Below are 72,089 nucleotides of genomic sequence, written 5' to 3'. Positions count from 1 at the left end.
AACGCAAAAAAGTCTGCGTTGCAATTTGAAATTAACGTGCAAGAAACGAAATTGAGGCTCAGTTGTTTTTTCCATCGGAACTGTTAAGGGCTAGTTTCCCCAGGATCGTGTCCACCAGCAAAGAAATGATGACACCGATCTCTGGACAACTACCGCCAGCTATGAGCGACGGCGGCAGCAAGACAACCGGCTGGTTGCCGCAGTCACTCATAGATGGCGGCAGATGTCCAGAGTTCGGTGTATTCACCTATGAGCGACGGCGACGTGCGCTGCAGCGCAAATGGTTCCGCAACCGTCGCGAGGCCGATATCGCCTCAAGTTCCACTTCGTCGGGCGCTTCAGGTTCCCTTGCGAAAGAAGAGCAGATCGCTCGCCTGGAAGGCCATCGCCGAGAACAGAAACTACAGCTCCGCTGCTCTTCCTTCTTCACCGGAGTGGAAAGGTTGAAAGTGTTTTTGTTTTCTTTTTATTATAAGGTATTCCTTGTAACTTCAAAGAAAAGGACGCAGTCGCTGTGACACCTACCAACGTCGAGCAGTTAATATGGACTTGTAGCAATGCGTATAGGACCAAAGGCAAGGGATGTGCGTTTGCTTTAGCGCTTCGCGCTCCATGTTACGCCTGCGCGTTGTCGTCATATGCCAATCCAAGCCCGCAGTTTTGGCTCCGCGCCTGCACAGCGCAAACATGCAACGCTTATGCTAACGCGGGGTGCTTGCGGTCCCTCATATTGCCGCGCGTGCCAAGAGACGAGTCAGCAGCGTGCTCGACTCTAACGACACTGGCTTGGGTTTGATTCCCGCTAGCGCTTCTCCTTTTTATCTTTCTTTTGTTTTCATGACTGGAATGTTCCAGACGACGCCAGAATTGTGTTGCTTGTTCGAGCTCGGTAACCTCCAGATACTTACGGGCTTACAAAAGGAGCTTCGCATGACTGCTTGAGTCAGTCGTCTTTCCGTCGCCGCCAAAGTATGTACGGTATTTGTTACTTTATGTTTCTCAGCACAAGTTTGCCGCATGAAACGTTCACTTTAAGTCGTAATAATAAAGCTTGTATTATTATTTGTGGTAATATACGCAATACCAAGAATCAGTGTTAACAACACCTAAACATTCGTACGGCGCTGATCCTCCCGGCCTTCATTAAGGTAAGAACCAGAAATCTGTAGATAAGCTCACAAAGCGTTTCGTTACGGGATGACACTGGAAGTCCGATCAGCCAAATTAAGTCCATGCGATTTTTGAAAATGATGGAATGATTGACTCAACAATAAAACAACGAAAAAACAAGGTTTTTGTGTATACAAAAATAAGAGGTTGTACTAGTTGGTTTAACATACTAAATATATAAAATGCAACGGGACATACCAGAACATGAAGTGTGCAGGACAGCGTTATGCGATAACTCGCATTTTAAAGAAATATCTAAGCAAGGGCAGAAAGGAGTTGGTGAAGTTATACAGAAAACAAACATTCCAAGATAAATGAATAAATGGAACGAGATCAATCAAAGGAAATTCAGTGATAAATTACAATTAAAATAGGATTAAAACAATAAATAAAAAATATCAAATTTATTTATTTATTTATTTAGATACCTTAAGGACCCCCTAGGGGGTATTACATAAGCGGTGGGTACACAGAGTAAAAACAGAAGGGTAGAAAACACGCCAAAAACAACTCGCATACAAAGAGCAAATACGCACAAACGTAAAAGGCAAACTATACACATATAGATGGTTCGTACAAACCTAAAAAGGGGACTCTAGCAAGCGTTTTTTTTTAAATTCCAACGGGTCATGAGTGATGACGACGTTCTCGGGAAGATCGTTCCAATCAATGGCAGTGCGTGAAAAAAATGAATTCTGGAAGTGGACGGTTCTTGCTTTGGGGCGTCTTACGCCGATGTCATGTCCCGTACGACGAAGCCAGTGTTCTGAAGATATGATGTATGATGCTTGGAGGCACTGGCTGTAGTAAAATTTGTGGAAAAGAAATAGCTTAGCAAGTTTACGACGGACAGAAAGGACAGGAAGGTTTGTACGGATTTTAAGATTAGTTACGCTAGAAAAGGAAGAGTAATCTGAGTAGATAAAACGTACTGCACGATTCTGGAGTGATTCGAGGTTATTGATGAGATAGGCCTGATGCGGGTCCCAGATGGCAGATGCGTACTCCAGTTTAGGACGGACAAGGGATGAGTAAGCAAGTGGCTTTAGATGAGGAGGGGCTAGCTTAAGGGTACGTTTTAAGAAGCCTAGAGAGCGATTAGCAGTGGAGATAACGTGACTGATATGAGTGGCCCAGGAAAGATCAGATGAGAGGTGGACTCCGAGATACTTAAAGGAAAGGCTTTTCTACAAAGGTACGTTATTAAGTGAGTAGGAAAACATGGAGGGGGTTTACACGACGTGTAAATGACACGAGCTGGCATTGCTGAACGTTAAGAGACATCTGCCATTCTTCGCACCATGCTTGAATGCGTATGAGGTCGTCTTGAATGAGTTGGTGGTCCGAAGGGTTAGTTACTTGGTGGTAGATGACGCAGTCGTCAGCGAAGAGGCGAATATGCGACGTGATTGATACGGGTAGGTCGTTAATGTATATTAGAAATAGAAGTGGTCCAAGGACCGATCCCTGAGGAACGCCTGAGGTGACTTCGGCAATAGATGATGATGACAGGTTAACGGTAACAAATTGATGTCTATGCGTAAGAAAGCTAATGATCCAGATCAAAATCGCGGGATCTAAGTTAAGTAAAGTAAGCTTGTATATGAGACGTCTGTGAGGAACCTTATCAAAGGCTTTAGCAAAGTCTAGAAAGTTGGCGTCAGTTTGAATGTTAGAGTCGAGGTTAACATGCAGGTCATGGACGAAAGACGCGAGTTGAGTTTCACAGGAGAAGTTTTTTCGGAAGCCGTGTTGGGAGGAATGGATATAGTTGTTCTCTAACAAGTAATGAATGATTTTGGAGTAGATGATATGTTCCATTAGTTTACACGACACGCTTGTTTGGGAGATGGGGTGGTAGTTAGTAGGGGAGCACTTGTTTCCGTTTTTGTAGATTGGGACGATCTTCCCCACCTTCCAGTCGTATGGCAAGGAACCTGTAGAAAGTGACTGTAAAAAAAGCTTTGCCAATATTACGCTAGATATATCTTTAGTATTCTTTAACACTTTTACATTTATTTCGTCAATACCCGCTGATGAAGAAATCTTAAGGGTGTTGATGATTTTCACAATGCCAGCCGGTTCAAACGTGATCCTAACCATGGATGTAGGAAAGGCAGGAGGAGCCATAGAAAACATATCATTGCACACTTCTGTAAACACTGAACAAAAAAACATCATTGAATTTTTCTGCACATTCGTCATCAGGAACCGAAGAGTCATCGTCGTTTTTAAGATTGATTACAAAATCAAGTTTAGGATTAACAAGTTTCCAAAACTTTTTTGGGTTGCTCTGCAGCATGCATGGCAGATCAGCATTATAAAATGCTCGTTTTTGTGCTCTGATTGCGCTTCTGAATTGTCTGTCGGCACTATAGAACTTATCCCAGTCCGAGTTGCGCTCCGTAGCTTTGGCTTTACGAAAGAGTCTCTTTTTTTTCGTGCTTAAACGTTTCAGGGTGCCATTAAACCATGTAGCAGAAGCGCTTTCGAAAAATATCGCAGTTGGGATGAAACTTTCAGCTAGTAGTTGCATTTTAGATTTGTACATTGTCCAATTTTCGCAGATAGACCGATTATCAAAGCCTATCATAAGGACATCTAAGAATTTTCTTAGCTCAGTATTCATTCTTTGGTAATTCCCCTTCTCGTATAGTTTTACGGTTTTCTCCGCTTCGATTTCGATCGAATATTTAAAGAAAATGTGCAGTAAATCACCTTATGGTCACCTATTTCGTGTAGGTAGTTTATCGACTTTAAAGAGTAAGGATCAGAAACAAGAATGAGGTCAAGCATGTTAGAAGAGTGGGTGGTTGATCGTGTGGGTTTAGTTACAAGCTGTGAAAGATCGAAATTGAGGAAAAGGTTAACGAAACCAGTCGCTTCACTCGTATCAAGGAGACGGAAACGGATAAGGCGGACCAATCGATAGAAGGGTAATTAAAATCACCGAATAGCAGAATACTGTATTTGGAATATTTGAGGTACAATTCGTTGAGAGCTTCATTAAGGTTAATTAGAAAAGATGGATCGCTGTCAGGGGGTCGGTAACATACACCGATAAGGAGCGAAGCATGTTGAACCGTGCAAGAAAGCCAAAGCATTTCAAACGGTGAAGAGAAGTTTACTGGGTTGCACACAAAACTATCTCTTATCGCAATCAAGACACCCCCTCCCCGGCTACTTGCCCTATCTTTGCGGAATATATTGAACCCAAAAGTGCCCGTAAAAATTTCTGTATCAGTTACTGATGATGACAGCCATGTTTCAGTAAGCGCAATAATGTCACAATCGGTGGATGCAATTAGGCTACATATCTCGTCTTGTTTAGAAATCACGCTTCTTATATTTGTGTAAATAAAGGACAGTGGCTTTGGGGGTGTGCGTTCATGAGCGCGGCGACAAGATCGGGTTAGTTAAGAAGGACACTCTTTTACGGTGTTTGACGCGTCATCAAAAAAGTACCGCTTTTGTCCAATGAGGAGCGTTTTGAAACGTAAGGAAAAGGACACAGCTCGGTTACGCGCGAAAGTTAACAAATTCCTCCTAGCAAGCTGAACCGAAGGTGAGAAATCTTCACTTACAGCGAAGCTAGTGTCCTTGAACTTTTTACCTTGAGAAAAAATTCGTTCTTTGGTTTTATGGAGAGCAAATTTTACAATTATCGGGCGGTTCTGATCGGGACGATATCGACCTAGTCAGTGGGCACGCTTGATGCCGTCTGGCATGATGTTGATATCAAGATGTTGTGAACAAAGGTTTATTATTTTTTGTTCCGATTGTGCCCACGTTTCCCTATCAGAGTCAGGGAGACCAAAGAAAAGAAGATTCGAGCGCCGCGATCTATTTTCCGAGTCATCTACGCGTTCAGCCAGGGTCGCCAAACTATCAGTAAGGGTCGTCGTGACACCGCGGAGTTCATTAAGATCATTTCGGATTGAATTAAAATTAGAAAACTCGTGCTCTATTTGCGTCATTCTGTCAGACAGAGCGTTGACCGTCTGGTCAGTGAGTGTAAGTTTGTTTTTGATTGCTTTCAGCTCGTCGAGTACAGTTGTTTGGCCGGCGTCAAGTTTAGTCAGCAACGCCATCATAGCTTCTGTGGTGACAGGGCCGGGATTTAGCTCTACATCTCCACAGAGGAGCAACAACTGCCGTACCACGGCAGTACACTCAGGCACAATGGCAAGACAACACTGGGGGCCTGGTAACAAGAGCAAAAACCTATTACTACTCTTTTTTTGTATAAAGGCAGCAAGAATTACGCACCTGTGAGAAAAGGCGAAGGGCGAGTTAGTACTCATCTTGGTAGCGATGCCACCAGGCCCACAGTCCGGCGCGGTCGATGCTTCCTCGTTTATAGGCGAGTCGGTTGCTGTCGATGCCGCTTGGCTTGTAAACTGGCCGAAGATAGTGGCACCGTTGGAAACGCCGAAAGACAGGCCAGGGGAGTTGATAGCACCGTCATCCCACGCGCAATCAGATGGAGCATACCACGCACGTGCCGGGAAAAAGCCAGACACAGCCGCGGGCTTAGCGAAGGAAGCGTTGAAGATCAGAATCAGTACGAACAAGACGATGGCGAGTTAGTACTCATCTTGGTAGCGATGCCACCAGGCCCACAGTCCGGCGCGGTCGATGCTTCCTCGTTTATAGGCGAGACCGTTGCTGTCGATGCCGCTTGGCTTGTAAACTGGCCGAAGATAGTGGCACCGTTGGAAACGCGGAAAGACAGGCCAGGGGAGTTGATAGCACCGTCATCCCACGCGCAATCAGATGGAGCATACCACGCACGTGCCGGGCAAAAGCCAGACACATCCGCGGGCTTAGCGAAGGAAGCGTTGAAGATAAGAATCTGTACGAACAAGACGAAGGGCGAGTTAGTACTCATCTTGGTAGTGGTGCCACCAGGCCCACAGTCCGGCGCGGTCGATGCTTCCTCGTTTATAGGCGAGTCGGTTGCTGTCGATGCCGCTTGGCTTGTAAACTGGCCGAAGATAGTGGCACCGTTGGAAACGCCGAAAGACAGGCCAGGGGAGTTGATAGCACCGTCATCCCACGCGCAATCAGATGGAGCATACCACGCACGTGCCGGGCAAAAGCCAGACACAGCCGCGGGCTTAGCGAAGGAAGCGTTGAAGATCAGAATCTGTACGAACAAGACGAAGGGCGAGTTAGTACTCATCTTGGTAGCGATGCCACCAGGCCCACAGTCCGGCGCGGTCAATGCTTCCTCGTTTATAGGCGAGACCGTTGCTGTCGATGCCGCTTGGCTTGTAAACTGACCGAAGATAATGGCACCGTTGGAAACGCCGAAAGACAGGCCAGGGGAGTTGATAGCACCGTCATCCCACGAGCAATCAGATGGAGCATACCACGCACGTGCCAGGCAAAAGCCAGACACAGCCGCGGGCTTAGCGAAGGAAGCGTTGAAGATCAGAATCTGTACGAACAAGACGAAGGGCGAGTTAGTACTCATCTTGGTAGCGATGCCACCAGGCCCACAGTCCGGCGCGGTCGATGCTTCCTCGTTTATAGGCGAGTCCGTTGCTGTCGATGCCGCTTGGCTTGTAAACTGGCCGAAGATAGTGGCACCGTTGGAAACGCCGAAAGACAGGCCAGGGGAGTTGATAGCACCGTCATCCCACGCGCAATCAGATGGAGCATACCACGCACGTGCCGGGAAAAAGCCAGACACAGCCGCGGGCTTAGCGAAGGAAGCGTTGAAGATCAGAATCAGTACGAACAAGACGATGGGCGAGTTAGTACTCATCTTGGTAGCGATGCCACCAGGCCCACAGTCCGGCGCGGTCGATGCTTCCTCGTTTATAGGCGAGACCGTTGCTGTCGATGCCGCTTGGCTTGTAAACTGGCCGAAGATAGTGGCACCGTTGGAAACGCGGAAAGACAGGCCAGGGGAGTTGATAGCACCGTCATCCCACGCGCAATCAGATGGAGCATACCACGCACGTGCCGGGCAAAAGCCAGACACATCCGCGGGCTTAGCGAAGGAAGCGTTGAAGATAAGAATCTGTACGAACAAGACGAAGGGCGAGTTAGTACTCATCTTGGTAGTGGTGCCACCAGGCCCACAGTCCGGCGCGGTCGATGCTTCCTCGTTTATAGGCGAGTCGGTTGCTGTCGATGCCGCTTGGCTTGTAAACTGGCCGAAGATAGTGGCACCGTTGGAAACGCCGAAAGACAGGCCAGGGGAGTTGATAGCACCGTCATCCCACGCGCAATCAGATGGAGCATACCACGCACGTGCCGGGCAAAAGCCAGACACAGCCGCGGGCTTAGCGAAGGAAGCGTTGAAGATCAGAATCTGTACGAACAAGACGAAGGGCGAGTTAGTACTCATCTTGGTAGCGATGCCACCAGGCCCACAGTCCGGCGCGGTCAATGCTTCCTCGTTTATAGGCGAGACCGTTGCTGTCGATGCCGCTTGGCTTGTAAACTGACCGAAGATAATGGCACCGTTGGAAACGCCGAAAGACAGGCCAGGGGAGTTGATAGCACCGTCATCCCACGAGCAATCAGATGGAGCATACCACGCACGTGCCAGGCAAAAGCCAGACACAGCCGCGGGCTTAGCGAAGGAAGCGTTGAAGATCAGAATCTGTACGAACAAGACGAAGGGCGAGTTAGTACTCATCTTGGTAGCGATGCCACCAGGCCCACAGTCCGGCGCGGTCGATGCTTCCTCGTTTATAGGCGAGTCCGTTGCTGTCGATGCCGCTTGGCTTGTAAACTGGCCGAAGATAGTGGCACCATTGGAAACGCCGAAAGACAGGCCAGGGGAGTTGATAGCACCGTCATCCCACGAGCAATCAGATGGAGCATACCACGCACGTGCCGGGCAAAAGCCAGACACAGCCGCGGGCTTAGCGAAGGAAGCGTTGAAGATCAGAATCTGTACGAACAAGACGAAGGGCGAGTTAGTACTCATCTTGGTAGCGATGCCCCCAGGCCCACAGTCCGGCGCGGTCGATGCTTCCTCGTTTATAGGCGAGTCCGTTGCTGTCGATGCCGCTTTGCTTGTAAACTGGCCGAAGATAGTGGCATCGTTGGAAACGCCGAAAGACAGGCCAGGGGAGTTGATAGCACCGTCATCCCACGAGCAATCAGATGGAGCATACCACGCACGTTCCGGGCAAAAGCCAGACACAGCCGCGGGCTTAGCGAAGGAAGCGTTGAAGATCAGAATCAGTACGAACAAGACGATGGGCGAGTTAGTACTCATCTTGGTAGCGATGCCACCAGGCCCACAGTCCGGCGCGGTCGATGCTTCCTCGTTTATAGGCGAGACCGTTGCTGTCGATGCCGCTTGGCTTGTAAACTGGCCGAAGATAGTGGCACCGTTGGAAACGCGGAAAGACAGGCCAGGAGAGTTGATAGCACCGTCATCCCACGCGCAATCAGATGGAGCATACCACGCACGTGCCGGGCAAAAGCCAGACACATCCGCGGGCTTAGCGAAGGAAGCGTTGAAGATCAGAATCTGTACGAACAAGACGAAGGGCGAGTTAGTACTCATCTTGGTAGTGGTGCCACCAGGCCCACAGTCCGGCGCGGTCGATGCTTCCTCGTTTATAGGCGAGTCGGTTGCTGTCGATGCCGCTTGGCTTGTAAACTGGCCGAAGATAGTGGCACCGTTGGAAACGCCGAAAGACAGGCCAGGGGAGTTGATAGCACCGTCATCCCACGCGCAATCAGATGGAGCATACCACGCACGTGCCGGGCAAAAGCCAGACACAGCCGCGGGCTTAGCGAAGGAAGCGTTGAAGATCAGAATCTGTACGAACAAGACGAAGGGCGAGTTAGTACTCATCTTGGTAGCGATGCCACCAGGCCCACAGTCCGGCGCGGTCAATGCTTCCTCGTTTATTCGCAACTCCAGCGCGCCGCTCGCCCTCCCGCGGACGAACGGAGAACCAGAGGAGCGGGGACGGCAGCGGCGGCGGCGGCGGCGCAGAAACGGTGGCAGGGACTGCGGGCTTTCATGCGTGAAGCCGTTTTAACGAAAAAGTGAGCGCGTTAAAACAGGAATTCTTGTGCTCCGCCTTGCAACAGCCTTGCACGAAGAACCGGGATGTCTAATTTCATCAGGAACTTTTCGTGTATCTCATACGCTGCGGATTTCTGGTCTTGTGCATAGCCGCCAGCTCGATCTGTGCTCAACGTGACGGAAGACGCCCCCGCTAATAATGAAGAACTCTATAGTACGGTCTACGGAAAGTCCATTCTTTGCCATAAGTAGGACAAAACTCGTCGCGCAACGGAATGTGTCAACCAATACAAATCGAGAATGGGTTCGCGTTTTAAGGCCGTTACAAGGAACATGACCATCTATTCCAAGCACTTTAATAATACAGAATACCCGTACTTGCTTTCAGGTAATTACAAAGCAAATAAAAAAATGCTCGAAACATTTCAAGCGCGTCTGTGTTAGCCAGCCGTTCGTGACGAGAGCTTAGAACGCGCAGTTTTGGCCAGAGGGACCGCAATGTTTTCAAATAACACGGTACAAAAATGTACAGTATTTTAAAATATTTTTTTTGTTAGAGCAATAAATGAAAACCCTAAACACGCCGATTATATTAGTAGGCAGCTTTTGCATAGCGTACGGCACCCCTAAACTTCAGTTGGACGTACAGCGCACTGACGTTCAACTGGCGCCACCAACTTTCACGAGCGGCTTGATAACCGAGTTGTGCAACTTATTAAAATAGCTTAAATAAGTGTAAATGACTGTAAAAAAAAAGTAGTCGGTTTTTTTTAATTTTACTGCAAAACCTCTGCGTTTTTTTTTTTTTTTTCCGGTACTCTTTGATGTGTACTTTAGCTGTTTAATATCTTATATTGCGCCGTCATCAAGCCTTTCGTAAAAGTTGGGGCCGTCAGTTTGACGTCAGTGGGTTGAATGGCGAACTGAAGTTTTGGAGTGTCGTATATGTGACAAGAGGTGTAAGAACTACAACATTTCTTTTTTTTTTTTTTTTTAGAGTGAAAAGCACGGCAACGCTCCTGGCGCGCACTGAAAATTGTGCTTCAAAGGCGCAGCGCGAGCTTGCGGTTGTATTGCTACACCGAACGGTAGCCTGCGATAACAAACTTTCTATCAATAACCATAGAGCAGTTTGATTTATTTATTTATTTATTCATTTATTTACCCTCAAGGTACAGAGTACATTTTAGAGGGGAGTGAGCAAACAATAAATAAACGTAATTAATCAACCAAGGGTGCTGTTAATAAGTGATTGCTTAAAGAGTGAAATATCATTAATATCTGCAATAGAAGCGGGAAGGTGGTTCCAGTCAGTCGATGTGCGAGGTATGAACGAGGTGCTGAATTTGAAGGTGTTAAAATTAGGTATGCCTACCTTGTGAATATGGTCGAGACGGGATGAACGGTAACCGCTCATTCACAATGGAAGCGGATCCGCGTTCGCAAAGCGGTTGCGAACGCGGTTGTATAAAGATCCAGTACAATTGCACGCGCACTCGATGACATCAAGTGCGCGTGCAATGGTACTGGATCTTTATACAACCGCGTTCGCAACCGCTTTGCGAATGCGGATCCGCTTCCAGTGTGAATGAGCGGTAAGAGGGCTCGAGCATTAGTTTCAAACGGAGAGATGGGATGTGATGATAAATTTTGTGAAACAGGCATAAACGAGCCGTTTTGCGCCAAGACGACAAACTGGGAAGTGACAAAGTTAATTTCATTGATGTTACACTGGCTGTACGATGATAGTTAGATAAGATGAAACGAACGGCTCGGTTTTGTGTAGCTTCTAATCTGCTGATAAGACCTTGGTGACCAGGGTCCCATATGGATGACGCATATTCTAATTTAGGACGGACTAAGGACTTGTATAAGGTTAGTTTAAGAGAAGAAGGGGCTTGAAAAAAGTTTCGTTTTATGTAACCCAACGTGCGGTTAGCATTACGTGTTGCAATACACTAAAACCGAGACAGTGAGCAGCGAGTTGTGAGGCTGTAACGCGAAGACACCAATACTGTGAACGGTGCTCTTCCGAAGCTTGACGGTCACCGTTCGCGACTCTCTTTTTAGAGCACTAATGGCCAGGCAAAGCGCAAGCATGTGTTCATCACCCTCAAAAATAGTCTGCCACAAACAGTAACGTGACCGGTGTCTAAAACGCGCTCGCTTTACAAAGCTTCGCAATATTTGAGGTTTCTGCAACTTCTAAATAGCAGCCTGCTCGTTTTCCTAACGTGCATCAGCATCTCCGTCACCTGTAATATGATCCCTCCCCAACCACTTAGCATTTGTAGACAAATAAATCATTTTAAGAGCGCTGAACAGCGTCAGCGAGGAGGTACACGGGATATCCTGGAGAATCTATCCCCGTCTCTTCCGCCATCTTGGAACTACCGCCCCGCCACCTATAGGGCGTTGGAGTTGCGAATAGGCGAGACCGTTGCTGTCGATGCCGCTTGGCTTGTAAACTGGCCGAAGATAATGGCACCGTTGGAAACGCCGAAAGACAGGCCAGGGGAGTTGATAGCACCGTCATCCCACGAGCAATCAGATGGAGCATACCACGCACGTGCCAGGCAAAAGCCAGACACAGCCGCGGGCTTAGCGAAGGAAGCGTTGAAGATCAGAATCTGTACGAACAAGACGAAGGGCGAGTTAGTACTCATCTTGGTAGCGATGCCACCAGGCCCACAGTCCGGCGCGGTCGATGCTTCCTCGTTTATAGGCGAGTCCGTTGCTGTCGATGCCGCTTGGCTTGTAAACTGGCCGAAGATAGTGGCACCATTGGAAACGCCGAAAGACAGGCCAGGAGAGTTGATAGCACCGTCATCCCACGAGCAATCAGATGGAGCATACCACGCACGTGCCGGGCAAAAGCCAGACACAGCCGCGGGCTTAGCGAAGGAAGCGTTGAAGATCAGAATCTGTACGAACAAGACGAAGGGCGAGTTAGTACTCATCTTGGTAGCGATGCCCCCAGGCCCACAGTCCGGCGCGGTCGATGCTTCCTCGTTTATAGGCGAGTCCGTTGCTGTCGATGCCGCTTTGCTTGTAAACTGGCCGAAGATAGTGGCATCGTTGGAAACGCCGAAAGACAGGCCAGGGAAGTTGATAGCACCGTCATCCCACGCGCAATCAGATGGAGCATACCACGCACGTGCCGGGCAAAAGCCAGACACAGCCGCGGGCTTAGCGAAGGAGGCGTTGAAGATCAGAATCTGTACGAACAAGACGAAGGGCGAGTTAGTACTCATCTTGGTAGCGATGCCACCAGGCCCACAGTCCGGCGCGGTCAATGCTTCCTCGTTTATAGGCGAGACCATTGCTGTCGATGCCGCTTGGCTTGTAATCTGGCCGAAGATAATGGCACCGTTGGAAACGCCGAAAGACAGGCCAGGGGGGTTGATAGCACCGTCATCCCACGAGCAATCAGATGGAGCATACCACGCACGTGCCAGGCAAAAGCCAGACACAGCCGCGGGCTTAGCGAAGGAAGCCTTGAAGATCAGAATCTGCACGAACAAGACGAAGGGCGAGTTAGTACTCATCTTGGTAGCGATGCCACCAGGCCCACAGTCCGGCGCGGTCGATGCTTCCTCGTTTATAGGCGAGTCCGTTGCTGTCGATGCCGCTTGGCTTGTAAACTGGCCGAAGATAGTGGCACCGTTGGAAACGCCGAAAGACAGGCCAGGGGAGTTGATAGCACCGTCATCCCACGAGCAATCAGATGGAGCATACCACGCACGTGCCGGGCAAAAGCCAGACACAGCCGCGGGCTTAGCGAAGGAAGCGTTGAAGATCAGAATCTGTACGAACAAGACGAAGGGCGAGTTAGTACTCATCTTGGTAGCGATGCCACCAGGCCCACAGTCCGGCGCGGTCGATGCTTCCTCGTTTATAGGCGAGTCCGTTGCTGTCGATGCCGCTTGGCTTGTAAACTGGCCGAAGATAGTGGCACCGTTGGAAACGCCGAAAGACAGGCCAGGGGAGTTATAGCACCGTCATCCCACGAGCAATCAGATGGAGCATACCACGCAGGTGCCGGGCAAAAGCCAGACACAGCCGTGGGCTCAGCGAAGGAAGCGTTGAAGATCAGAATCTGTACGAACAACACAAAGGGCGAGTTAGTACTCATCTTGGTAGCGGTGCCACCAGGCCCACAGTCCGGCGCGGTCGATGCTTCCTCGTTTATAGGCGAGACCGTTGCTGTCGATGCCGCTTGGCTTGTAAACTGGCCGAAGATAGTGGCACCGTTGGAAACGCCGAAAGACAGGCCAGGGGAGTTGATAGCACCGTCATCCCACGAGCAATCAGATGGAGCATACCACGCACGTGCCGGGCAAAAGCCAGACACAGCCGCGGGCTCAGCGAAGGAAGCGTTGAAGATCACAATCTGTACGAACAAGACGAAGGGCGAGTTAGTACTCATCTTGGTAGCGATGCCACCAGGCCCACCCTTAAATTATAAAACATACTTTATAATTTTCTTTGTTTCAGATTTTATTGTTTTGATATTTTACGTTAATTAATCACGGCATTTCCTTGCATTTATCCCGTTCCTTTCATTTCTTTATTTCGGTTTCGTCCTTTTGTTTTCTGCATAATTTTCCCACTTCTCCCTTCTCTTCCTTACATTTCTTTAAAGGCGCCAGTCGCAAGCAGAGTATTGGCCTGTATTTTTCTTGTTATCGTCTGCCGCTTTTCGCTTTATGTAATTAAGTTGCCTTTACGGTTGGACGAGCTCCGAATTAGAAGATACTAATACAGAAAACTTATAACAAATAGGCACTAAGTAACCCTATGATCGGGTAGCCTACTACGATTAGGTTTCCAAACACTACAGACGGTTTAGCAACTTGAACGGCTAAAATAAGGCGGTCAGATGCATCTTTATTGTCTTCCGGGGATAAAATGTCTGTCTTGCAGTTTCTTAAAAACAGCGGTGCTGTTTTCTTTGTCTTTTTTCTTTCTTAAAAAGGTTGTTTTAAATGGCAAATATTAGCGGGAATATGCCACATGAAAACGTCTTGCCAGCAATCGTCATCGTGCAATTCAGAACCATAAAAAAATGTTTTCGTGTTCTAGCTATGAATGAGGCACATCTGGATTTCCTTTCATTTTCATGATATTAGGACAATGCACTTCTGCACTCAAAGGGTTGCTGTTCAGTTTTGGTCAAAAGAAGAAAAGAAAGACTGCCGCGAAATTCTGTGAAGGAATTTTCTGCAAAGAGGTCAGAAGACTGGTCACTCAAGCATTGATCTTGGGATTTCAGTTCAGTGTACCTTCTTTACCGAAAACGTTGTGGAAAGTGTTTGTACTGGACTTGTAGCACCTGATCATGTTTTAGATCTACGACTCCCACTGTGCCGGGACCACTGTCTCTCGGGCGAATGTACACTAGATGGTGCTTGTTTTAATTTCATATGGTCTTTTGGCCTCTGTAACCTATTGAATAAATAAAAATATTTTTTTTCTTTTATCGGCTAGTTTTCATTAAAAAGTTAGATCAAATCGCTGCTGCAGTTTTGCTGATTTTCATAAGAAATGCTTTACAATTGCGCGCAGCGGTTATTTATAACAAAAAAGCATGGTGAATGCAGCTTCTCACGTCTTTTCCCGGGGGGGAATATTCCTGAAATCCCTTTTCGCACTGGTGATAGCATATCAGTTAACCTAGCGTGTGGATGAAGGATGTGCTTGCGTAAAACTTCAAAGCCAGTTCTTTGTGCGTATTTATTCAACGCGAACGTGCATTTAATCCTGCGACGGATAGATCACGCCCATGCTGTGCAACGTGAAGGACGCCATATATACCGCAGTTTGAATGCTATGTACTTGGTGCTGGAACCGACAAGTTCTCCAGGCAGTATCATACAGTTCCAAGCCAGGAGAGGAACCGAAGGACGACTCCAGGCAGAAGCTTCAGGAGGCAGGAGCGTCTTTCACGATAAGCTCTGCTTAATACATATGTAGAGCAATAATTACATCATCCAAGAGCACACTGCCGCAGTCGCCTTCTGCTTTTTTAAAAGGGTCACTTGGCCCTACCTCCCCAATAGGCAGTCCACGCAGTAATGTCGGCAACCAATGGTAGCGAAGCGTTTGTTCTCAGATGCCGAGCCCCGCCCAGATTTCTTTTCCGCGCACACACGCTTAACTTGCACCAGCAGACCTCTTTGAACTTCGCACCTTGTCACCCTTGGGGCGTCACCGTTGTCTTCGAGTCTGGAGAAAAAAAAAAAATAGAGGGCTTTCTAAGGCGAAGGATATTCCCGCTGATCCCTCAAATGTTCTTCACCGGACGAGGCTTATCTCGAGGACACTGCCGGCGGCAAGAAACCGGCTTAATCTCTTGAGAGGGGTTCGCGCCGTCAGTACGGCGGTGGGTGATGTTGCCAGTCATTAGAGGCCCATCCGGCCGGTCTCCGAATGTTAAAGGAGTCATGAAACGCTTTTTCAACTTTTTTCTGTTTAGCTTTCCTCCTCAACTCATAAATCGCGCATTGTACCAAACAGTTCAAGAAGTCGGAAAGGGGGGAGTCCCCTCTTGCTCGGAATCTCGATTGTGTAGCCCGGATGCAGCCATTGTCCCCCTAGAAGATTAGCCCGTCGCTCAAAAATTCCGACTAGTTGCTTTCCCCACACCGTTCACCCCGAAGCTGACAGTGCTGTGGAAGCTACGTGCTCGTTGGGCCAGCCACAGATTTTCCACCTGATCACGCTCTCTCGCGCATACCGACCCGCAGAGAATGAGGTCAGGTGATGAAAGGGAGGCGGCTGATTGGTCCGGCAAGCGCGTAGCTTCCACCGCAATGTCAGCTTAGGGGTAAAGGGATTAAGTGAGGTCCAGTGTCGTGTGACGTGCGCTTGGGCCCTGGTGACGCGCTGCGAGGGCCCGGTTATGGTGGCTAGTAGCCCGGTGACGCGCTGCGGGGTCCGCGGATGTATCACAGTGAAAAGGCGGAGAGTTTACGAAGGGAAGGAGGTACGAAATAGTCCGCTATGTTTTGCAAATTTTTGTAGCGAAAGGCAGGCTTCTGACTTTCTACCTTTGTTCTTTTGGCCCGGTGAACGATGTGCTATTAGTAAAATCCCAATATAAATTGATTTACTCCAGCCCAAAATTCGTTTCATGGGTCCTTTAATAGGATGGCACACCCCCGCCCGGGGGGGGGGGGGGGGGGGGGGGGGAGCGAGCGAAGCAAGGAATGTTACCTGCATAAAGGCCTAATACAACAGCACTTCCGCCGCCACTGAGCTTACCAGGATGGTAGCAGCCCAACACTGCTGCGCTGGCTTGATGAGTGCCTTACTTTTTAGGATTGGGTCCGGGGTTCGTCACCTGCTTGGTGACGCTGGCAAGGACTGGGTCCAAAAGGTTTGGAAAGGGGGAAACCTCAACTAAAGTCACAAGTGAAAGGCTTTGGCGGTCGAACATAGCAAGCCAAGATCCCAGCGTAGACAAGTGCTCAGCTTTCCTGACTCGATCTGCCAGACTAAACAAGACTGTTGACAAGACTTCACCTACTACTTGAAATTTACCTCACTAGACACTCGAGCTCAGAATCTCACTAAGCCCTTTAAAATAAAACATCCCTTAAACCAGGAGAACACAAACAAATGTCGCGGCAGCCTGATTTGAAATAACAAGAGAATCACAAAATCATAACATTAATTTTCATGGATTGGAAACAAACAAAACAAAAATACTTAACAAATGTGTGCAATCAGATCATGGAGCTAGTTTACGTCTGAAAAACTCTGTCTTATGCCGTATGCGTTCCCCTTTAGATTTCCTTTTTTGTAGTTTACTCTGAACGCGTGCTGCTGCGGAACGGGACTCCAGCGGATGAGGCGGCCGTTTTTCTGGGACATATTTTGCAAGCACAAAAGAGGGCAGTCGTCCTTATCTGAGATAAACTTAGTTCCAGCTAGGTAACAAGGCAACCTCTCTCCGGCCCAGAACAGGCAAGCGCACTACTTCTTTCAAGTGCTGTAAGCCTCCTCGCGAACAGCAAGCTCTCAGGTAATGTAGCGAATGGGTCGCTCGTTTTAGGCTCGTCTACCTGCGACGAAACAGCCCCGATTCCCCTCTCACTGGGGTCACATTGCACGACTAACGTACTCTCATAATCAGGGGCCTTTAACGCTGGCTTTTGATCAAACAACTTTTTCAAGGCTTGAAAAGCGCCTTCTGTCACGTTGTTCCAGATCAGGCTTTGCGGCTAGTTCTTACGAACAGCGTCGGTCAAAGGACTTGCAAAGTCTGAAAAGTTATGAATACAGTGTTGGTAAAAGCGAACTAGACCCAGAAACGCCCGAAAACCTTTTTTTGTCGTCGGGTGTCGAAACTCCACCACGGCCGCAATTTTGACTTCGAATGGACGCCGAAGTTCATGACCAATCAAGTGTCCTAAGTAGTGAACCTCCGCCTGTGCAATTTGACATTTTGCCGTCTTGATAGTAAGTCCGACCTCCCGGAACCTCATCAATACCTGACATAAATGGTTGAGATGCTCTCCCAAAAGTTACTGAAAATACCGTAATATCGTCCAGACAAGGGAGGGTGAAGTGCTGAGTACGATCAAGACTTGATCCATGGGTCCCGAAAAACAGAAATTAGAGTTCTTTAAGCCGAAGCACAAAACGGTGGGATATATGTTCCCTGCGGTGAGATGAAGACTGCATACCGACGAGATCTTTCAGAAAGCGCCACTTGCCAGTAGTCTCTTACCAGATCAAAAGTAGGAATGTATATGGCCCCAATTTCTATCTTCACAATTTCTTCGATATTTGGAATGGTGAAAGTCTGGTTCTGGTAACAGCATTAAGTTTCCGATAATCAATACAGGGTCGAAGATCTTTCTCGGCACCACAATGAATATGAGAGGAAAAGAATCAACACTTTCCCCTCTTGCAATGACCCCGATTTCAATAATTCGCTCAATTTCGAGTTATATTATCTCCCTCTGTTGAGGAGAGACCTCGTAGGGCCCTGCGTGAATAAGCTGATTGCCTGTCAGCTTGAAGTCGCGCCTGGTCAGCGTCGGCCTCCGTGGCCTCTGAGAGCAAGCGTCCTAGAACAGTCGAATTAATCCCTCCAACTCTGAAACCTGCCAAGATTTCATGGCATCCGTTCCTTTGGTTTCCTTTACCATCTGCTCGGCCTTCAGATTGGTGTCAGTACCCAGAGAGGGATTCTCTGGAGCAATGTTCTCAGGTGCGTTCAGTGTTAGACGTACTTTAACGTCCCGTTTCCAATACGGTTTCAAGTGGTTGCAGTGACAGAGCTTCCCAACACGTCTCTTTTCCTCTAGCTTCAACGCGTAGTTGAGGCCAGGTAGTTTCAGTATGACGACCGCCGGGTCCTCCCACTGAACGTTGAGTTAATTTTTCTTTAAAGTTATCAATGACATCACTCTCGTTCATCTGAAATGATCTTGTCTTGGCGGACGTACCGTAATACATTAACACAGTGTTTATACAAACAAGCCCGCTTTGGGCACTGCGCGTCTGGAGGAACTAAATTCTGGAGGAGTAAAGCGTTTGAGCATGCGCAGTACCGACAGCGGCAACGCCGCAGTGGCGTCACGTCAGTGAGTTGAGTTGGTCTATACCTTGTTTAGTTCTCTTGCGCCTTCGGCATAGCTTTGCTAACAGCGACCTTTACCTCACTTATTTATTGAAAAAGTTTCAAGACGTACTCTATGACGGTTGGGCCCTCGCTCCGGCCCTCTAGTAATTCGCGTTGGAGTTGCAGAGGACACCGCAGCGCTCACCCGAACACGAGTTCCGCAAGACTAACGCCCGTGGAGTCGTGTAATGGGGAAAGGAGAGCACGCATAGTGGCCGGAATGCTAGCTTTCCAGTCCTTCCTGGTGCTCAAAATACAAAACTCACAACACTCTTCAGCACCCCATGCATCCTTTCTACACTATTTGATTACGGATGGCGGATGGAGCTGTGAATCATCTTGATTATAGACATTGGAATCAACTTGATTCCAAAATCTTCGCAGTTAGCGCGCTTGTATAGACGACTTCATTATCGCTCTGAATCACGAGGAAAAATTTGACGCGAGAAAAGAGAGAAAAGGAGCGCAACTATTATGCTCGTGGAATTCTCCTTTTTTAAGAGGGCGGTTTCAGGAAACTTCGCAAAAAACAGTGCTATTAAGATGTACCGATATTCCGACTGCGTGACGGGAAGTGGGCCGACGATGTGAATTACTAGAGATCGAAACGGGTCTGTGATAACGGGGACCGAGCTTATGGGAGCCTTGTGCTTGTCGGATGACTTGCCTACCGGTTGGCAGAGATCACACAATCGCACGACCTCTTCAAAATCCTTCCATCATCCGGACCAAGAGTAGCTTCGCATCATCCTTTCCTCCCTTTTTCGGATTCCCTAATTCCCCAACCAGCTGTTCTCTTGAGCCAACCGGAGGAGATCATTCATAAATCTAAGCGGAACGACCAACTGGTGAAAGACCCGGCAATTCTTGTCTTAGTACTTTCGGGATAGCACACCTGACCTCATGTTGTATGAAATATTCTTGCGTGCCACCACCCCTTTGTAAACACCCTGCAGTGCCTTGACAGTGGCATCACTCTTGTTCTTCTATCAGTGTAGGTCGCGCGAAGCGTGTCCAGACTTGAAGATAATGGCGAAAGAAAAATTTTACCTATCCCATGGTCCTTCACAATCTGCTGCTGGTCGGGTGCGGAATGCCCCACGGTGTCCTCCGGCCACAAGACCTCTTGATTAGCATCGTCTGCAGGAGGTTCTCCGCCGACCAGCTCCTCGCGCGTTGCAGACTGTCCATCTCCCTCGTTAGGTTCCTATCCAAACCTTGATGAGAGCTTTCTTGCTTGGGAGCGCGTTACGGCTTTACTGTCTCCTCCGTGAAACACTTCCCTTGCTCGCAGAGTGGCAGCTCCGACTTCTTTGAGAACTAGTAAGGGTTATGTTGAGGGAAGCTATTCAAGAGTGCTGCCTCAGTGATGGGTCTTCCGGTGCTCTCGATAGAGATTTTCGCAACCGAAAGACAGATGCTGTGTTCCTATAGGACTTGCCTTATACAGGCACCCTCGCCGCTGTAGTCACCCGGCTCGACATAACACGGGCGCGCTATATGTATTGTCACTACTGAGCCACGAAGCATGATCCAAGCTTTGAGATTCACGACCATTTATTTCATGTGTGGAAGCAGTGGGGTACAGTTGTCGGCACCCTCTCCAACATACGAGAATACATCCTTCTCGGGGCAGTTGGCAACGATATGCCCCCGTTTATGGCACCAGAAACGCAGAACTGACTTCTTTTCCTCGAACGATCGTGCATTATTTCCAGGTATTGCTTCCTAACCTTTACCGAATGCACCCTTCCTTCTGCCACTATTTATTATCTGTTACATGGCGTATGTTTCCCTTCCTAAGAAGTACGCTTCTAGATTCAGCCTTCACCGACGGAAGTTCCTTCTGGCCATCTCGACACGAGGGCGTTTGTCCAGATTTGTCTTTGTCCAAACCCCTATGCATAAAGTATTCCCCCGCGAGGTCTGCCCCCTTCTAGGGATTCAATCAGTCAATGAATCATTTTATTTTAATTTCACCGGGAAAGATGGTAGCTAGGACAAAACGCTGCAACACGAGCAGCTATGACGACGCCCCAGCTCCAAGAAAGCAGCGCGCGTACAGGGTTTCATTAAGAAAGTAAATCTAAAATGATATTATTCTTCAAGCTCAGAAGGGCGCAAAACAAAAAGTCACAAGACTTTAATGTAACATATAACATCAGTTGACACACTACACATACAACACGAAGCCTGAAGTTCACAACGTCAACAGTGTCAATAATCATTCGTTCATATTCATTCATATGTTTACTTTTGTGCTCATGAACATCTTCCGCCTTTGTAATGATGCACAATTAGATCATCATTAAAGCTTCAAAAAGTACGTAATGGCTGAAATCTGTTTTAAGATTCACCTCGTTCAAAAAAGATGAAAGTATGTTTGTAATCGATGTCGATCCATAGTTTGTCCGGGGGGTGGGTAGACTCCACTATTCGCTTCGCTGTGTGTTTTAAACGCTAGTATTTCATTTAATTTGCTACTTCTCAAAAAAACAAGTATGTTTATTTTTGTGTTGTTTTATACGATACCACAAGGCCGTAGTAATGTTGGTGCGCTATTCGGACAAAATTAAATCGGGAAAAAAGAGCATCTTTATAGAAAAATATCACACATTTGTAACAACCCTTAGAGCTTTCTTTGCAGTGTTAAAAGTTTGTTTATATTTCAAATTCAAATTAAATACTCAAAATATGACTGCACGAGGCCGTAGAAAATTTTAACAAAACAAGTGGAGTGAAAACTGTACGGTATCGAGACAGAGTAATAACAGCTTTTCTTTTTTTATTAATGTATGGATTGTATGTACTAATTCCATGATAAATTATCTGAAAAGATGACACCTAATATTTTGAATGACTTCACTATATCGATTGCTCTTCCGGCTTTTACGCTTTTCGCTCGGAACAGCATGTACTTAGTTTTGCTTATGGTGATACGTAATCTATTTATTTCTGTCCAACTATGTAGCTGCCAGAGCATACGTATCGCCCTTTTTTCGATTTCGTCACATATAGGGCCTTTCAAAAATAATGCTGCGTTCAATGTCATTCGAAAATAAAAGAAATAATTGAGAACCTAAAACACTTCCTTGAGCTACTCCTCTACGTACCGTTTTTTTTTTATATAGTTGAAACTGAACTATTGATTTCATCAAATTGTCTCCGTTCAGCCAGAGACGACAAATTGCATCCGTCATCTAAATATGGTCCAAGATAGAGACCTCTATCTTGGACCCAGAACGTCATGTTTGTGGGTCTCATCTTGGTTCCAGAACAACCGCAATGCACAACATCATATTCTCATGATTCACGTACACATATTAGCTCTTTAACCATTCCACCAGGTTAGCCTCAAGGGTGAGTGCAAAATCAGGAAAGGGCTCCGTTCCCTTCTTACTAGCCGTGCGGAACCGCTGCCGTTTCGCCAGCGGTTCCGCGAGGCTACTTTCTTTTGAAAGACGTTACTTATTTAAAAGTGTAGCCTCGGATTTTTCATAGCTCTCGGCCTCTTCTTTACTTAACCGTGCAACCACGTCAGCCGCCTCATAGGACAACGGCGTCAACAAATACTGGGATCAGTCTTTGCGTGCGAAACCTGTTGGCTCACAGCTACTCTCGAAGGTGAACAGGAAGAGACCAATGTCTTCTAAGTGGAACGTCTGCCTTAAGTCCTTAATCTTGACCCTCTCCGGTAGCCGAACATCCGTCCCAGATCTATTTGAACGCACACCCTCAGATTTCGCCTGCTCTACCTCTAACCTTATAAGTTCTAGTTCATGAGCCTGCCCTTCATGTTTCTCCCTCATTCTTCCCTCCCTCTCTTGCATTCAGCAGCTTATCAGCATTCACTCTTTCGTTCGGCTCTTCCTTTTCAGCCTTCTCCAGCCCCTGTAAGCATAAAATAATTTATTATGAGGCATTGAAACAATGTAGCTTTATATTCGAAAGTTGATGGTCCTATTGCCCTGTTTTATTACTTTGTTATCATCCTTCAGGGTTCTCGGCTCGTTTTTTCTCATTCACTCTTTCGTACCGCTCTTGATTTTCAGCCTTCGCTCTTTCGTCCAACTCCCGAATGAGCTCCCAAGCTTCCTGAAGCTCTACATCTGACTATTCCTCCACGCGAGGGAGCTCCATGATCGGCTTCCTTCGCTTTGCCTGCCCCACGCTTATGCCGAAATCCTTCAATACCGCCACCAACTCAGGAAGGCGTAGCTTACTGACAGCCTTGTTCCCGAGTGTCGCGACCTCCATCCTCTATCTAACTCAGTCAACTTTAACTTTACTTTTATCATGTCAAACGGTCTCTTTCCACTCGTGAACCTAACACTGAGCAACAAGTCTGGCAAATCGAGGGAAGACTGAAAAGCACTCACCCGTACCAGGAACCAAGATCAGGCACGTCATCCCACTAATGCCAACCAGATGTTGCGACCGAGGAGTTCTCCAGGCAGTATCAGGCAGGGACAGGCCACGAGGGGAACCGAAGGACGACTCCTGGCAGGAACATCAGGAAGCGGGAGGGAGCCTTACGATAAACTCTGTTTAATACTTATGTACAGTAGTATTTACATCATCCGAGAGCACACTCTCGTACACGCCTGCTGCTCCTGTTTAACGGTCACCTGGCCCCACTTCCACAGTAGGGAGTCCCTGCAGTAATCTCCACAGCCAATGGTAGGCAAGCGTCCATTCCCAGAGGCCGTGTCCCACCCAGGTTTCTTTCCCACGCACACACCACCAACTTGCACCAACGGACGTACTTGAACATGCCGCCGTCATCGATTCTGTACCGAAGAATGGAGGGCTTCCGAAGCCGAGCGATATTCCGGCTGATCTCCCAAACGGTCTTCATTAAGGAGGCGTATATCAAGTACACTACAAGAAGGAAGAGACTGGCTTAACCTCTTGCCCAGGTGTCACGCCGTGAACACGGCGCCGGGTGATGTTGCCTTTCATTAGATGCCCAGACGGTCAATCGCCGACTGTCAATAGAATGGCACACCCCCCTCCCTCCTCCCCCCTTGGGGGGTAAGAGGGGGGGGGGGGGTTAAGAGGCGATAGCAAGGAACGTGGCCTCCACAAGTGCCTTACACAAAAATGGCGACTGAAGTTCCAATGTCTGCTCCACAACTTGTGCATACTGGGGCGACGACACCGTGCACTTACGGTCCAGTGACATGGTAAGCGGACTGAGCGTCAAGATTGGAGTGACAGGCGTGGCAGGTCTAAGAACGGAACCGCAGCCCGTCGGCGTCCACAAGACTCCAAAGCCGGTGGCAGGAGTCTCCAGGGCGTCCAAAGCGCGCACCCGCACCCCGCACGCCATCTGTCGGTGCCTGCAGAAGGTATTTCTCAGTCAGTTTCCACAGCCAGTGCGATTGTGGCGGGATCCCGTGGCGACGCTGCGAATGTTGGTTAGTCCAAGGACTTCAAACCAGACCAAGCTCAACGCATGTAACAAGGCACTGATGATAATGCCTTCAGAATTAAACAGATAGAAGATCAGAGTACCCTTAAACTCTCACACTTTCTTTCGAGTGACGCCAAAGGGAGTAAGTACTACGTGCTTTCCCGTTGGATTTTGTATTGAATGCTCCAAGCGTTCCTCCGTGATTGCCGACTTTTGAAGATCTAAACAGGCTGCACAGAGCATGCAACCGTTTAGCATAGCCGAAAATCGCGGCAAGCAATCGACACAAACGATGGGTGCCATGTGATCGACGAAGACGACAGCAGCGGAGAGAGAATGATTTTGTTGACATTAGCTAGATTGCGCCACAAAAACATCTGTACTAGCCATTACGCGACGGCGTGGCTTTCGTGCCCGCCACACGCGGCCGAATCTCAGAAAATAATAAGTTCAATTGCCTTTGCTATTGCGCAGCAGAATAGGAGTATATCGGGGAAAAGTTCAGCGTTTTCTTTCAACTGTATTGTGATAAACAATATACATATTGCAAGCGGCAAACTCTTTCAACGTAAAAATTGTTCTACGGCCTCTCCAAACTAGTGTGCGTACACGATTGACTCCAATTTTCCCCCAAATTCCACTTTGACGCTTACAACAACAACATTATTTTTTTGAATACCAGATGAAGGTAGAGGAAAAGGGAAGGAGATGAGAAAACAAGGAACTACACTGCTGGACCATCGACCTTTTAATAAAAACTTCCTTTTCCTCGACACTATTCGTTGGAGTATCGTCTTCTTCATCTTGTGGAGACTGAAGAAAAGACAGCCGCTTCACTGGTGTCTACGCCCGTTCTACCCCGCGCTCGTCCTGAGCGCGAGCTAGTTCGATCTGCCTCACGAGGCATCTTTATTCTTCTTCTTTTCGATCCCCACATCATCCCCCTCTTGGGGGGGGGGGGGGGGGGGGGGAGGGAGTTTCCTAATCAGTTGGTTCCATTTCGTCGTCGCTGAGTCTGATGTTCGCCAGTTCTGGTGGTAAGGGTAGTGTTCGGCGCAGGCATTCGGGGCAGGCACGGCCAACAATAAGGAGGGCGGCCTCGATGTCGGCAGGTGTAAGGGCCCGTGATCCAGCTCGCACCAGCGCCCGCCGGCGGTCTTCTCGGTCGTGGTGAAGTGCTCCTTGATGATGTTGTTCGCATGAAATGAGTGGGACGCGGCAAAGTTCACAGATGTCTGCATATTCTTCCTCGTCGTAGGCGGCGGGTATATCTGCAGCACAGCGCTCCGTCAGTGTCCGTCGCCGGAAGGGATGGGGAACGTCTTCTGGTGCAGTCCCTTGTGGCACTTGAGGTTGGTGTTCCCAGGCCATCCAGGACGCGAATGTGACCATTCGACCATCCTCCATCACGCACCAGGTGGCAGCCTCGGCAGTGCGTGGCGGTTGCTGACGGCGGTTATGTCGCCTGGCGCGGCGCGAGTGGCCCCGTGGGTTGAATTGGGGGCGTAGGGGGGATCGGGAGCGGCTCCGAGAGCGTCGGAAGGAATGGGTGTTGCTGCGTCGAGGTGGCATGCCTGGATAGAGAATAACCATGAGCAACAATCTTTCGTGTGGCAAAAATTGACGGGGGACTGTGTTTCTTAGGACATCCCTAAAGGGTGACATGTCTAGAAACAAACGGCTTCAGATCACAAATGTTAACGGGTCCAGTTAACGACCCGTCTTCGACATGTCGTAACCTATACACCAAATGTGATACCCGTGAAACAACTTCCAAGGGACCTTCCCAACGAGGAGCTAGTGATGCCGCGAATCCCTTTGCTGCATTACTAAGCGGGTGCACGCGCCGGAGAACGCAGTCGCCTATTGAAAATTCTAGGGATCTCCTGCCCTGGTCATATTGGTTCCTCTGATCGAGCTGCGCTAACTCAATATTTTGTCGAGCCACTCGCACAGCGTCGGTGATTTTATCACGAAGTTGTTCAGCGAATCTCGCGTACGAGGTATTTGGTCTTCGATTATCGTCGGAAAAGCTGTTCTCGAGGGGAAATCGCAGCTCGCGTCCGAAGTTTATTTGGGAAGGTGTGAACCCTGTCGTACGGTTCTCCGTAGTTCGAGTGGCGAAAGCCATTTCCGGGATGTAATTGTCCCAGTCTTTATGTCTCTCGGTGTATACCACTAGCATTGCTTTGAGGTTCCGGTTGACCCTCTCAGCTATGTTGGCTTGAGGGTGGTAAGGAGTGGTGCACTTGTGCTGGATGCCCAGTGTTGCGCAACAGTCCTCAAAAACCTTACTTGTGAAGTAGGATGCGTTGTCGGAAATTAATTGGGAACAGAACCCGAAGCGGGTGAAGGTGTCCCTCAATTTGTCCCAAATGGTCCTGGAACTCAGTTGGCGGAGAGGGTGAAGCTCCACCCACTTTGAGAAGTGGTCGGTGACTACCAGGAGATACCTGTTTCCTTTGGGGCTGCGTGGAAAGGGGCCCATTATGTCACATGAAACAATCTCCCATGGATAACGACTTTCCACTGACTGCATCAAACCAGGGGGTTTACCTCCCCTGGGTTTGGCTTGTTGGCAACGTAGGCAACTGCGTGTGTAGCGGAGAACATCCTGGCGCATCCTCGGCCAAGTGGCAACGCGACACAGTTTCTGGTAGGTTTTCTGACCGTCACTGTGGCCCGCTAGCGCACTGTCATGAAAATACCGGAGGAAAGTTTGCCTTAATGTACGGGGTACGACCACACGAAAAGGGGACGTTGTGGGGTCGGCTTCGTCTGCCTGCGGTATGTAGCGAAGGAGGAGTCCATCCTCGCTGTGTACATATGCGTCTACCGACCCATACGTCCTGTTTCCATCGGTTTGATGGGGCTGAGTCAAGCACCGAGATACCTTTTGGCACATGTCGTCTTTTTGCTGGGCTTCTCGTAGCTCGTCCCGGCTCACAGAAAGACCCCAGGAGACTTCAGCGTCAGCAACAGCGACGAGTTCCGCTGTGTCATCCGCTTTTCGGGGGGGTAGGGGTGCTCGTGACAGGGCATCTGCTGCGACATTGAACCTTCCCGGTTTGTATTCAATGGAAAAATCATATTTCTGTAAAGCCAGAGCCCAGCGGGCAAGGCGTCCAGCGGGGTGTTTAAGGTTTTTCAGCCATGTTAATGCTTGATGGTCAGTCTGGATGGTGAAGGTCGCTCCATCTAGGTACATGTCAAACTTTCGCAAAGCGAATATTATAGCTAGACATTCTTTTTCGGTTACCGTATAGTTACATTCGGCCGCGGTGAGAGTATGACTCGCGAATGCAACGGGCCGCAACGCTGCGTTATGTTCTTGGAGTAATACTGCACCTATACCGTAATCACTGGCATCCGTTTGGAGGACGAATGGAGCATTGAGATTAGGAAGTCTCAGAGATGCAGTATCCGCAATAGCATTTGCTAACGCTTTAAACGCTTGTTCCTGCGCGGAAGTCCAGGTCCATGGAACTTCCCGGCGTAATAGCTGGTGAAGGGGCCGGGCCAAATCAGCGCAGTTGGCAATAAACTCGCGGTAGAATCCCACCATGCCAAGGTACCGTTGTAAACTTTTTTTGTCTCGTGGCTGGGGAAATTCTATAATTGCTCTGAGCTTCTCTGCTTGCGGCTGGAGCGATCCTTGGTCGACCACGAAGCCAAGAAGCTCCACTTTGGGTGATGCAAGTTGCACTTTTGAAGGGTTAATCGTGAGACCAGCTTCACTCATGCGCTTCAGGACGACCTGTAAATGGTGAAGGTGGTCCTCGATAGTACTAGAAAACACTACTACGTCGTCCATGTAGGCCATTGCATAGTTAAACTTTGCATCACCCAAGACTGTATCCATGAGCCTCTGGAAGCTCGCAGGGGAGTTAGATAGGCCGAAGGGGAGTCAGACAAATTCGAACAGACCCCTGGGGCAAACAAATGCTGTTTTAGGGGCGTCATCTGTTGCTACGGGAATTTGCAAAAATCCCCTACTACAGTCGAGGGTTGTGAATATCCGTGCAGACCCCAGTGCATATAAAACAGACGAGACTGATGGAAAGGGGTATGCATCTCGCTTCGTGACCGCGTTCAGAGGACGGTAATCTACGCAGAGGCGTGCGGTGCCATCCTTCTTGGGTGCTAACACAACCGGAAAAGCCCATGGACTTTTCGAGGGACGGACGGCTCCGGTCCGAATCATCTCATTCAGTGCTCCGTCCAGGAGTGTGCGTTTGTGAACACTTAGGGGCCGCGCGTTAAATCGGATAGGCGGAGTGTCTCCAGTATCAATTCGGTGTTCGAGGATGTTAGTTCTCCCAGGTGTTTCTGTAAACATATGTGAGAAATTCTCCAAAAGCTTCGCTATACGTGAACGGTCCGAGTCGGTGCCAGAAAATGACTTCATTGCCACGTGCAGATACCCCGAGGAGGGGAATCTCTCACATATTGTACCCTCTAGAGGACGAGCTGCCGTAGGCATTGGTCTGACTGCAAACTTGAAAGTAGCGGACTGCGAGCCATATCGATATTCTTCTGCTGACAAATCTAGGACTATTTTTTCCCTGGAGATGAAATCTCGACCGAGAAGAATAGGGCAGGCGAGACCCGGCAGATATGTGAAATGTTGTCGACATTGTCGCCCATCAAAGCTCAGCTTCAGTCGAGCTCCTTCAGTGACGGAGATAAGTTGGTCAGATGCCGTACGGAGCTCTCTCTGAGAACGCCGCATTGAGATGTTCCGGTCTTTGCACAATTTTCTAACGAAGTCTCCAAAAAGTGAAATTGCAGCTCCGGTATCCAAGAGAGCTGCGATCTGTTGACCGGCAATGTTAACCACAATGTAGGGTTCTGTTATACCTCTACTTTCGTGACGCATAGCGTCAAGGGATGGTATAAAGTACGTGACTGGACGGAACCTATAAATTCGAAGTAGCTTGTCATAGACTTTCAGCCGACTCACCCATGATACCATGGTCGCTAGGATTCCCATGATCAATGAAATGCTGAGGATTGTCACGTCTCGTAGACCCGCCCAGGTCACCGTTCGGTAGTGGGCACGGGGTTCCGGTTGGACCGCACGGGCCATACACTTGTCTACGGGTTTTCCAGAAGGCCGCGCTGGTGTGGTCGCATCAGCCATTTTTCTGGCATGTGGGTGGACGACGGGCGGCCACGCCGCTGCCACTTCCTGCGAGCAGCCGTTGTCGTCACGTCTGTTCTCCGGAGTTGTCTCGTCGGGGACCAGGACGCCACCGAGAACCGCTCCGTGGGAAGCCTCGGGGAAAGCACCGGCGCTGGTACTACCGGAGGCATCTCCGCGAGCGCCGCCGAGAGCGTCACCGCATAATCCGTGAGCGGGAGCGTCATCGGGCGCTCGAGCGGGCGCCACGCCGGGACCTGGGGCATCTCCGCGAGCGCCTGCGAGAGCGTCGCCGCGTAATCCGGGAGCGGGAGCGTCATCGGGCGCTCGAGCGGGCGGCACACCAGGTGCTGCAGCATCGGGCTCATCACAGGAGGCCCCCGGCGGGGCTGCTCGTGAGGCTGGGCCGAGACTGCTGAAGAACCGAGACGGTGGGGTGACCGAGGGCCTGTAACAAGGAGAAGCCACCGACAGACAGGGCCCTGCTATCGGCGGCCTACCTCGTTTCCCGAATTGTCGTTTGAAACCCGCCGGGTGCAGTCCCGGCGAAAGTGGCCGAGACTTCCGCACCGGAAGCAGCGGAGAGTAGCTGAGGTGGCCCTTGGGTATCGCTCTCTGGATGGGGCTTGGTATTGGCGGCCATGCTCGCGGACTTGAGCACCATCGCCCAGTCCGTGGGTGTAAGGGTCCAGCGCTCGGGGTACCCTTCCGGGGAGAACTGGCCGTGACCCATGCTCGTCCATGGATTGCCTGGTCGTGCCTGTCCAAGCGCAGGACGGTTCCAGGCAAGCCTCCGGCGGTGGAGGAGGCCGATATCTTAGTTCGGCCAGGATGTCCGCCTGGATCTGGTGGGCTGCTTGGGCCAACTCGTCCAAACTCCGGAACACCCGCCCACGCAGGTAGGGATGAAACTGCGGGTGGCTTTGCCGGATAGCCCGCGACACTTTGTCTGAGTCGGACGCACTAGGGTCAGCCCTGTCATAGAGAGTTTGGAGCGCCCGAACAAACTCGACTAGGGACTCGTCGCGGTGCTGAGTGCGCGCCCTAAGCTCATCGAGCATTCGCGCGCCGTAATCGGGAGGCAGAAATTCATTTTTGAACTGCTCCGAAAAGTCTTGTAGCGTCGAGAAGGGTGATTGTCTCCGACGCCATGTCGCGGCGCTTCCCGTGAGGGCGATCGGCAGTACGCGTGATAGAAGTTCAACCTCAGACATTTCAGACACCGCCTGGTATTCACGCAATTCGTCAAGAAAATCAGCAACCGATTTTCTATCTGCGTAGCCTGAATATTTCGGAATCTCGGCATGTAAACGCAATGTCCCCGTCCGAGGTGTTGGAACTAAGGGTGGTAGCGGACGGCGTTGTTCCTGCAGGAGCCGCGACATCTCCGCCAGGAACAATGCCATTTGTTCTGGCAATGGGCCCAACGCGGTGAGAGGTGCAAGCGGCACCGGTGGGGAAAGGCTCTCAGCGGGCAATGGAACCTCCAAGTCTGCTGTGGGTATATCAGAGCCCGGTCGCAAGTCCTCCGCTCCATCACCAGTCGCGGTAGCACGAGCTGTGTTCGCTGCATTGGGGCGGCTACGGGATCGCGTAAGCGGGGGCGAAGTTGACATTTTAACGGTCACTATAACAAGCTCGGCGGTGAAGTAATCCAATGTCTGTATAGGCGCAGCGACTGCGAAGGCCTGCTAAACGTACCTGACTGTACGGGAATCTGGGTTCGAGCCCCACGCTGTGGCGCCAATGTGGAGACTGAAGAAAAGACAGCCGCTTCACTGGTGTCTACGCCCGTTCTACCCCGCGCTCGTCCTGAGCGCGAGCTAGTTCGATCTGCCTCACGAGGCATCTTTATTCTTCTTCTTTTCGATCCCCACAATCTGTCGGATCTTAGATAGAAAAACCTCCTTTTCCTCAACACTAACCGTAGAGTTAACCTCTTCTTCAGCTGTTGGATATTAGAAAAACTTCCTTTTTCTTGACACTTTCCGTAGAGGTAACCTCTTCTTCCTCTGTCGGATCTTGGCATTCAAATGATCCCTACTTGGTTATACTCTGTTTCACCTTATGATGTACCGCAGGAAAGACTACAAGCGCGAGCTCCTTGCTCTGGGGCACATCTCGGCGGCAAAAGCTCTCGTGACCTAAGAGCAGCTGCCAACGCTATGAGCTCGCGCTTTTAGCCTTTGCTGCGGTACAACATAAGGTGAAACAGAGTATAGTCCGAGGGGCCGCTCCCCGCAGATATCTTTCAATGCGAAAGCATTAACTGTCTCATGAAGCGAGCCGACGTCATCAGCTTTGAAACCGCGCCAAATGGCTCTTAAATCTTTCTTGCCAGCTCCCAGCTATGAAACCACGCGCAAAGCCAGCCAACGGCACCCTTTACACTTCGGTCCCATTGGCCGGCGCATGTCGATGAAGCTCTCAATGGCCGGACATGCAGCGCCATGGGGTGGCCGGTCGTTTAAACTGACGCTGCGCGTCAGTTTCACCCAGGACTAACTTGGTTTCACCGACCGCCGACACGTTGGCACGCGCTCGGCGGCTTCTGCTCGTCTCGTCGCCGACGAGTATGCCGCCGCCTCCAGCATCCACATCGTTGGCGCTGCTTCTGCTCGCCTGGACACTGACGAAATGGCGCCGCCTCAGGTATCCACACGAAAAAGGGAGCGGACGAGCGGCTTGCATGCTTTCGCATTCACAATTCATAAGAAGTGCTTAGGTGTACCTCGAGCTTTTTTCTTCAGGAAAAAGCGCAACGGAGGCGGCACTTACGCATTATCCGCCACTCTCCTCAATGGCCAGCGACCCGGGAATCTCCCTCCCAAGCTGTTTTCGCTGTCTTGCGACGACGGTGACGTTTGAGAAGTCGGGAGCACATTTGCATTTCAGACAATGCGCCGAAAGGTAGCCAGCCGAAGTTAGTGCGGCCACAGAGGCTGCATGTTCTCTGGTACGGTCTTTTTTACACTTCCCCGTTTGCCCTACGTAGCATTTGCCAGATCACATAGGGACATTGTGGACGACTCATTTCTCGCATGGGGCGGAAGGTGCTCAATGCGCAGTGCCGCAGGGTGTCCTCACGTTCTGGTCGGTCTCCCGGTTCACCCTACGGCACATGGCGTACGCTTGTTGGGGGCTGAGCGCACGACATCGGTGCCTTGTCGGGAATGTAAATGAGCTCCCGACTTCTCAAACGTCACTGTCGTCGCACGACACTGAAAACAGCTTGGAAGGGAGGTCCTCGAGTCGCTGGTCATTGAGGAGAGTGGTGGAGAAGGTGTAAGTGCCGCCTCCGTTGCGCTCTTTCCTAAAGAAAAAAAAAAATTATCTGCGGGGAGCTGGCCCTCGGAGTAACCAAGTTGGGACCATTTGAATGCCAAGATGCTACAGAGGAAGAAGAGGTTACCTCGACGGAAAGTGTCGAGAAAAAGAAAGTTTTTCGAATATCCAACAGCTGAAGACGAGGTTAACTCTACAGTTAGTGTCGAGGAAATGGGAGGTTTTCTGTCCAAGATCCGACAGATGAAGAAGGAGGTACCTCTATGGATAGTGTCAAGGAAAAGGAAGTTTTTATTAAAAAGTTGATAGTCCAGAAGTGCGGTTCTTTCATTTCTCCTCTCCTTCGCTTTTCCTCTACGTTCAGCTGGTATTCAACGAAGCATTTCAAACGAACCGGCTCAGCAGCAGGTCGTCACAAAGCCAACATTCATAAGTTAGAATCGAGGGCAACTAGAAAATTCTTAAGAATGCTCTTCTATAGAAAGTTTATTATTAGCGGTGAAATATATGTCGCATTTCCATTCATCGAATAGTCCCCGATCTATCACAACGGATTGATCAAGCAATACAAATTTGAACAAAGTAATTTCAAATATTACTAATCATAATTATTAATTTTATTATTAATATTCTGCTCATTATGATTAATATTATATTTAAAATATGCAGATATATGTTTAGTACCGGAAAATAACAAGCATGACTTCACTTCCATGCACAAATGAAACACATGCTAATTTATCTTTCTCTTGGGCAACCGAAAACTGGAATTCACTTGAAAATGTAAAGTAATGCTTTATTGAAAATTGAACGGCTGCCCTTAAAGGGGCCCTGCAATCATATTTAGTCGTCTACCTTTTTTTGCGGTTTCCGCATCTGTTGGGGTTCGGGCAACCCAGCGGGCACGGAGGGAGTAACTAAATATCAGTGCGTCATATTTTAACCGGACGACGCGGAAGGGAACGCGACAGAACAGCACACGACAAAACGGCACGCGACAAAACAGCACGGTCAAAACAGCACGCGTCAAAACAGCACAGCGTCAAAACAGCACGGCGACAAAACAGCACGCGTCAAAACAGCACGCGACAAAACAGCAAGGCGTCAAAACGGCACAGCGACAGTAGAGCACGTGCCAAAACAGCACGGCGTCAAAACAGCACAGCGACAAAACAGCACGCATGTAAAAAGGCTGTAATAGGTAGCGTTCTATGAAAACAAAACAGAACATGAGGAAAAAGGGTTGGACATTGCATGGCATTATTTAAGAGCTAGTGGAGAACCATTACGAAAAATGTACGCTGGCGGCGACGGGACCGCACTGAAGTCAGTGTCCCGAGTGCTGCTGCCGAGTGATTGCTAAAAACCAATAAAGTTAGCAGTAACCACGCTAATCTCTGAAGAGATTGGGTAGCCAGAGGGGATACCTGCGCGTCGATGTTTGCTGCGTTGTCTGGTCTTTTTTGAAGTATCAGGGAAAGAGAAAGAGTTATTGGGAAAAAGATATCTATAGGTTAAAGTTATGAACTGCCTGGTTTGTGGCGGTCGGGTGAGGTTCCGTAGTACTCGCCGTTTCGTAATTACCAACTAAGCGTAAACCGCCCCCCCCCCCCCTCCAAAAAAAAAAAAAAAAAAAAACTAACCGGGAGATGCGTTGATTACAGATGCATTGATAGAACCGGTAAGATAAGATGACTTTAATGTGGAGCGTATTCAAGGTGTACCGTGGGCACCGATTCTGCAAGGTTCATTCGCCGTGAATAAAATCTCATGGAAGCACGCGGCCAGAGCTTGCAGGCGAGAAGTTGTACGTTTTGAGTTAAATTCACAGATTATTGCCGACGAAGGGCCTTGATCGAGTGGAAACCGGTGAAGCAGTAACATGCCGCAGCCTCAATGCTGTGGCCTTACACTGCAGCATGGGTTGAACACACCGTTGCTGCACACGCTTTCTTTTATTTTTCTTTTAATAACTAACGACAGTACATTGCCGTGCTATTGAATTATTTATTGTCGACGATATCACCAGCAAACTTGCGCGTCAAAATGAGCAAAACTGTTCGAAAAAATTGCGGTGGCTTAGCTCGGCTATGCCAGGATATGCGCAGCGTGAGCTTATGCGCACAAAATGCGAGGCGCTATCAAGTGGCTGCGGTGCAGCGTCAGACTTGCCTACTGCGCAACGTAGCGCACAGCTGGGCACGCGGTGACGCCAGTGCGTCTGCCGCGGCTGTGACGTCACTCCTCTGGAATGCACAGACCGGCGAGGCGGGCGCGGCGGCGGCGGAGCGCGCGGCGGCGTCGGCTCCGGCGTGCCAGCTGTGCACCATGTGACGTCCCTGCTCCTCGCGCATGCGCAGCACGGAGCACGGCTCATTAGGCGAGCCAGCGAAACTGCTCAACCTCGGCCAGTGAAGGTCGCGCTACAAAATAGTCAGAAAACGCACCAGCGGGGGCTTCGGTACTGCCCAGGGAACCGTCATGCGCCCATCGAGTATACTCTCCAGTCCGAACTTGCTTCCAAAAGAACAGATTCGAAAAATTGGCCGTCGACGAGTTGGCTTTCGACAAATTGACCTAGAACCTCAGTTCCTTTACAGTGCTTTATTTGCGACGTGCATTTTTTAACTTCAAATGCTATATTTAGGGTTCAGCGTTTTCGGGTTAGCCTGAATATAACCGGTAAAAGTACGCCGAATTCATTTTTTCGTATTCAATCTTAACTGAAAGTTCAGTATTTTCGAGGGTGTTTGGAGTGGCGTGTGTGTGTGTGGGGGGGGGGGGGGGGAGAATGTGACTCTAACTAGGGTTTTGTGTTTTCGGATAAATTCGAAGACACCCGCCGATAAAAGTTTCGTCTATTCGGATTTATCTGATAAACTCTGAATTTCGATGTGCAAATTCCCTCCCCCCCCCCCACCCACACACACACACACACAAATATATTTTACAATTAATGGCTTCATCAGCGCGTAGTCTGAATGGTCCTGGGAAAATGCCACCACACATATCTTTCAAATTTCGGCCAGGACAGCAGGTCATTGTACTATCGGGTCAAGACAAACGTCACTGTTTATGTTTCCGGTTTAGGTCATACTATTTGTGCCTGAGAGAAAGGAGAGGTTGTGTTTTTGTTACCGTGAAAGCTATGGACCATAGAAATTACATAAAGTGGGGAAGAGGACAGTTGAAACTTCTCTATTTCATCCTTTTCCACTCTACCTCTTGCGGCCGCGCGGTAGGTTGATGGAAGAGCATGGAATGAATGCAGGCCTCCCAGCGACTACCTTCAGTAGGTTATTCATTTTAATGTATCGACATTTATCTAAATAACACTTGTGTGCCACTCTTGTTCTAGGACAAATTAGTATTGCCAGTAGTAATGGCACCAAAGCCAAATCCAACTGAAGAAAATATTATGTTACAATCGCGTTTTTTTATTTTTTGTCCAGCATACGTTTACATTTGCATATTATTTGTTTGTTTTTATTAAGAAACACTGCGAATTTGAGCTCCACATTTTGGAGAATTCGGAATCAAACAAAAATAAACTCCGATAAACTCCGAATTTTCGGCAAAAAATAAACTGAGAAAGACACCCTCTGAACTTGACGAAAACTAAACTTCGAAAACACGGAACCCTACTCATTACTGACCATATCACCACTTCCTTTCGCAGTTTTCAGCTTGTCTGCTAGATCGGTTCACCTTTCAACAAAAGCTCCGGGGGCGCAGGGGTCTACAGGACGAAATCTGGGTTTTTCCTCTGATAGGGATTTGTGCCGAATTCTTTGTTAAAAGAAGAGGCTTTAATCGTGAAATCAAACAACGGAAATCAAGAGCGTCCGTAAATGCCGCGCACTGTCTAACACCCCTACCTTCCGTCTACTAGAGTATGGCAAAAATACGAGTGTTTTATTTTCATTTCTGCCGTCGGCGCGAATTTATCACCTCTTGCCATCGTGAAAAAAGGGGAAAACGCATCGAGTACAATGCTTGCTAATTTCTCCATTTTGATATTCGCCTCTCCGACCGAAGTGGCACTGAAGCTCATGCTCGTCCTGTGTACAAATACGAGCACACGACGATCATGTCACATCACGATAAGTCCCCAGTGCGTCTTACAGAACAGGTCGCGTCGGCTGCCAAAGATGGCAACACATAAGAAGACCAGTACCTGGTACTCAATAGACATTTTACACAAACGCTTTTAATTATTGCATTTTCGTTAGTATACTGGCTTTCGTCAATAAACCCTAATATAACAGAGAAGTTTATGAGGCTACAACTATTCACCGCAATAAACCGAAACCTTTTGTTTGGAATAAAAACCGAAAAAAGTGCGCGGAATTTCAAATAATACAGACCGAAAATGCCGAACCCTAGCTGTATTGTCAATGTCATGTTTTGACGCTTTGACCCTGTGCTCTTTTGTCGCGTGCTATTTTGACGCGTGCTGTTTTGACGCCGTGCTGTTTTGGCATGTGCTCTTCTGTCGCTGTGCCGTTTTGACGCTGTGCTTTTTTGTCGTGTGCTATTTTGACGCGTGCTGTTTTGTCGCCGTGCTGTTTCGACGCTGTGCTGTTTTGACGCGTGCTGTTTTGACCGTGCTGTTTTGTCGCGTGCTGTTATATCGTGTGCTGTTCTGTCATGGTGCCGACGCGGAAACCTCCTCCACCTACGGGGACGACCCGCGGTGCGAAAGCGCGTGAAATGTGACGTCTTTGGTCCTGGGCTTACTACTGGTCAGAGCCCCTAAAAGCTTCTTTTTAGTGGAAATACAAAATATAAGTGAGCGAACCGTTTAAATATTTTATAAAAGCAGTTTTTGTTCAGAATTTTAGATCAGAAAAAAAACAAATGCAGTTTAGAAAGTACGGAAACAAGAAATGACTCGTCGACATACCCGCCACCTAGCGGTGGAAAAGGCGGCGCATACTAGAAAGGTGTAGCGGGATCAGGCACCGACAAGCGGCGAGCGTAGAAAGGTCCCGGATGTACACGGTGGCGCTGCGGTCGTATGGACAGGAGGATCGGACCGATTCCGAGCGTTCCGAAGGCCTTCGGCGAGCAGCTTTGGCTTGCGGTTTGGCCTTGTGGCGGTATGGCAGCGCGAAGTGGCTCCCTTTCTGAACTGATGTTTACCCTGTGTTTGCTATCGTTTGTGGCCAATGAAGTGTCATGCCGAATTAGTGTTTAATCGCGCAGCAAATGTAGTGCGAGCTGCCCTGGCTGCCCGCTTCGTACAGCCTATGCAGAACATGCTTTAGTGGCGCCCTCTCGAGCCGTGGACATGGAGTGCGGCAGTCGTGTGCGCACGCTGAACTCACTACCCCTCCTCTAGTTCACCGCCACTCAAGCGACCAAGGACGTCACGGAGGACGTTATTTTTGCTTGTTTTGTAATATTAATTTGCCTATAACTTTTAAAATAAAGCGAAATTCGAGAAAAGAAAAGTTTCTCTAAGTTACTACGTTCAGTGCGCTCAGGTTTGGTGCAAATTAAAACCAATAAAGAAGTCCTTGCAGGGCGCCTTTAACGTGGTAATCTGGTAAACATAATAAAATGTGACAGTAAAAAAAAACAAAAAAACAGGCGTTTTCTGTGCACAGCTTTTTTTAAACTTCGTTTTGATTAGATAGCTGCTGGGCATTTTTCATGTATAACATCAACAATGGAATTGTAGATTGTACTTGTCAGTGGTCTACTACGGTCTGTGCATCGTTGAAGAAAAATAAGAAGATTATTTTTCGATCAGGTTGTTTTCCTTTTTGTTAGGTAGGCACGTATTTAATTACGTTCGTTAGCGAAAGCATACAGAGTGGCATGCAGCCAAATGCCTCTGAGGCCCGTCTTGGGGATACTAATGGGAGTACACTGATCTATAATGAAGGGTGGGGAAGCTATAATTAGGCCGTATAGTTTCCGGTGTATATGTCGAAAATCGGCGGATGTGTTTTGCTGATTATATATTTCGAAAACACCGGTGCGTTCCGGTGTATTGTCACGTGCAGATGCGTAAAACGCCTTGTGTCGTTCCACTTCTTTGTCCTTGTCTTATTCGGCGCTTTTATTTAAAGAACCATAAACCAACTGGCCCAACTTTCCACTTTGTTGCGTAAAACGTATTTTATTGATGGAAGAAAAAATGCGAATAGGAAGGAACAATGAAGACGAGAAACGGATCGACTTTTATTTACATCTGACAGAAATGTTCTTCAGACATAAATATTGTAATATATGCAGGCATACATTCCAAGGCTCTCATTTGTCACTCCAGCGCAATCATTCCTGCTGACGACGCGCAATTTCAAGAACGAAAGCTCAACACTTGCACTTGATGCGGGAAGTCCCGAAATGTCCAAAGAGGCGTGGGAGAGCACTGACAAGTCAAGTGAATGCAGCAGCTTCTCTTAAACAGCACAGGGTGAACAACGGCACTGAAGGCGTACTGGCGATAACAGAGGAACTCAGCTTTAAGAGCGCTTAGCTTCCATTCATCACGCACAAGTCTGTAGAAACATTCTTAGAGAACAAATCTTTCTGGCAGCTTCATTTCTACAGGTGAAACCAGAACGAGTCATCCTTGAATTGGCTGTGTCTGGACTTAAAGGGACCATGAAATGACCTTTTTACTTTTTCCAGATAACTTTTACATTAAACCGTCAATGTTCACTGAATGCCGAACAGGCATCCGTTTTCGTCTCGGTTTATTAACTTCTACACAAAAAATTATTGAAATATCGACTTTTTCATTCTCTCCAACTGACCGCAAAACAAGCCGTGACGTAAACCGTTTCCGGAACCGGAAGTTCTCTCGGCAATAGGAGAATGGGAGTGTTAGCGGCAACGAGTTGGGGTGCGCCGGTAGGTTTTACTGCGCTGATGTCACCGACGTATTTCCTGAATCGGCGCCTCTCATCGCCGCATCGCAGCTGAGCGAAATTCAATGAGATATGTTGCGCTACAGCGACAGCATGGGACTAGTCCCATACGCCGGTATGCCTGTTGGGAAGTGCAGCGAGTCTTCCGGTGAAGACTCCAGAAGTCAACCACCCTGTCATTGTTGGCAGAAGGGCCGGCCCGTGTCAGTCGTTTGCAAAGCGACGTGGATGGCGTTTTTCGCGGCCTCGGAGATGCAGGAGCGAGCCGACGTTAAAAAAGATACGTTTGAACTACGAGTGTCAGCAAGAGCCACATAAATACCTGTTTACACTCGGAGCGGACGCGCGCGTTCGATGGAAGTGCTGTATTCGCGCTGTTTGTAAGCGCTTCGGGACCGTTCTTTTACGATTGAAACTCGATACTGACGCGACACTCGGCAAAGAAAGGTTGGACCGGGGTTGTACGTATACCTCCCACGAACTGTTATAGCTCGACAGTGACGTGCAGTCTGTCAGAATAAAAATGGCATACCAATAACAAAGTGTACATACCGTGTTACGAAGGTAATCCATACGGCGTTTATTTGAGCTCTATATCACACAAAACAAGATAGAATCGACGAGAGTCCCTTTTCGACGAGTGTTCGTCAACACTGCCTCGGAAAACAAGGGGAAGAGATTGACCTCACCTCTTAATCTAGAATTGAGGTCAGTGATCAAACTATAATACGGGAAGGGTCCACAAGGGTCGCGCGGGCATATTCCATTTAGCACGCCAGCCGGTCGTAGGCAGACGGTCTTGCGACGAAGCAACGCAGCGCCGAGTCGGAATGCCTGCTAGGCCTATATTCCGAGCACCTCGCTTCGTCGGAGTCGGTGGATCCAGCGTTCTTGTTCGTCGTGGTCTGTTTTAAGTACTGTTTTCTTGCTGCTTGAAGTCGGCACGCGCGGGAAGAACACGTAAAAAAATAAACGTTCAGTCAGTCAGAGTTTTGAGAGGAAGGAAAACAAAGAAAATAAACGTTCGTCGGCGGCCACCGCCACCCAAGTAACTGTCGGCCCTGCCCTACTGCGCACGGGCAGTAGTTGCTTCGTTTACCACACGATAGATGGCGCTTGGCTCTCAGCATTATCAAATTTGGCAATTTTTGCCACACATCTCTAATTATGCTACAAAATGTGGATCTGAATATTATTTAACAAAACTTTTAGGAAACATTCGCCGGCTATTTATTGTTTACGATCGCGGAGCTGGTGAGGTAGGCTCTTACCCAATAGGCGACCTGGATTTGGCTGACGTGCTCCATTTCCGCGGATGCATCGTAGTGAACAGGCGAAGGAAGGAAGGCGCAAAAGAGTCCAGTTTTCTTTTAAAAGTTCTATAGCAAATAATTTTTTTGGCTCCCTATTTTTGTGTTTTTGTGTTTCTTTTCACACCTTTTACGACGTGCGGTGGATGAAACTCGATTTTAAAATCATTTCATGGTCCCTTTAAGCGGAACCAAATACAAACACCAATGTAACCTCCCCCCCTTCCCCCCCTTTCCCCCCCGGCCACGGACAAACTTGGGCCCAAAAAATATGAAGGACACTTCAATACACCAAATTTTGTTTACAATGAAAGACGGCAAACTTCAACGGCGCAATCTACAAAAGGTCGCAATGAGGTCAAACCTTTGGGGAACGTAAACTGAAGGTCAAAGTAACCAGCACTGAGAGAAAAAATACATCTCAATTACTAAGAGATCTTGGGAGACCTATGATTACAGTCAACCCAAAGCGACGACCGAAAAAAGACAATAAAGAGCGAGTTCGACGAACGTCTACATACGACGTTTTCGGTGAAACAAACAAATAAACAAAACAACTTACTCTTCTGCGAAAATATTTTTTTGACACCGGCACATGTTTATTGTTTTTTTTTTGTTTTTTTGCTTAAAACAAAACAACAAATACATCTTATTTATAATCTGCAGTCCAAGTTGGTCGCAGGTGTGTGGCAGCTTCGCGATAAGGTTGCAAAACATCGGTTCGGGGGTGGTAGGCATGTTATTCCTGTTATTAAAAATAGCAGCTTAAACTTTAGGATTTAACTTGTACACAAAGAGAGAAAAATAAAAAAAGGAGAGGACCGACAGTTTTCTGTCGTCTCCTGTCCTTTCTTGCTTCGTGTACAAGTTTAATTTAATAGCTCAAGCTGATCTTTTTACTAGTCTTTCCTCTTGGTAACCGCCGCCAAATCTGTACTGCACGTACAAGGCACGAGCCTGCAGGTCACTAAGTTGTCGCGAACAGGGGTTCCAGTTGTGTGCTCGTGAGGTTTTCTTTTAGCAGAGATTGTGCCACTTACGCGTACAGTAACGGCTCCAGCGAGCGCAAGGGTATGCGACTGGGGGCGATTAAACATTACCTTATTTCTCTCGTCAGTTGTGACGCCCAAACTTTTGATTTACAAGACTAATAAATGGCCTGCTGACTCAACAGAGTTTGACTTCCCGTCGACTTCATTGAGTTACATTTTATCAAAAGTAGATGGAGCCACGGACGTGTGGCTGCTCAAGTCATGGCTCTCCGTCTTTTGACTTTCCTTGAAAACGGGTCCTCTGCTTTCGATTAACACATTTCACCCCTCCTGAGTCTCAATCTTTGATCACGTGTGCTCCTGGAACACGAATATTTAAAGGCAGTTCAGGTCGCATCATAGCCCAGTCATTTTATTGCTGCCTTATTAAACAAATAATTTTGAGAATATGTCCAAAATATTGCGAAATTCGACAATTTTTAGTGACTAGAGGGCCGTTCTGGACAAGACCAATCACTCCTTCTAAAATCAATTTTCACAGGCGCAAATTTTAATAGAATTGGAGCGCTCTTATGACTTTATCTAACTATAAAAGATTATGACAGAAAAATACAAGCATAGTTGCACAAAGACGATTGCTAAGATACGCTATTCTTTCTTTGCTGCTCCAAAGTCAGTAATCTCTTCCAAATGTAAAACATAAATCTCCTCTATTTCTAAGGAATTAATTTTGTTTCATGGTGAAATAAATATTACAGTGAGACGCTGCTATAATTTTATAGTCAACTCGTTTATCACCTTCCATTAAAAAACCAAAATATATCAATAAATCTGCAGACATGAATCAAGAGGAAACAAAGAGTTTACCTAAGGAAAGACGGTGTAAATGTCATTTAATATAATTGTGATATTTCGCAGATTTAGAAGAGGTGTGCATTCAGCGGGCTCAATGGCGCGCAGAAATTGTTTTTTCAATAAAATTGGCCTCTATGTAGCTGAGGCGTTTAAGCCAATCAAATCTATAATCGGCGGTATGGTATACGATTCTTCAGTATTTTCGTAATTTTTCGAAACGAATAAATGTATAGTAGCATGAAAAGTAATTTCAAAATTCAGTTATTAAGAAAGCAGTTTTGTTGTCTTTCACCACAAGCGAAGAATTACTAGAAGCATTTATTAGGCCATTCGCCATTCCAGTCGCGTTTTCAAAACAGGCACGCATTTATCTCCTTAGTATCGCATAATGGAAAACACTCACTCTTCGTGTTTAGACGCTGCTTACGCATTCTTGGCCGTCTGCTCAGGAAACTGCGGTAGTCACGCTCAAGCATTTTTTTCTTTTCTTCTTAGTTACGTGTATGCATCAAGAAAGTTACGACAGAGTACGTCGAAGAAGCCCAAGCACTGAAGGGCAGAAATTTGAACCTCAATGTACTCAAAAGAAGCAGCTAGAAATTACGTTACCCTCAAATCACTTTACTTGGGATTATAATTTTGACACTCGTTCTGGTGTGCCCATTGGTGCAGTAACAAATATTTTGTCTGGAAAAGTGCGTCGCTCAAAAAGTGCGAGGGAAGCTAGAAATTATTGCGAAGTCTTTGAATAAAAGTGTATATTAAACATTCTACAACATTTTTTTTTATTTTAAAAAATGTGCTGTTTGAGTCACCATTGACCAGCATCGGAACTTACCAGCGTAAATATACTTTATGAAGAGCCTTTCACAAAAAGGGTTACTCCATTTCTATCCAAGTAGTGCAGTCTAACATGCCTGGATTGCTGGTAAAAATCATAAGCCAACAATATTTCAATATTTCCAAATTAATGCACTGTTGAAAAGAACAATGTAAGGGCAGTTCTTTTTATTGGTGCAAGTAAATATTTAGATATTATTGATTATTCAAGTGTTTAAGTACAATAAACTATTACAAACTCATATTTGTTTTAGCGGGTTTTGGGCACAACTCTGACAGGACAACAACGTAGAGCAGTTAACTCGTGTTTGCGAAGCTTGGGTGTTACGATCTTTATTTACCAGACCGCAATAAAAAAAAAAAACCTTAAATTAAAATGGGAGGGCTGGGCGGGCTCGCGCCGCTGCCAGCTGTGCTCAGCTGGCAGCGGTAGGAACGGCCTTTTATCGTTTATCGGCTCCGGCCAACTGCAGTTTATTTGTTATGAAAGTGTGCGGTACGGTACGAGGAACCAGCCGATACCAACATCGCGCAAGTGGTATGTGAATTTTCGCCTCTTTTGGGACTTCGAAAATTCGAGGCGAGCAAGCGTTGCTAGGCCTTAGGCTTAGCGCACGAGTACGGCCACCGGGGCGATCGCCCCCGGTGTTAGGCCTACCCGACGAGTACAAATAAGATGGCGTCGCCACCGACGATGGAGGTGTGCGAGAGCCCGGCAACCAAGGGCCTGCAGGCAACGATAGTCGGCAACGATGAAGGGAAGATGTACGTTCAAGTAGGAGGCCGCGACGCGACACCCGGCGAGTCGACCGGATGGACCACGACGAGTAGAAGAATGCGCAAGGCCAAGGAGCTGCAAGGTGAGAGACCATCTTTAACCGCGGAACGGCAGTCGAGACCCAAGGAGAGAGTTAACTTTGTCAAGCGAGTTACCGAGAATATCAAGAAAGCAGCCCGTATGCCCGCGGCTATCCCCAGAGACGACCATAAGTTCGTGATTAGGCCCAGTGGCGGCCTGAACGTAGCTCGAATCGAGAGGCCGGTCGTCACGGACGCCATTATGGCGGCCGCGGGGACGGCGAAAGAATACCAGGGCGAAGACATGGTGTGCATCAATGCGGCGCAGAACATCTTAGTCGTGAGCACGCCGAGCGAGCAGAGAGCCGAAATTTACACTAAGATCAGGACCGTCGAATTCGGCAACATGGAATTTGAGGTTTCCGCCTACCGAACCGCGCCCGAAGGGACGGCGAAGGGAATCATCAGAGGTATCGCAATTGACGACTCGCCCGAAGACATAAATGAGGCGGTCGTGACAAAGTATAACCCAACGGCGCTAGAGGCGCACAGGATTGGAAATTCTACAGCGGTCATCGTCCTCTTTGAAGGACAGAGAGTGCCCCGGTACGTAATATACCGAGCGGCACTGCTGAAGTGCGGGCTTTACAGGAAACATCATGAAGTGTGTAGATGTTGCGGAAAAGTCGGACACCGCATCGACGTATGTCCAACCCCGGAGACCAGAGTATGCTTCGCGTGCGGGGAGGCCAACCCCGACGCGGACCACGAGAAGGCATGCAAGCCAAGTTGCAAGCTATGTGGAGGAGCGCATCCGACGGCAGATAGAATTTGCAAGAACAAGTTCAAGGTCCCCTTCGTCGTCACGAAAAGACAATGGGAGCGCCGAGAGGAACGCGAACAGCAACAGCTCCAGAAGACAAGACCACCAATGACGTCATCGGACTTTCCACAGCTGCCGAGCAGGGAGAAAAGCGAGTGCAGCGAAAGCCAACGGCGCACCGACAGCCGCGAAAGACACAAGAGCCAGCAAAAACACCTGCCGCCGTCGCAGCAGGAAGACGGGAAGCTTAAGTGGTTGGCTGCAGTTAAGGGAAGCAAGTCGAAAGAAACGCCCCACAGCAAGCAGCAGCCACCATGCCAACACCATAACACCGGAGAACCGCCCGTGACAAGGCGAGAAATATACGACATGATCAACGAAAACAACGAAAGGCTACTACAGAAGATGGAAGAGAAGATGGACGCAAGGATCGACAAACTACTAGAAGCAATAAGGGCGAGTCAAGCGCCACTGTCACTGCCGACCCCGCAACAGGAGCAAGAGGTGGAGCAGATACCCCGCCCATCCTCGAAGAAGAAAACCCCAGCAAAGCCACCTAAGAGAAAGGAGGAACCAGCCATCGCCGAAGAGGAGGCTACCAAAAGCAGCATCGAAAGCGACGAGGAACAGCCAAAGGAGCCCAGCAACAAAAAGAGGATTATCGAGAATACCAAAGAGAGAAAGCTCATGGCCAGGCTCGACCGCATGGACAAAGAGCGGGAACAAATTGCACAGTCGATGAAGGAAAAATTCAACAAGGTAGAGATGACGCTGGGAGAAATACAAAGCGGAATGCTACAACTACAAACGCAGATGCAAACGTTCCTGCAGAGTATGGAAGCCAAGATGCAGACATTCGTGCAGAACGCCCAAACCCAGATCACCACCCAAATACAGCAATTATGAACCCAACAGCGAAATCGAACGCCAAGCCAGACAAAAGGGCAGTAACAGACCAGCAGCCGGTCAGGGACCTCCTGATTTGGCAGTGGAATTGTAACGGCTATCACAATAAGAGGGCAACGCTAACTTGGCACCTACAGGGAATGGAGAGGAAACCGGACGTCATTATGATTCAGGAAACACTATGCACTGACACACCCCAACTTCAAGGATAGAGAGCACACGCCAAGGCGGCCAAGCCCCTAAACAAAAAAAAGAAAAAGTTTGGAATACGCAAACCAACAGGCGGGGTGTGCACATTCGTCCGCAAGGGCATCGTATTCCTCGAGCACGAGCTGACCACCGGCGGCTGGACCGATAGCAGCGCGGTGGAGGTGATCGTTGGGAAGAAGAAGAGGAAAACCAGCGTGCTCGCGGCCAACGTGTACAGCAGCCCCAGACATAGAAAGCAAAAGTTCCGCACGCTCATGCAAAGGGCACTGCGTGCGACGAAGAAAGGCACGATCGTAATAGGGGGTGACTTTAACGCACCACACTACGACTGGGGATACGATAAGACAACCGAAAAGGGGAGAGACCTATTGCAAGACGCCACGGACGCGGGGCTAACGCTAATCACGAACCCGGAGACCGCCACAAGAACGGGTACTTCGGCCGCCAGGGACACCACCCCGGACCTGACGTTCGTCGAAATAAATGGGAACGACACCGCAACGTGGAAAAACACCAAACACGACTTCGGCAGCGACCACATGGTCATAGAGATCCGGGTCCCGCTGGGGAACGGTGCAAGCCAAGAGAAACGAACACACAGATACACGAACTGGGAGGGGTTTCGGCGTCAGCTCCCAAGCCAGCATGGTAACATTGAAGATATAGAAGCGTGGTCGAAGGCGATAGTAGAAACGACCGAGGAGGTGACGACAGAGATAGAAACGGACGAAGACATACACGAAATGGACAGCAGATTGGCCCACCTCATCGAGGCGAAGACTGCCCTCAAGAGAAGGTGGAACCAACAACGAACAAACAGAAGGCTCCGCAAAAAGATCGCGGAAATCAACAGGGAAATAGAGAAACACAGCAAGGAGCTCGGCCGGCAGCAGTGGGAGCAAATGTGCAGAGAGGCGGACGGCCAACTCCATCTGGGCAAGACGTGGCGACTGCTCCGGCACCTCTTCGACGACACCCAGACCAAGGGAGAACAACAGTACAAGCTCAGCAGAATTATACACAAGGCGGTAGCGGAGCACGGGGAAGCGGAGGTGAAGAGGAGACTCGACGCCAAATACCTCCCGGTTTCCCCAAAGGAAAAGCGCCCAGAATACCAGGGGGCAGAGAACATCGAGGTTGACAGAGACATCGAGGAATGGGAGGTCCGAAATGCGATGCAAGACCTGAACAGGCGTTCGGCGTCGGGCCCGGACCGCGTCAGCAACAAAGCGCTCAGAAACTTGAACGACGCGGCCGTGACGGCACTGACGGCGTAATTCAATAAATGCTGGAGGGCCGGCAAGCTACCACGCCAGTGGAAGGAAGCCAAAACCATCCTCATTCCGAAACCAGGCAAGTCGCCCGACATCGAGAATCTACGCCCAATATCCTTAACATCGTGCGTGGGTAAACTGCTAGAGCACATCTTAATGACCAGATGGCAACAGTACCTCGAAGAGGCAGAGCTCTACCCGGATTCTCTCGTCGGCTTTCAAAGCAAGCTTGGAACGCAAGACGCCATGCTCCAACTCAAGAAGGAGATAGTAGACTACGAAACTCACACCAGCGACAACAGGGCAATACTGGGCCTGGACCTGCAGAACGCCTTCGACAAAGTCCGGCACTCTGCGATCCTCGCCCAAGTGTCGCACCTGAACATGGGACAGAGATCTTACAATTACATTCCGGATTTCCTGACCCACCGCACGACTCACATCTGCGCCGGGGATCTCCAACTACCAGAGAAAACGCTCGGCAGCGAGGGGACACCACAAGGCGCGGTAATCTCTCCGCTGCTCTTCAACTTGGTCATGATCGAAGTCGCCAACCGGCTGCGGAGCGTCGATGGGGTACGCCACACGGTTTATGCCGACGATGTGACGCTGTGGGTCACCGGCGCCAGCGACGGCCACATAGAGAATACACTACAAGAAGCAGTAAAAACGATAGAGGACCAACTGAAGGGATCGGGGCTGGTGTGTTCCCCCGCAAAGTCGGAGCTGATGGTGATTCCACCCAGGGGAGCGAGCCGCAAGAAGCAAACTATCCGAGACTGCGATAAAATCCGCATACGAACGCAAGGGGGGCACATCATCCCCGAGGTAGCCAAGATTAGAGTGCTGGGCATGATCATCGAACGCAGCAAAGTCAACGGGGCAACGGTCTCCAAGCTCGAAGCTAAGACCGGCACGGCACTGCGTCTCATACGCCGCGTCGCCAATAGAAGAAGCGGGATGAAGGAAGCAAGACTCGTCAGACTGATTCAAGCCTTCGTGATGAGCCATATCACCTACGTCGCCGCCTTCCATAATTGGCGGCAGTGCGAGCGGAAGAAGATCGACGCGATGATCCGCAAAGCTTAAAAATCAGCATTAGGACTCCTAGGATGCACGAGCACGCAGAAGCTCGAAGCCCTGGGACTCCACAATAGCCTGGAAGAGATCGCCGAGGCACAGCAGACGGCGCAGCTCACCAGACTGTCGGGAACCAGGACCGGCAGATCTATCCTCAAACAACTAGGCATCGGAGCCAAGGAAGACGACCACCGGATGCAGGAGCAGATACCGCGAGAGCTGGGCAAGCACATCGTCGTGAGCCCAATCCCGCGGAACATGACTCCCACATTCCATCAAGAAAGAAGGGAGGCGAGAGCCAAGGCGCTGATCGCGCTACACGCCGGCGATGAGGGAGCCGTGTTTGTGGACTCGGCCAGTTACAAGAACATCGGCGACGCCTTCAGCGTCAGCGTGATCGGAGCCAAAACGGGTGAGATCAGGATGGCGGCCAGCGTGCGGACCACTGTGCCCAGCCAGGCAGAAGAAGTGGCGGTAGCCCTCGCCATCGCGGACCCCAGAACGAAGACGGTGTTGTGCGACTCGCCAACGGCAGTGCGCAACTTTGCGAAACAGCGAGTGTGCAGTGCGGCAGCGCGCATCCTGCGAAAGGCCGAAGTCAACGGAGTCATCACCAGTGCGGTGATAAAGTGGTTTCCCGCCCACGCGGGCGCGGAAGTGGCGGGCTCGCTGGGGCTCACCAACCACAACGAGACGGCCAACTCCGTGGCGCGTGGACTCGCCGGCCGCGCCCCGGTAACGGCCGCCGCCGACGTGGTGGATCGCCCCGAGAAGGACACCATGGACGCTTACAACGAGGTAACCCTGTGGTACCGGTTAGCCAGAAGAACGATGGCCCTGCCCCACCCCCGTCTGACGCGGGAGGAGGCGGTGGTATTCCGCCAGTTACAGACTAACTCCGTGATAACCCCAGTGTTAGCAAAGCACCTGTGGCCGGAGGTATACGTAACAGACTTATGCAGACTGTGCGGAAAGGAAAGGGCCACGTTGGCCCACATCCTGGAAGACTGCGAATGCGCGAACGCGGACAACAGTGCAGACGTTCTCCCGCCCCTCATGGAGGAGGCGAAGAGATCCGAAGACTACGACGTCCAACACACGGCCGTCCAGCAGATCCTAGCGGCACTCGAGAAGCAGCGACCGGACGGGATGGAAGCAGAAAGGGTTAACCCGAGTACGCTGAAGCCCGCCGCGAGCGGCTCTCCCCGCTAAGAAGACGTCCGGCCACGTCGCCCCAAGAACCCACCTGAGAGGGTGGGATGATAGGGGTTACTGCAGGAGACCCATTAAAGTTGCTCTCTCTCTCTCTCTCTCTCTTAAATTAAAATTTTTCCTGCAGGTCGTTCATTGAGTTATTCTGTCTTTACGAATTGTTGCTCCATGATACTTGTGCTAAACGCATATTTCAAACCTTGTGCAATATAGCTGTCCTCACAAGTCACCTTTTTTAACAATTAGTGCTCGACCAAGTGAATTACCACAGGTATACTTGATTGATTGAAATGTTCGGCCACATTTGATTCGACTATAGTGTACCCAATGTATCGAATAACAATGAAAGGGGACATTAAAAAAAATTTAACGTATCGCGTTTTGACGTTGTACACATGTGCAGATAGGTGGTACATCTTCTGAGTGAATTTATCCAGGGAAAAACATTTTTAATGAAAAAAAAAAACACGAAAACTAGAACATCTATGTCTGAACATGTAATATATTCTCCCCACCGAGAGTGACACAGACGCACTTGAAGAAGACGTTCGACTGCCACTAGTGTCCAATCACTGAGAATACCAACAGTGGGCAGCGTTCGGCGAGTAGTCGGTTCATCGTCTTCCAACACTAGTTAGATAAAGGAAATGGCCACTCAAGTAACACATTCTGTGCTAAAAAGGTACCTTGTTTGGAGAAATCGGCGGTGATATTTAGCCGAAGTGGCGCGCTTACTTGAATTCCCTGGAATGCTCCCGCCTGACGAATGGCGGAAATATCGATGGCACGCCGAGTGCGTCTAGCTTCACCAGTTCTCTCACGAAGCACCGAGTCGGTAATAGGGTATTCACTTGGGCTAGTTGCTGGTACTTTTAAGGATTAAAAGCGCAAAAAAACGAGGACAACTAAAATCTTGGCGCTCTACTAGGTGTGTGTCTTTTTTGACTGGTCCTCGTTTTTTAGCGCTTTTAATCCTGAAATGCACCACCTAGTCGGGTTTTGGTTCAGCAGACGACATACCGAAAGCTTTGAGTACACAACCCCCCTTTAGACGCGAGTCTCTGTAAAGTACAATTTCAAAAGGGCTATCTTTCCTCGTATTTGTTTTAAACGAATTACAAACAAAACTGCTACCTTAATAGTTTATATCTCTCTATCTTTAGTATGAAGATGATATGTCGAGGCTCTGCATTTCGTTTGAGAGCCTAGATCGAAGACAGGGTCAAACTCAAACAGTGGGGAGCGTTTACAGTCTCGTGGCGCATGCCTCCTGCTAAGGTTAGTTAAAAGTGGGCATGCGCTGCTTTTTCCTGTGGCGAGGATAGCAGACGGAATGTCGAAGACGCTTGCAGCAACTTGCAGACGACGCGTTCGTAACCTCCTTACAGCTCGTATTGCAAACTCGGTTCAGAAACGACGTGGGGCCGATCTTGCAGTGGGAATATCTCTCTAATCGACGCTCTCGAGATCGCCCTCGTGTCACCTTGTTCGAGTTGTCGGCAGCACATAGAAGTTGGCGCGCACCACCTGCTAATGAGGGCCGTAGGTTATTCAAACCAAGTTTTCACTCTATTTTCTTTTATATATAACTAAATATACCTAGCTAACAAATACCTAGCCAGGCCTTTGTTGAACAAATCGTAGACCGATTTGTAAAATTGCCGATATTTGCGGTCCACTGAAATTTATTCGGTGCATTGGACCCACGATCTATATAATTTAACTATATCTTCAGTTCCCTCACAGACAATGAACAATTCAGATGCAATTTCTGTGATTCATTTGTATAATAATCTAGGTAAGGTAAAAACAGATATAAATAAAATCCTCAAGCTCATTGATAAATGCTGTACTACTTCTCATTTAACAACAGATGAAGAGGAAATAATTTGTGATATTTAAAGGGATACTACAACGAAATTTCGGCGGTCATTTTTTGGTCTATATGTGTTCGAAGGAGTAGTATCACATCGAACATACCAATATCTTGATAAAAAAAAGTCTCGAAAAGGAATTTTAAAATGAATTGAACGATTAGCAAAGAGTACCTGGTGGATGTCGCTAACGCCTCACTTGTAATGCCCGTCTAGCAACCTTGACGGCTAGTGACGGAGATTGTCTCGCCTCCGGCCACGACGAGAGAAGAGAAGGAGGAACTCCCTTCTTCCCGAGAATGCCTTTTCTGTGTCGCAGAAGTCGCTACTGTCCCCTTACAAGATTATAGATGATTAACCCGCCACTCAAAATTCGTACAAAAGCAACTGCTCTGGTGGCTGGAAGGACTAAGCCATCCTTTCGACGTCAGCCTCGCCGTAGCTTTGCTCGTCCCGAGAGGACCTACGTCACGATTGCGTTGAATTTTACGTGGTCTCCGCTGGGCTTTCTCCAAGCGCTTCTCAGAGTGGGCCGGTTATAACGAAAAATACAGCCACCAGGCTCAGAATACAAACGTGCGATTGTCATTTACGATTATTTTGGACCATATTCAACCTAGTTTTGAACACGACGGGAATATTTCGAATTTCGTTGAAGTATCCCTTTAAAACAAAGCAAAAGCAGAAAGCGCTCGAGTATTTAAGTATCGACGCAGACAAAATATGTTACACGAGGTTTAGGCTTACAAATACGTTGAGTTAATGGTGGAATCACGTAGACGCATTGCCACCATTGCTCAAATTACTGTCTTTCAAACGTTTGACAATATTTTAAAAATGGCTATCTGAGACTAATTGACTTGTCCATTATGCGCAGCATTGTGTTATACTGTATGTGATAATTGGCCTTCACATGCGTTTCCTTCATGATGTTCATGATTCTGTTACAAAAATTTGCGATTCGTACACTGTCCTATTTAAATAACCGTGCAACTGGTGCTGCCGTTTTTCCACTGCTTAGAGATAACGTCGTTTCTTTCTTAGCGTCAGTGCTAGGTCGCTGCACTAGTCAATTTCATCATAACCAGAAAGAGCGCAATAACTAACTTATTATTCTATAGTACTTACCGCATTACGAGTGCCACTCGAAGCCTCAATTTCAAAATTGCACCCTATCGCAATTCGGATGGCGGACGACAGACTAGGTAATGTGATTGATAGGTTGAATATTTCACGTCCATCAAAGAAGCAGGCTACTAACAGCGTAGACCTTAGAAATACTTCCCGTTTCTAACAGTTATTGGAGGATGGTAAAAGGCAGTAAAAGTTTTTCTAAGGAATTTAATTTTCGTAGCGCTCTGCCAAGCTTTTTTTTCTAGTATTTACCTATGTTCGTCATGTGGTTCTTTATTATTATGTGATTGCGTGTACGAGCTCGGGATTTGTGCAGATGCATGGAAGCACGCATACGATGCACATCGTCAACTTTTTTCTTCTAACCCTGCAGTTTTTGAGCGGGACGGCCTTCGGTCTCCGGCCTGGCTTCATGGGAGGGAACCTGTCTAGAACAAGGGATCCTACCGACCTGGATGGCATCTCTCCTTTCATCAACGTTTCCTGTACCACAAACGAAGACAAGGGCCAGGCAACCGAGACAATCAACTTTTCCGTCATCAACCAGCTTCACCTCGGTCATTCCGGAACGGCCACATCGACACCCGCATCGTCGCATTGGCCCAGGAGGCCGGCTTCGTCACCGTGGATCGTCAGAGGGCATGGAAGCACGTACACGATGCACATCGTCAACTTTTTTCTTCTAACCCTGCAGGTTAGTAGTCATGACGGTTTTTATTGTCTTAAGGCTAATGACGTCTGTATAATAGGACTTCCATGCCCAGAAGCTTTGGTGAATTCGTTCAGAGTGTTGTTGCTGCTGCTTGGAGGTGATGTCGAGACTAACCCCGGACCAACTAATATTGAACTATCTAAGCAGCTTGATCAAATGATGCGGGTGTTGCAGGATACAAATGCGCGAACTCAGAGATTTTAGGAAGGGCAAAATAGTATACTGAGCTCGATTAACGAACTAAAAACAAACCAACAACAGCTACAAGTCACGGTAACAAATATCGGTCAAAGGGTTTCTGCGATTGAATTGAAGTCGTCTTCAATCGATGAATTACACCGCGAGTTGGCTAATGCCAGCTAATCTGTTGAGCGCATTCAAAAAGAAAATAATGCTTTGCGCAGTAGATTAGATGAGATTGAAGACCAGTCTCGCCGGGACAATCTTGTATTTCATGGTGTGAACGATTGCCTTGGTGAAACGTTGGCCCAGGCGGAAGAGAAGGTGGTTCGTTTACTTTCAGATTTAGCTTCTTGTATTATTTCGCGTGAACAAATCCTGCGTGCTCATCGCTTGGTGCCTTTTGTAGCAGGAAAGCGTCGTCCTGTTTTAGTGAAGTTTCAGTCTTTTAAAACTAGAGAAAGTGTCCCGCAGGCCAAGTCAAAATTAAAAACCAGCCCTATTTCTGTTACAGAAGATTTTAGCTTTTCAACTTGCTTAGCTCGGCGCAAACTACTGGAGTATGAAAAGAGCCAGGAAAACCAGTTTAAGCTAAGTTACAAGAAACTTTTTGTTAATAACAAGTCTTACGCGTACAGTGAAATCGAAGACTGTATTTATGAAGTGGTCATGCCTCGTCGCGAAGTTTCTTCCGCGACACCACTATCCGATTTGCAAACAGCGTCTACTTCTATGTCAACTTAACAATCAGCACGTGGCAGAGAAGTGGTTTGGCCTTTTTTAAGTGTTTCCGTTTTATTTACTAACATTCGCAGTCTAATCCGTAAACGAGATGAATTGTGCTCACTTGCTGACTCATGCGACGCCGACGTCATTGCTCTCAGAGAGACAAGGCTTTCTAGCAAAGTGTCTGATAACGAGCTGTTGCATTGTAAAAAAACGTTTCAATACATTTCGCTGCGATAGGCGTGACAGAAGTGGCGTTGGTGTTTTGTTGGCGTTTGCTGACTCATTGGTTACTCGCGCTGTCATTGTAGCCTGTGAACTGGAGATTGTTTGGGTTTGCGTTTCCTTTAAACATAAACAAACGATAATGGGTGTATGTTTTCGACCACCCACTAGCAGTTGTTCATTTGTGAATTTGTTACATAATTGCATTAACCAAATAACCGTTCAATATTCAGGAGTGCCAATCATATTAATGGGTCATTTCAATTATCCCAACATTATCTGGTCTAATTTATGTCCTGTTTCAACCCCCTTCTCATCTGAAGCTAACGAGTTTATTGAACTCTGTTCTGATTTTAACTTTTCTCAACTTGTCTCAGAGCCCACTAGGGTTACAAACCTTTCATCAAACATACTCGATCTCGTATTAACGACGTATCCGAGCGTCATATCATCACTAACATACCTGCCGTGTCTCAGTGGCCATTCAGTTCTTCACTTTTCCTTAAATATCCCATTCGTAGCGCCTAAAATTCACATAAAATTAATCAGTGACTACAGCAGAGCTAATATTACGTCAATTAACTTGTACCTGTCTGAGTCCCTTAGTGATTACTTACCCGAGTTTTCAGAGTGCTCCGTTGAGTCTAATTGGATGCTGTTTAAAAATTTTGTTTTATTAGTTAATTGAAAAGTACATACCATCAAAGAAGATTCGTTGCAACACTAACTCGCCTTGGTTTAACTCTAATCTCAGGCGCCTACGAAATAGAAAAAAAAGACTGTTTCGCGCTGCCAAACGATCCTCCGCTGATGCACGTTGGGCTGCGTACAAAACTGCAGATCAAGAATATACATCAGCTCTTACAGAAGCTAAATCACATTTTTTTAATCATACCCTAAATATCATGCTAGCAGCTAATCCTAAACAATTTTGGACTGTCGTTAATCCCAAGTGTCAGTCCAACATTGTTCTTCAATCATCTGACGGTATAGATATACCAGTAACTGAAAGTGCAAGTCTATTAAATTTTGTTTTTAGTTTGTCAGTTACAACCTCTGATGTTAACCAAGTACCGGTATTGTCATTTTCTGATTTTTTGCCTATGGACCCAGTGGCAGTTGACGCGATTGGTATTGCTGGCATTATTAATGACATGAAGCTTTCATCCTGCGCCGGAATAGATGGGATTAACAGCAAGTTCTTAAAAAATTGTAATATGTATTGTTCAATAATTCTTTCAAAACGTTATATGCAGTCTCTTAACCATGGCGTAGTCCCTAGCGATTGGGTGGTTGGGAAGGTGGTTCCTTTACATAAATCTGGCGAGAAACAAAACCCATTCAATTATCGACCAATTTCTTTAACAAGTGTGGCATGTAAAATATTTGAACACGTCATTTACTCACAGTTGATAAATTATCTTGAAACTAATGACTTCTTCACAAGGTCACAACATGGCTTTAGAAAACATTTTTCATGTGAGACGCAACTACTATCCTTCATGCGTGATCTCCATAATTCTCTTGATAATCGAATTGAAACCGAGTGTGTTTTTTTAGATTTCTCAAAAGCCTTTGACAAAGTTTCCCACAAACTCCTTCTTCATAAACTACAATCACTTAACATTGACTCCTGTATATTAAATTGGATTCATGCCTTTTCAACTAACCGCCTACAATTCGTTACAGCTAATAATGCAAATTCGCGTACTGTTCCAGTAACCTCGGGCGTCCCACAGGGATCAGTGCTTGGCCCGCTCCTCTTTCTTATTTACATTAATGATTTGGTGCAGAACTTGTCATCTTCTATTTGCCTCTTTGCTGACGATTGCGTAATCTACCGGAAAATAACTGACATATCTGACTCTATTCTTCTACAATCGGACCTTAATCGTATATCACTGTGGTGTAACCAGTGGCTAATGGAACTTAACACTAACAAATGCAAATCGATGAGAGCTTCAGGTGCTCAATCGGTATGTCATACTTATGATCTAAACAATATTTCCCTCGCTTCGGTGTCTGTTTACAAATATCTTGGTGTTCATATAACTTGTAACCTTTCTTGGAAGATTCATATTGAATACGTAATTAACAGTGCTAACCGTATGTTAGGATACTTTAAAAGAAATTTTTTCCTCGCTCCCTCTTCATTAAAACTAACCATGTACAAAACCCTAATCCGTCCAAAATTAGAACATGCTGCTGCTGTGTGGGACCCCGCTCACTCGTCACTAATTGCTCATGTTGAATCCATTCAAAACCGCTCAGCTCGTTTTGTATTGACAAACTATCATCCCACTGACAGTGTTACAACCATGAAAAATACTTTAGGTCTGCCGTTACTAAGTCACCGCCAAAAAATCTCTCGTTTGTGTCTTTTTCCTAAAATATTTAGTCAAAATGTTACCCTTCGTCATAAACTAATTACTCCACCATTCTACATATCTGGTCGCATTGATCATAGCCATAAGGTTGGTATTCCAAATTTTAAAACTTCATTATTTCAATATTCTTTTATGCCACAAACATCTATAGACTGGAACCACCTTCCCGCCTCAATCGCTAGCATCACTGATACTGTTATGTTTAAAAATGCTATTACCAATATGTGCACTTTATTGTTAATATTTTACAGCTCTCTCCCCTCTTCAATGTACTTACCTTGAGGGTATTTGAAATAAATAAATAAATAAATAAATGTTCTCTGATGAAGCGCAGAGTCTTAATTGCACATCATCAATGGTTCCCAAGTTCCCTACAAGCTAAGTTCTGAAATACAGCCCATAAAAATGGTCTGTGGTCGGCTATCGAAAACCTTTTGTATGGCTGGCAATAGAAAATTAGCCCAACTAACTATAACCGCTCCGCGGCTGTGTATAGCTTTTTCTATGGTCTCCTATATAAGTGTGCTTAGCTTGTTTTATGGGCACCCCTATGGGTGTGGTTAGCTTTTGCTCTGGATCATTACTAGTTAGCTATACATATATATGGCTTCTTCAATAGATAGCCAAATAACTTGTATGATTTACTCTATGGGTATCGTTAGAAAGAATTCTATAGCAGTTTATGACTTTTCTTATGGTTCCTTTAGCCGTCTATAGGTTTTTGTATGGTCTGCTATAGATTTTTGATGCTTTTTCTCTGGGTCTTTTTAACCAGCGTGCTATAGCTGCCTATAGCGTTTTGTATGTTTTCTTACGTCTTGTGTATATTTTGGTGTAGTCTGCCATAAAGGCGTATATGACATTCTTTACAAGCCTCTTTGGCCAAGGGGCTATCGCTGCCTATGGATTTTTTATGATTTACTTTGTATTTTAAACATTTTCATATGGTCTGCTATATCGGTTTCTATTGCTTAATTCTTTGGTTCCTTTGGCCAACTAGCTATAGCCACCGATATACATATTTTTAATGGTTTCTTCGGCCATCTATAATTTCTTGTATGTCTTACTACAGGTTATTTTTAGCGAAAGTTCTATAGCTGCCTATGGCATTTCCTATCGTTTTATAGTCCCTTATTCGCAACTCCAACAAAATGGACACCACCAAGCGGGAAAACCGGGAACCAGCCGGAACAGGTCGCTTTGTGCCTCTCCGCGTCTCTGGCGGCTTTCGCGGACACGTGCTGTCGAAGCAATGGCGACCAACGTAATTTGACAAAGATCCGAATACTTCTTTAAGCGTGCCTGAGTGTTCATTATTGTGCTAAAGCCCCAGTAGATTCTTTCCTTCGATCACGTGTTTCAAAGCCCGTTTACTCCAAAACACACGGTCGCGTGCTTTCGATTTGTTGGATGGGAAGGAATCACGAAAAAAAACGTTTTGCTTCCTTCTCTGTCTCGAATCACATTCAAAGTGACTCTACTTGGTTACTGATAACTTGTTTCTTTATAAGTATGTAGAACAGTTGACTGAGAACAACAGACGGAGGTGTTTCACTGAAGGGAACACCAATGTTGCAGTCAAGTGAATGAGTATGTTCGATAGCTGTTTTTCCTGAGTTTGGTTGCGTTCGATTAGCTTCAAGATTGAGCCACCCAAGCCGGTCGGTGCGTTGGCTATTCATCTTAGCTGCTTTTTGCCGAAAAAGCCTCTGGACCACACGGAAAAAGTTAGGCTGATTTCGCAATTACTTTATTCCAGAAAACCTGCTCGCTGCATGTGATTAATGAGGGAAATTGTCTGCTCTCAAAACGAAGGGAACGCGTCTCGCAGAGCTAGAAGCTTTTACGACATTATGATCTATTGCGCCTCTAATATTTACTCTCTATCCCCGTCGAAGCCAGCAGCAATATGCGTCTACGTTGTTCAGGTTGTCCGGCCACACAGAAACAAATACTCAATTTTGCCAACATTTTAGTGAAAAAACCGAAACTGAGGCATTGACAGACGACGACAAGGAAGAGAAGGAGAACTGCTTCTCTTCCTTGGCGTCATCAGTCAATACCTCAGTCTCGGGTTTTTCACTAAAATGTTTGATATATGCCAGCTCACCTGCGCCCTTACGTTCTGTTCATGAGTTTTTCTGTTCGGGATTCGAAGTCAAATTCAATGAATCTTCGATGAAGTCTCTCCCCAGTTTGTCCGCATTCGATTCCATGCTGCCGGCTAGAACCACTTGGCTAAGTTTGAATATCTCTCTGTCTGTCAAATATACTTTCATTCACCAGTTCACCTAGTAGATAGTCAACTAAGCTGATATTTCAATCCGAGTAATATACTAAAATCGCGTCAGTGGGACATACCTAGTATGTAATATATGCATAACTCGCATATTCGTCAGAGTGACTTCTGGATTGCTACAGAAACTTAATTCAAATACCAGTATCAGCTGCTTAGTGGGGCGCCAGCGGGTTAAAGTGCTGATTGGTTCATAAAACGCTTGCTTAGTTTTCGTAATTTTACTGCAGGCTCTGCTGTTGACCGAGCAGACGACTGGAGCTGTTTCTTAAACGCGGATACGCACAAAAGCTCGATTTCGCATACGGACGAGTCGTATGGTCGAGGCATAACAGATAGCTGAAAATGACTGTCGGTGGAACAATTCTGTAGCTATCGCCGCTTTCCTTAGCTGATCAAAACGGATTAGAGTCTGTTCCCGTCTCTGCGGAGCCTATAGTTTCGGTTTTGAACGAAATCTCCGAAACAAAAGTTTGACATGAAAAGAACACAAAGCACCGGGAAAGCAAAAGTATGCTCTACAAGTTTATGTGCACCGGTTACACCGTAAAGGTCGCGGTTCAAGTACCTATCAAATAGGGCATTAAACAAAAAGCAAATCTGTTAAATTGAATGCGCCACCTGTGCAGGCGGCCCGGCCGAGCCAAATCGACATGCTCCCAGCCGCCATGTTTGTTTGGTGGTGGCGGCCCCTATAGATCACTGGAGTCGCGAATAGTTTTTCTAATGGTTTGCTCTAGAGGTTGTTATGGCTTTCTCCGTGGGTATTTTTATTTTGGGTACTATAGCCGCCCTATGGCTTTTTCTTGGGTTTCTGTTGTCATCTATATTTTTTCGTATGTCCTGCTATAAAGATTTCTATTGATTACTTTATGGGTATCTCTAGCCAGCGTGCTATAGTTAAGATTGCTTTAGTCGCGTTTGCACTCTCTGTGGTCTGGTATAAGTCATTTTATAATTCTTCCTATGGTTCTCTTTACCAATTCTTCTCTAGCTGCCTATAGCTTTTCGTTTCTTTAGCCGCATGTTGCCGTCTGCATTGTCTCATATAGCTTATTCTATAGTTCATCTAATGGTTCCCTTTACCATCGTGTTATAGTTTAATAAATTTTTTCTGTTTACCTCTAGCATATGAAGTCCGAAACAAATTACGTGTTGTTAGTTTACATGTTAATAAATGAAAGCGCAAAGCTTGTATGCAATTTTTTGGTGTATTATATGGGACAAGGTGAGTAAGAACAAACCCTTTTTCTCAGCGTCTAAGAAAATGCGAAGGGACACAGCAGGCAAAAAGAGCAATATGTCGATTTGCAGCTAAGGGCGCTTTTGTAATCGCGGGTCAATCTCACGGGCCACGTGCGCCCCATTATGCTGACTAAAGAAAATCCTCACCCCAAGCTAGCGCGTGAATGACTCTTCCCCTTTCCTACCTCTGCGTTGCTATGAAGAAGGTCGCGAGTCTATAGCGTAGACAACATAAAACACACTTGAGCTGGCTAATAAAAATTGACTGGTGGCGAGTTATAGCTTGAGATACATATCTCCTTCTTTATCCGGCTAAAGTACATTGAAGTAGTGGAGGACTATAGCTTTGGTGACATAAAACACAACTTAGTCGGTTAAAACAATTGAATGGTCTCGTGTTTACGGATTTAGGGATATACGCCCCTTTATACCCTGATAAAATATATAGAATAGTTGTAAATCTAAATAATTGAGATCAGACATTTTTGTATAGCTCGCTAAAGGAAATTAAAAGTGACGATCACGAGTTTATAGCTTTATAGCAACATATTATTCTGTAGCAGGTTGAAGAAATAAGAGTGATGGAGGTTTTCTGGCTTTAAGTCATAGATTCCTCTGCATTTGGCTATAGCGTGGTTTATGATTTCTTATGGTTGACCAAAGAGGGCCATATATGGTGATAGCTCACCATACAATTTTCCATAAACGTCAATAGATAATTTCATATATGAGGCTTGAGTTAGCAGATCTAATTAAGTATTCCTTTTAAGTATAGCGTACAAAATATCAAATCCCTTAATAATGCAATTAACTGCCTATCCCGTCCCGTACTGACCCCAACTTCAGTGGTGCTTGTATTTTTGGCCTAGCATTAATTATGCGAATTAAAAGTACATTGAAACCATTAAAAACATCCACACTATATTCGGTATGCCTGATTGCGGACGTTTAAAGATAAATTGATACTATTGTGCACTAGGCTTTATATAAAAAAATATATTGAATAAATCTATCGGCGTGACCCACCCAATTCTAAAACGTTTCCTTTATTGCCTAATTTGACTGAATGTATACATAAAAAACAAGGTCACGGATTTATTTACAAAGATTTACTTACGCACTGTTATCTCACACAGCTTAAACTCGCATCTAGCCTTCGGCAGCGAAGAACACCACTTACTGCATGACGATTTTTTTTTTCGTGCAGCAACCCCGAAGCAAAGATAAGCACACTAAAAAAAAACAAAAAACTGCCATGCATGATAACACTAATATCATCAAAGTGTTTTAAGAACCGCCCCAGTCTTCTGGAGAAGTAAGCCCAAGTGTTTCCTAGGACTAGCCCTTTGGTGAGTATTTTTGTGAGCAAATAATAAAATTAGAGGAATTCAAACCGCAGTCAATAATGTATGGTAACGTTTTGAAGTAACTAAACAAAAATGAGAACAGCGTACACGTGCCGTCTGATGTTCACTAAATTGTTTCCCGTTGTTTAGTCAAGGTACTGCAATATATTTTTTTAAACTTCTGAAAATAGTAATTGCGATAGTAGTCTCCATAGCAATGTGTTTCCCGTCAGAGCTGAGCGGTGTACACTGGTGCGCACCAGTGACTGTTTGAGGCAGTACACGGAAGGCTTATTACGCTTCTGAATACAAACGCGTCGCTTGAATGAACGTCCTTGTCGTACCAAAACTGCGTAGCAGACTGATATTTACCAACGAACGTTGTCAGTCGAGAAACCTTTATTGCCCTACTAGCTACGTGCGGTGCAGGCAAATTCATGCTCGGGAGTCCTTGGCGATCGAAAAGTAGATTCGACTCTCGAAGGCAACTGCAACGAAGTAATCTTTTGCTGAATCGTTTTCTTCAAACCATGCCATCCTTGCACTACAGAGAATGTACGAGATGGAGTAGATAAAATCCGTATAGCATGCAATAACCACGGTGACTTGCCACGCCAGCTCAACTTTCCGTGAAAGAACCAGCCGTAAGTCAAGCAATGCGTCACTAGCATACGTGAAACACTAGTAGTTTCACACAGGCTCCTCAAAGGTAGGACTTTATGTCATTTTTGATGTGGCAAAGTTCGCATGAAAACAATCTTGGGATTCCATTTCGGGTTTTCGCGCACGAAGGCAGCATTAAAATAACGAGTCGTAAACAGTACCGGAAGTATACAGGGTGAGGGATAAAGGCAAAAATTATGTAGAGTTGTGGAGATTGTGAAATCCTTAACAACGGCGGCGGTGCGCCACGAACACCCGGAAATAAATGAAAATACACTTGAATGGCTCATTCGTGTAATGCTAACGACCGCGGCCCATATCTGCGTGAAAACAAAACAGAAGCCGTCTAAATGCCGACAACCAACTAAGTAACTTAAAAATTAATTAGGTTTACTGGCCCAATTTATCTTACCGTCCGCCATACCAAAACTAAGCAAAGGAAAAATACCTCAAGCTGTGAGTGTGTATCATGGGTCAAAATCGCTAAGGACACGCAGAGAAAATGTGAAGATGCTAATATTATAATATTTTTGGTGTAGGTTTGGGATATATGGCTACTGGAATGAACGGCGTTACCGCATGCCGGGTATGCGCATAACCTGTCTGTTTGTAAGGCCGCAGTGCTGAACTTGCTTTTTTTCACTTACACGAAGGCAAAGCTTGGCTCAGATAAAACCCCATTGCTCCGTCAGCGCTCAAATGGCCTTCGAGCTCAGTCAGTGAGAGCGCGAGACCCATTCAAATGCTGACACAGCACCACCGTTGAGTCTGGTCCTGCTTTGGCCTCTCCAATATGACGCAAACATCTCTGTACTACGTTTCTCGCTACCAAGGAAGAGTTTGTCCATGGTCAAACTTCCTAGGGTTGGCTGGGTGTTCCCACTTCTAAACAGTCCATTTGCTTCCAAGCCAGCGATAAAACACACAGACTTATTCTTATTATAAGATGTGCATACGTATTATATACCTGGTTCTCCAAATTAAAAAAAAAAAACACGAACTCCGTTCTATCTATTAGATAACAGAAAGTATAAAACAGAGAGAGGACGAAACACAGACGAGTACATTCTTTCAAGTATACAGGGATCGTACCAACACGCTCGTTAGGAATATAATATCCGTTCTATCCTTTATATTTTTCGAGTAGCTACTGATTAAATCTTACTTCCGGTTCTTTGTAGTATTGAGACAGAACTGTGTAAATGTCAGCGTAATATTCTAAGACGTACGGCTTCACGGCCTCTATTACTCCAACCACTAGTAACTTTTTCAAGATCATTAGATTACTTTAGTTATTCAGCTTGCAATGGACGTTGTACCGCGGCGGGCATTCAAAAGCTGCCAAAGATGTGTATCCTTGGCGCTGCCGGTGCTATCCAGAAGTTTTAAACAAAGGCTAAATGTCCCCAACCCTGTGCTACAAATGATGATGAACGCGTAGAGATTACTTTGTCGGCAAATTGTTGAATTTACGTAAAGTTCTGCCGTTGTGGCAAGTTCAAATGTTCATCTGGGTGATTTCAGAGAAGACCTACCAAAAGGTGGCAGGTCGACATTTTTAAATCAGCTGATGTTTTTATATTCTACTCTCTAGTGTCTGGTATAAACAAATTCACACTTAGTTTTGAACAGAAAAAAAATTGGGGCCGGGAATATTGTAAGGCATGAAGAGGTGGACAGTTGCATCAACTCGCACTGATGGAGGAGGGCACGTTTGTAAGTGAATAACTAGAACAATAAAATTAGAAAAATTCTAATACTTTTCAGAAACAAACTATGGGTAGACCCTGCTGGTATTCTGCAGTAAATATATTTGTTTAAATTACATTTCGTTTTCTAAAAATCACCAAACATGCCTGCTCGAACGACAAATGGCAAAATTTGGAGGCCTGTATCTCATGAAATAATTTAATCACCATCGTATACTTTTCAGATATAATTCTGCTGATATATGAATATTATTATAATATATATTAGGTATCTGAGTATTATATTAGCTATGATATATTTAGGCAAACATAGGGGAAAATCAAACAACAAAAGATTTTGATGCGAATAAAAAAAAGGGTTACTTTCAATTTTTTTACAATTGGGCACCTTGTCGTGCTCTATTCGGGCAATCATTTGTATCAAAAACATGTCGCATTATTTTATTGAGAAATCAGAAATAACTCCCCAAAGTAGGGTCCTTTTTCAAAGCCTACACTTAGCAGTGCCCTATACGAGAAGTGACTCTGAGTTCCAGTTTCAGGAAACTAACACACATATTTTATATATTTTTATTCAGACAAGGTTGCTGACAATTAGAGCAATCGGTCACGCAGTAAAAGTGAGGAGAACCTTTACGCAGCATTTTACATACAGCGTACAAAGAGGTATCATATTAGAGACTAGTGATTCAAGAAAAGATGATGCAGTGTGAAGTTCTACTTTCCGGTATATTTTATGTTTAGAATGAAAGAAATCACATTACTTCAGTCTTGGGTAAGTTACTTTTAAAAAGTAATTCGTTACAGTTACAGTTACTTTCAGAAAAAAGTAGTGAAGTTACCGTTACAGTTACCGCAACAAAAAAGTAACTCGTTACAGTTACAGTTACTTTTAAAAAGTAACGACGTTACTTTTCAGTTACTTTTTCTATAACACAAAAAAAATTAGGAAAAACTAGAAAACGCTTTTCACCAGGTTTATTTGCATAAAATTAAAAAAAGTGTTACTTTTACTTCGTATTGTAAGTTAGCAGCAGTTGCTTCCCGAAATTAGTTTCTGAAAGTTTCTCTTGTTTGATAACGAACACGTCCCTGCCCTTGTTGAACAGGCGCTCGTCTAACGCGCTAGATGGGATTGCAGTGTTGTTTCGCCGGAAAAGGTTTTTGATTGCCGGGTAGGCGGTGAGGCAATAGAGTGCCGTTTTCTGCGGTCAAGGTGTTAGTAGCCTCCTCCACGTCAGCAAAATACTCTCTGTACGCCTGCCATGGTAGTTTTTCTTTGTTCTTATCAACATTCATATCCTTGGTAGCACTAGCACATTGCTGGCTCGTTGACGGTTGCGCTGGGTTCATAGAGTCCCTGGACATATTTCAGTATGTACCCGGCAAGCCAGAAACAAACCCCGCGCAAACAGCAGTAAATTTTGCCTCGACTGTAGACACTACACCGGATTAATGGCGCAAATCAAAATACGAAACATGCGCAGTGCGGAGTGGCGGCGCTAATCAAAATACGAAACATTCGCAGTGCCCTCCGCGTGTATTGTTTCACGTTTGATTCACCCGATTAAAAAGCGTTTGCGCAGAAAAAAAGGAAAACTGCGAAAGAGATAGTTCTTCAAGACACTAAGATGCAAGTGTTCCGTCACAAAGTACAAGCGCGTGTTAAGGATAACTACATTTTTTTTTCACCAAACCTACACGTGGCTATATTGGGGTCGGGACTGGCGAGAAAGAACGTATTCACAAGTCTGTGCAAAAAATAACTTGACACTCGAAATGTCGGAAGAGACAATTTGGAAAGCGCAAAAAATGGCTAAATTGTACTCGTTCAGTGATATAATATTCATAAAAAACTGGAAAGTAACGACAAAAGTAACGTCGTTACTTTCATCGTTACCTCGGAAAAAAGTAATAGAACTACAGTTACAAGTTACATTTTTAAAAAGTAACTCGTTACAGTTACAAGTTACCAAAAAAGTAACAAAATTACAGTAACGCGTTACTAGTAACGCGTTACTACCCAAGACTGCATTACTTAGACGCACAAAAATAAAGATAGCATACTAAAATTGTTTAGGTTAGCTATGTATTTCGGGGCACAACCCATTTCAGGGGAGGGGTGCCACTGCGCCGGACTGCAAGAGCTTCGATACTCTCGGTGTACGAATGGATAGCGGCAAGCCGAGATATTTTATCCTGCGCCAGGATAACGTATCGCGATTCTCATAGGGTTATCAGATAAAGATTATAAGCTACCACGAAGTAAAAGAGTAGGTTCAATACCCTGCGAAGATAACTGTGATAAATAAGATGCCCCTGCATTCAAAATGAGCAGTCCCCGGGGAATAAATTTGGCACTTTACGCTAAGGCTTTCCTCTATGTACCCATTTAATAAAGTTTCTTCTAACCAGATGCGACAGTCCGTGCTACACATATGTCACAGGATCCTTTTGTTCATGACTTGCAGAGCCGCCATGCGTGCCAAGACTGAATGCCAGGAGAGGCGAGCACCGTCAGCCACTCTTCTTTTTTTTTTTTTTGACGATGCCGATGGACTTTTTTTTTGTCCAGATACACAGGATGCACCCAGTTTATCGGATAGTACGCTCATCATCTTCCTGGTTGTCTGAACTCAGGTTGTTCAGCGTGGCCTGGTGCTTCTCGAATCCGCCAACTCCGTCGCAGGAATTTTCCCATGTCCAGATGCAGAAACTAACCCCGACGGCCGGGAAGACCCCGACGGCCGGGAGTTCTTCGAGTGCTTCCAAATGTCACGAGCCAGGTAGGGTGTGCTGCTTTTTATTTTGGATTATTTTCATGTTATATATCAAGTGGCGTTCCACATGGGCCCGCGCGTCGCTCGCAGAATTCTCACCTGGAGCGTGCGCTCCCGCAGTGAAAACACGTTTATATCATTTTTAACGCGGCAGGATCACGAGTGCAGCTTTCGTAAGAGTCACACGCTGGTCAAATTTTACTGCGTCTGTGCTATAAAAAATAGCAATGGCATGCACATGTGCAGCTCGCACGACACACTCTTTCGGTCCACTAAATCTGGTCACGGTGTTGCTCTCCTTTGAGTGCATGTATGACGGAAGCCCGTTGTGCTTCCTTGTCCTTTTTGCTAGCTAGGATGTGTGCTTACAAGCTGCTTATGAGTGAATTCTGCACGAAAGCTCGCGCTGCAGAACCGAGGGGTCTTGGGTTCAATCCCAACCCCTGCCCGTTTCGATCTGGATGAGCATCGTACCAGCAGACGTTCGTGTTTCACTACTGCGTGACGGATGTTAAAGACCCTAGGCTAGAGGTTGTACAGTACTGTCTAAAAACTGGTCTGCAGCGCGTACGAGTGTCGTTGACCTTTTTAACCTTTTATCTGCCGGATGTAGCACGGACGCACAATGGTTGCATCTAGGCACGTAGCCAGGATTTTGTTTCAGGGGGGGGGGGGGGGGGGGGATTTTGTCGGTCGCAAAGTGCCCGAGGCTGGTAAAATATTGTGTATAAAAAAAAAAAGAAAATGAACAAATGAGTTGCTTCATTACAATTGTGGTGAACAATCTTGCCCTCAAAGCTGGAAGCTTAGCACATTTGCTTATTAATAACATCCCACTGCCTTTCCGGTCTGTTTGCAGCCAGCAAGCGAACCACTGCCTGCCTCTACAAACGGCCTTTGTAAAGGCCACTCATATTTCCATTGAAGATGCCGTTTCATCGGGTTGTAACCACCTCCAGTGTCTCCGAAACCGTGTCAATAAATTATTAAAAGCAGTATCGAGTTCTTTCACTTGTACCGGTCCTTGTGGTCGCTACGATACCTGTCGTAGATCCAGGGGTACCGCTGAACTAGCTGATACGGATCCCCAGGTGGCGGGTTCGAATCCCGACCGAGGTGCCCGCAATATGACGGAGGCTTATTGCGGAGAAGGCGCCGTGTAACCGAGCTTTCGGTTGCACGTCAAAAGATCCCCAGGTGGTCGAAATTAATCCTCAGCCCTCCGCTGGGGCGTGCCAGATTCCCGTCGTAGGTTTGGCACGTAAAACCCCCAAATTTGACTTTTTGAACTAGCTGAACTAATCCATAGGCTTTCTCGGGTACGTCAAACGCAGCGGCACTCCTCTTTGCAGCTTGAGCTGCTTTCCTCGCGTCGGAGACGGGCGGGAAGCTTGGAATCGCTCTTCATCGAGGTCACCATCAAGCACCAGAGATACCTGGTGGTCTGAGCCTGCTGCCCGCCTGGTCGGCGTGCTGAATCCTACAGCCTCCTCCACTCGTCGATTGAACGTGTCATGTCCTTGCGAAGCACTTTCCGCAACGTCTACATTCTTGGAGACTTCAACGCCCAGATCGATTGGAGTGACCCCCTCACCCCAGTCCCACAGGACCCCGCATCAGACTCTTTCCTTGAGACTAGGGCATCGTCTGGCTTTATTTAACTGTGCACTGAGCCTACTTACGCCTCCCCTGCTGGTGGTACTTCCTACCTCGACCTTTGCTTCACATTGGACTCCACACTTGTCCGGGAGTGTGCCATCACAGTTGGCCTAAGTTCGTCTGACCACTGTGCCATTCACCTCACCACGTCCACATCCGTCCCGACTCGCGGCCCCCATGCCAGGCTCGTTCATTCCTACAGCGATTCAGATTCCGTTCATTTATAGCGACTTGTTGTCATTACCCCCTGAGATATTGTGCTATCTGAGCCAAACATCAACGACATGTATGACCTCTTCACCACTCTAATGTGCTCCCTGGCGTCCGACACTGTTCCAGTTAAACGCTTCCGTCACAAGCACCACGCTCCGTGGATTACACGCGACATCATTGCCATGTGCAAGTCCAAGGACAATCTGTTTCGCCGTGTTAAGAAGAGCCACTCCCGGGATGACATCCTAGCTGCCAAGCAACTGCAACGGGAGGTCAACAAGCAGATTCGTATAGCTCACCGGTGCTTTGTTGAGGACGTCGCCAGCAGAGCAGCTAAGGAGCCGAAGCTTTTCTGGGCTTACGACAATTCCTAGCGAAAGCAGTCCAAGTGTCCATCGTTTCTCCTCAGTGGTGACACGGTCTCTTCATCTCTCCTTGCAGAAGCATTTAGCCGACATTTCTCTTCTGTGTGGAGAGCTACTCCTGACCCATGCTGTACCGTCCTCAGACCCGCACACGTCACTGTATCGCCCACAGTACCCGTTTCACCCAGGTGGCCCACCGTGAACATAACCGTTGACGATGTCCTAGAGGCTGTCTCCCTCGTCAATGTATTCCAAAGTCCTGGTCCCGACGACATCCATCCTTTGATCTTCAAATCTTCTTTTCCCTCCATGGCCCAATTCTTTTGTTCTATGTCCCAAAAAATTCTGGACTCCGGCATGACACCCGATGCGTGGAAGATCGCCTATATCCCACCGGTTCAAAAGGGTCATGGTGCCCGCGCAGACCTATTGTCATCATATCGGCCCACTGCCTCCACTTCAATTGTCTGCCGCACCTTTGAGCACATTCTGAATGCAAAGATCCATGCCCATCTTGAGGAGCATGGACTGTTGTCCCCAGCCCAGCACGGTTTTCGCCACAACCGCAGTTGTGAGACTGCTCTCGGGGCCCTGGTTCATACAGTCAGTGCCCACCTCGATCGGCGTATCCCAAGCGAACTCATACAGCTTGACCTGTCACGTGCTTTTGACCGCCTGCCTCACACTGCTCTGCTTGGTAGCATTGAGCTTAAGGGCATCTCAGGTGTTTTGCTCTCCTGGCTTGCATCCTTCATCAGTGACCGGACTCAACGCGTTATATACCGTGGCGCAGTTTCTACGAGCACAGCTGTCCTAGCGGGGGTACCCCAAGGAAGCTTCCTCGGCCCGACGCTTTTCACGATATATATTGACAGTATCACCCGGAGTCTCAGCTGCTTCCCGATTCTGTATGTTGATGACCTTACCTTACTTCAGCCCATTCGCAGCCCCGCTGACTATGTCTCCCTCCAAGCCGACCTTGACATGTGTCACCGATGGACCAAGCAGCATCACCTGTCCGTCAACGCTGACAAGTCTTGTGCAATGACTTTTACTGGACTGTGCCGTTCCCCAGGAGCACACGCACTCACTTTTGGGGACAGGGAAATTCGGCGTGTGTCCTCTGTGTCTGTGCTTGGGGTCGAGCTCGATGCACGGCTGTCGTTCACAACCCATGTTCACCGAACAGTCGCCAAGTCCCGCCGCATGCTTGGATTTGTTGCTCGTACCACCACTGGCATGCCACCAAATGCGTTTCGGCTGCTGTATACAGCCCTAGTGTTACCCTGCCTAGAGTACTGGTCTGCCATCTGGCTGCCCCACTCCGCCGCTCTCCGGGCTCGCCTTGCCAGCGTGCAGCGGCGTGCAGCCTACGCATATTACAGCCGCAGCACGCCTTTGGCTTTACGCCTTCCATATACCCAGGCTACAACAGAATGCTTGCTGCGGTTTGCCTTGTGGCATCCCCTTGCATCGAGGGTGCAGGCAGCCACCACCCGTCTGCTTTGTCGACTCCTGGCTCCTGGTCACCAAGAGCTAGTGGATGCTCCCCGCCTCAACAACTGCACAGCCCGCCTGCGGCCCCTCCTCACCCGACAGCAAGGCATGCTTCTTCGTGGTTACCTCGTGCTGTAGCACTGTGGCGACAGCTGCCGTCTGAACTCACACAAACATTTCCCCCTGATTGCCACGACCTTGAACCTATCCTGAAGGCTGTGCAGCACGTGTGATGTGTTTTGACATTACCCCCCCCCCCTTTTTTTCACGTGCGTGTGCGATAATGGGCCCCAGGTTAGGACTGCAAGCCTTCGTGGTATGGGCATCACTGCCTTTTGCGATCCTGTGCGCCTGGATAAACCCCTCCAAAGTACGAATACAGTATTATTATTATTATTATCGCCGGAGCTTTTCTTGCAAGCAAGCACGGAGTGTCTGAAGCATTTGCACGCCGGTGACAAGGAGGGCGGAGGAGGGAAGCGCGCCTGGCGCGCCGCGCTTATTGGCCGCGGAGAAAATACGAAAACCAACGTCACGACCCGGGAAGGAGAAAGTTGAAAAATGTTCAACTTTTCACTCCGGGCGCCGGAAGCCGTAATTACGTCACCGCCCGTACGGAGGGAGCGCTGACGTCACTACGGGTTCTGGCGCCCGGGTTTGTAATCCGGGTCTGTTTGAACCGGGCTTTAACCGATTAGACCATCCCGGCCACTGGTTTCGGCGGACTCAATTTCTGACATGCTCTCTGTGTACTGTTTAGTTTCGAATTTGCTTAACTTGGTAGACGACAACCGTTGATGATTTCTTCACTCATTCCCATTATATATACGGTGCAGCCTGTCCCTATGGGGAGGAGTGGTTCCCTAGATACTTTGGAAGACGGGCCCTTTCCGACATTTGCAAGCTGAGATGACGTGCCACGTCACTGCCGCATGTCGGAAATAGCGCGGGCCTTAAATCAGCAACAGTTGTTGTCTACCAAGTTAAGCGAATTCGAAACTTAACAGTACACAGAGAGCTGGTCAGAAATTGTGTCTGCCGAAACTAGTGGCCGGGATGGTCTAATCGGTTAAGGCGTCGCCCCGGACAGGCGAAGGTTGCGGGTTCAATCCCCGCTCCGAGCACAATTTTTCGCCAGCTGTCTCTCCCTTTCCCTTTCCCTAACTTTAATGCAATAAATTCAATAATCACCCTCTCCCTTCTTCGTTCACAATATTACCACGGCTGGCCATGTC

General features: G+C 47.4%; 2 protein-coding genes and 1 pseudogene across 2 annotated transcripts; 1 reads left to right on the top strand and 2 right to left on the bottom strand.

Moving 5' to 3' along the window:
• Window positions 1-25,637: 25,637 nt before the first annotated feature.
• Window positions 25,638-30,780, bottom strand: LOC121837304. Its single transcript, XM_042292906.1, has 3 exons — window positions 29,875-30,780; window positions 29,195-29,789; window positions 25,638-25,805 (listed from the first exon to the last, which is right to left on the bottom strand). The coding sequence occupies exons 1-2, from the start codon at window positions 30,778-30,780 to the stop codon at window positions 29,742-29,744; spliced, it is 954 nt and encodes a 317-aa protein (XP_042148840.1). The 3' UTR covers window positions 25,638-25,805; window positions 29,195-29,741.
• Window positions 30,781-44,993: 14,213 nt separating this feature from the next.
• LOC121837419 lies at window positions 44,994-45,697 on the bottom strand. Its single transcript, XM_042293047.1, has one exon. The coding sequence runs from the start codon at window positions 45,530-45,532 to the stop codon at window positions 44,996-44,998; it is 537 nt and encodes a 178-aa protein (XP_042148981.1). The 5' UTR covers window positions 45,533-45,697; the 3' UTR covers window positions 44,994-44,995.
• A 5,895-nt stretch (window positions 45,698-51,592) lies between these two features.
• On the top strand, window positions 51,593-69,366 carry LOC120850187 (annotated as a pseudogene).
• Window positions 69,367-72,089: the final 2,723 nt, after the last annotated feature.

The sequence above is a fragment of the Ixodes scapularis genome, unplaced genomic scaffold (assembly GCF_016920785.2).
Source record: "Ixodes scapularis isolate PalLabHiFi unplaced genomic scaffold, ASM1692078v2 PGA_scaffold3__209_contigs__length_174095766, whole genome shotgun sequence".
NCBI classification, from domain to species: Eukaryota; Metazoa; Arthropoda; class Arachnida; order Ixodida; family Ixodidae; genus Ixodes; species Ixodes scapularis.
This window is presented reverse-complemented; position numbering and strand designations above follow the sequence as displayed.

What these genes read in the sequence shown, in the direction of transcription:
- LOC121837304 (XM_042292906.1), bottom strand. Translation starts at nt 30,780, where the DNA reads ATGGCATTGTTCCTGGCGGAGATGTCGCGGCTCCTGCAGGAACAACGC. An exon ending in ACGACAATTCGGGAAACGAG is followed by an intron (nt 29,790 to 29,874) that starts GTAGGCCGCCGA and finishes TCGGTTCTTCAG; the next exon opens with CAGTCTCGGCCCAGCCTCAC.
- LOC121837419 (XM_042293047.1), bottom strand. Translation starts at nt 45,532, where the DNA reads ATGTCGTATATTTCTCGCCTTGTCACGGGCGGTTCTCCGGTGTTATGG.